Here is a 72,089-nt window from a genome sequence, read left to right on the forward strand (position 1 = left end):
GGTGAACTGTGCGACGTACATTCTGAGGGGTGACGCAGCGCTTTGGTGGGAGGGTGCTGCCAGGGGAGTTCACCTTCCTACACTGACATGGACAGAGTTTAGGCGTATCTTTACGCCAAGTACTTCACTGAGGATATGCGCAGTCGCATGATCCGTGAGTTTATGAGTCTCCGTCAGGGGGACAAGACAGTGGTTGAGTATGTGAGACAGTTCGAGAGGGGCTGTCACTTTGTGCCTCTGATTTCAGATAGTCCACCAGAGAAGTTGAGGCAGTTTGTGGAGGGTTTGAAGGCGGATATCAAGCATGATGTTCGCATGGCAGACGTCCTTACTTATGAGTCTACAGTCAGTAGAGCCTTGCGTTCCGAGGAGGGTCGGAGAGAGATTCAGAGAGAGCAGCAGGGGAAGAGGCAGTTTCAGGCTGGGTATCAGCGACCATCTTCGCAGCCTCCTGCGAAGAAGCAGTTTACAGGGCCGGCTAAGGGCCCGAATCCACAGCAGAGGCCGCAGCAGCAGAGGGGCGGGGCCCCTAATGCCATAGCTTATCCTACTTTCCCGAAGTGTCAGAAGATGCATTCGGGACCTTGTCTATTGGGAGCAGGAGTTTGCTACCACTGTAGGGAGCCAGGGCATCAGATAGCTAACTGCCCGAGGAAGAAGAACACCGCTGGTAAGGTGTTTGTGATGCAGGCCGAGGAGGTAGATCCAGACACCTCCTTGATCACCGGTATATCTTACCCCTAACATTTTAATAATTTTCCTTTGGTTAAAATTTTGTCTTTAATTTGGAATTTGTTGTTATATGGGTTATTTAACTGCATGTTAGAATAGGAAGCATGTTTTACTTGTGATTAGAATTAAGAATTAGTAGTGACTCGTTGGGAAAAATTTAGTAGTGGTATGAAACTGTTGGAAATTTTTTGCGTGCAGGGAGAATTCTAGTTGGAGGCAACTCCACGTTTGCGTTGCTAGATTCAGGGGCTACGCATTCGTTTATCTCCCTGGAGTTTATCAGGCGGGTAGGCATCACACCTGAGAGTAGTGACAGTGGGTATGATGTTACTATGCCGTCAGGGCAGATTATTTCTACCTCGAAGGTTATTCGAGGACTGGAGTTAGAGCTGCAGGGACACTCCATTCGAGCAGATGTGGTGGTTTTGCCCTTGAGTGGATTCGATTTGATTTTGGGTATGGACTGGTTGACAGTCAATGGAGCTTCGATTGATTTTCGTCGGAGATCAGTGTCAGTGAGACCTATAGTAGGCGACCCGTTCACTTTTCATGCATCTCAGAGCAGTGATATGCCTCAGGTGATATCTCATATTCAGGCGAGGAAGTTGTTGAGACGGGGTTGCCAGGGGTTTCTAGCGAGTATCGTCACGACTTCAGAGCCATCTAGCAGATCATTATCAGAGATAGAGGTGGTTCGTGACTTTCCGGATGTCTTTCCGGAGGATGTTGCAGGAATTTCACCAGTGAGAGATGTGGAGTTCAGCATCGACTTAGTGCCAGACACCGTGCCTATCTCTAAGGTACCGTACAGACTTCCTCCTACCGAGATGAAAGAGTTGAAGGAGCAGATTCAGGAGTTGTTAGAGAAAGGCTTTGTTCGTCCTAGCTTTTCTCCGTGGGGAGCTCCGGTGTTATTTGTGAAGAAGAAGGATGGCAGTATGAGACTGTGCATCGATTACCGAGAGCTCAACAGGGTCATAGTGAAGAACAAGTATCCATTGCCGAGGATAGAGGATTTATTTGACCAGTTGCAGGGAGCTTCGGTGTTCTCCAAGATCGACCTGTGATCTGGTTATCATCAGTTGCGTGTTAGAGATGCAGATGTGTCCAAGACTGCTTTCAGGACACGATATGGGCATTACGAGTTCTTAGTGATGCCATTTGGGATGACCAATGATCCAGCGGTTTTCATGGATCTCATGAACCGAGTCTTTCAGCCGTATTTAGACCAGTTCATCATAGTCTTTATTGATGATATTTTGATCTATTCTAGCTGTTGGAGAACGCGGCGATCAGATCAATCAGAATTGATACCCGGTGCAGCGGAAGTTTAAAAATTTTATATGGAACGATTCCATAATGGGCATCAACCTTACGATTAAATTGTGTGTGTAAAAATTAAATAACGATTATAAAATTTTTACCTTTAATCTCGAATCGAGATTTTGGACACCAACAGATTTCTCTGCTCTTGTTGTATATCCCTGGAACTGATGGACGAACTGTTCTTCAATCAGGTCCACGAACGGATATTTAATCCCTCTGATAGATTGCACTAGAAAATCTATCAGAAGTTTCTACGAAGAGATTAACGAATTTGATCCGTTAAACCAGACTGTAATTCAAAATTCACAGGCTGGATTTTTTCGAGCAGAGGGAGGGAGGGGGCGGCCACTTATTAAAAAAACGCAGCTAGGGTTTTAAAAATATTTTGTGACCTATTGTGTGTAATTTCTGTACTGCAATAACTTATTTATAATGTAGGCCACTAACAGCTTAGGGCCCATTAGTCATAAGTTCAAGCCCGACAAGCAAAGCCCGCATGTTCAAAAATTAATATAAAATTCATCGTAACTCCGATTGATAAACCGATTTCACCAATGTGCACAGAAACCATTTCTGCACCTTTTAAAGTCAAGATAAATTTTTCTGAATCCGAATTCAGTGGTTTCCAAAAATGTCCATCCCTATGTCATTTTAGGAAATCTTACTCCTCTACTCATAATTAAGAAGTCCAACTTCTTTGTTCATTAAATTTAACTCTTTAAATTTAACTATCTCAACGGGGATTAAAAATCCATTACACTGTGTGACCCTCAATGGTTCAGGGATACAGCTAGCCGTGGGCTCACAACTCCTTGTGACTCGGAACAACAATTTCCGACTTGCCCATCGAATCATGGTAAGAGCGTCTAGCAACATCGCCCCATGATTCCCTAGGTATCACTGATAGTGCCTACAAGAACCAATAGATTTTGGTTATCGTACAGTACGGTCCCTTCATCCATATATCCCGATCGAATCAACAACCATTGGTATATCGAGAGTCGTTCGAGATTCGATAACTATGCAATACATCTTGAAGATCAAATAGTGACATCGCATGTGCTAATAAGAAACCATTTCTTAAACCACATCATGTACTCTGGCCAGAGATTCGTCACACTAATATCTCCTCAGATCGCATAGGATATCCACACTCGCAAGTATGTGGTGAATCCTTGACAACAAAGCATCGACTCCTATATGTGTTGTAACTGTACCCAATCCCGACACCTGATGACCCCAATAGAGTCGGTAAACGATTCAAAGCACAGTACTAGCATATAGAGTCTCAATGATGTTTCAAGTAGTAAGGACTAATGGTGTACAACCAAAACCGCGGACTATATCCACTCGATAAGTGATAACCACTTGGAAAGTCCGGATAGGGTAGTTCGATCATTAATCATATGAATATCCATTTGCATGCTTCGAACATCTCTATGTTCCTTACCAATGAAACGTGGTACTCCGCATCGCAAATGCTAGTCTCAAACTCGAGCGATCCTTATCCTTATTATCGAACGGCTCAATCGACTAGGAACAGTTTAGAATATACAGTGACTATAAGATGTGTTTCATGATAGACATCTCCATGTTCTACCACATCTTACATACACTATAGTATATTCAAGGTCTTTATCAAAACAACAATAGTATATCACAATATAAAAATATGAAGAAAGATAAAGTCATTGCCATTAATAAAAGTGTAAATAATATTAAACAAAAGATTGTTTATACAAAGAGTCATCAAAGCCCTTAGCCACAATTTGGCTCACCGGGCACCCACTCTTTCAATCTCCCACTTGCCCTATGGCCAACTAGTCATACTACGTAGACCCATTGTTTCGCGATGTTTGTCAAATAATGGTCCTGGCAAGGGCTTAGTAAGTGGATCAGCGATATTGTCTGCAGAGGCCACTCTTTCGACAGTGATGTCTCCTCTTTCCACAATCTCCCGGATGATATGGTATTTCCTCAGTACGTGTTTGGATCTTTGATGAGACCTTGGTTCCTTTGCCTGAGCAACGGCACCCGTGTTGTCACAGTACACCGGGACTGGACCAACAACTTCAGGAATGACGCCCAACTCTTGGACGAAATTCCTCATCCAAACGGCCTCTTTAGCAGCAGCTGATGCTGCAATGTATTCTGCTTCAGTGGTGGAATCCGCTGTGGTGTCCTGCTTGGAACTCTTCCAAGAGACAGCACCGCCATTGAGCATGAACACAAATCCAGAGGTTGACTTCGAGTCATCCACGTCACTTTGGAAGCTAGAGTCGGTATAGCCTTCCAATTTTAGTTCTCTTCCTCCATATACCATGAACATATTCTTAGTCCTTCGTAAGTACTTAAGAATGTCCTTCACGGCTTTCCAATGCATTTGACCGGGATTAGCTTGATATCTGCTCGTGACACTCAGAGCAAATGCTACATCCGGTCTGGTAGATATCATCCCATACATGATACTACCTATGGCTGGCGCATATGGTACATGTGTCATTTTCTCTATCTCTTCATCAGTCTTGGGACACATAGACTTGGATAGAGAAACTCCATGACACATGGGTAGATGTCCTCTCTTGGACCCATCCATTGAAAACCGTTTCAATATGGTGTCGATGTAGGTTGACTGAGTGAGTCCTATCATTCTCTTAGATCTATCTCTATAGATCTGTATCCCTAGAATATAGGATGCCTCACCCAAATTCTTCATCGAGAATCTACCTGATAACCATATCTTTGTTGACTGCAACATCCCTACATCATTCCCAATGAGTAGGATGTCATCAACATAAAGTACTAAGAATGTCACAGCATCCTTAACTACTTTCTTGTACACGCATGGTTCCTCCGGATTCTTGATGAAACCAAAATCTTTTATTGTTTCATCAAATTTCTGGTTCCAACTTCTTGATGCTTGTTTTAGACCATAAATTGATCTCTGAAGCTTGCATACCTTATGCTCGCTTCCCATGGATGTGAACCCCTCAGGCTGCTTCATATAGATTTTTTCCTTAATGTCTCCATTAAGAAAAGCAGTCTTCACATCCATTTGTCATATCTCATAGTCATACCATGCAGCTATGGCAATAAGGATTCTTATGGACTTGAACATTGCAACTGGTGAAAAAGTTTCATCATAGTCAACTCCTTGTCTTTGAGTATAACCTTTTGCCACCAATCCCGCCTTGTAGGTCAATACCTTACCATCAGGCCCAAGCTTTCTCTTGTAGATCCATTTACACCCTATTGGAACAATTCCATCGGGAGGATCTACTAAAGACCAAACTTGGTTTGTATGCATCGAATCTATTTCCGACTGCATAGCTTCAAGCCATAAATTTGAATCCGCATCAGAAATTGCTTCCTTGAAGTTTCTTGGATCACATCCAACATCGGGTTCATCTTGATCCCCTTCAAGAAGAAGACCATATCGAATAGGAGGTCTAAAAGTCCTCTCGGATCTTCTAGGTACAGGCGTGTCTATCAATGGTTCCTGAGGTGTAGGATCGTTATTTTGTATTTCGGGTTCTTCTCGAATTTCTTCGAGTTCCATCATCTCGCCTTTCTTATCCAATAAGAACTCCTTCTCCAAGAAGGTGGCATTCCTTGAAACAAACACCTTTGTTTCAGCAGGATAATAGAAATAATATCCGATTGAATTCTTCGGATACCCTACAAAATAACATAAGCTGGATCGACTATCCAACTTATCTCCCACTGTCCGCTTCACGTAAGCAGGACATCCCCAAATCCTCAAGTACGAATACTTAGGAGCTTTGCCATTCCATAACTCGTATGGTGTTTTGTCCACTGCTTTAGTGTGGACGTTGTTCAACAACAATACCGCCGTTTCAAGCGCATAGCCCCAAAACGAAGGTGGAAGCTCAGTGAAGCTCATCATGGATCGAACCATGTCCAACAAAGTTCGATTACGACGCTCCGATACACCATTAAGCTGTGGTGTCATAGGAGGAGTCCACTGAGAGAGAATCCCATTCTCTTTTAGATATTCCAAAAACTCGGTACTTAAGTATTCTCCACCTCGATCCGATCTAAGTGCTTTAATACTTTTACCTAGCTTGTTTTCTACTTCAGCCTTGAATTCTTTGAACTTTTCAAACGCTTCAGACTTATATTTCATTAAATATAAATACCCATACCTCGAATAATCATCAGTAAAGGTAATGAAGTAGGTGTGGCCATATTGAGTATCAACTCTAAATGGACCACAAACATCTGTATGGATCAAATCCAACAGATTTTGACTACGCTCAGGTTTCCCCTTAAAAGGAGATTTAGTCATTTTTCCTTTTAGGCAGGATTCACAAGTAGGTAGAGAGTTAATATCAGACATATCAAACATGCCCTCTCCCACTAGCTTGTTCATCCTCCTTGAGGAAATATGACCTAGCCTAGCGTGCCAAAGGTTTGCCGGGTTTTGGCTATCGATTTTCCTTTTGTTTGTTGTTGCCGGTTTATCAACATAATTTATTGGAACGTCTTTTAGTTTTAAGTTGTATAGATCGTTTTCAAGTTGTCCATTTCCAATCAAACATTCATTCTTGTAAATATTGCAAATCCCATTCACAAAATTGCAAGAATAACCATCTCTATCAAGCATAGAAACAGAAATAATGTTTTTAATCAAATCCGGAACAAATAAAACATCTCTTAAAAGTAACTTAAAACCGTTCTGCAAAATTAAATAAACATCTCCCACGGCTTTAGCTTCAACTCTGGAACCATTTCCGAGCCTCAGCTGAGTCTCACCCATTCTAAGCCTGCGACTTCTTGTCATCACCTGCAAATCATTGCAAATGTGAGATCCACATCCGGTATCCAATACCCAAGAAGTAGTATTAAGTGAAACATTTATTTCAATATAGAACATACCCTTCGCAGTTCGCAACTGCTCTAGATATTCCTTGCAGTTACGCTTCCAATGACCGGGCTTCTTGCAGTAATGGCAAACATCCTTGGATTTTTTCATGTTTGAAGCCTTTGTCTTGTACTTCTTCTCGGGTTCGATTTTCTTGGGTGGGGCAGAACGTTTCTTGCCCTTTGTACTTGGCCCCTTCTTAGCAGAAGAAGAGGAGCCCACCAAGAAAGCCGGTTTATCCTTCTTTAATGTGGATTCATATGTCACAAGCATATTGACCATCTCTTCAAGCAAGGCCTCTATCTTGTTCATATTGAAATTCACCACAAATCCGTCAAACGAAGAAGGAAGAGACAGAAGTAGTAAATCCACGTTGAGTTCATGCTCCAACACCAAATCAAGGGTTACCAACTTCTGTATGAGCCAAATCACTCGTACCCCATGATCACGGACCGAAGTCCCTTCACGCATGCGACACGTCATTAGCTCCTTTACAGTAGCGAACCTTTCAGCCCTCGATTGAGCCCCAAAATGTTCCTTGAGTTGAACGTGAATGTCAGCAGCATTCACGGTGTCCTCAAATCGCCTCTGGAGTTCATCAGACATCGAGGCTTGCATATAGCATTTGGTCTTGATATCATGGTCCCACCATGTATCAAGTTTGGCTAACTCTTCCGAACTTACGTCAGCTGGTGCTTCCTTCGGAGGAGATTTTTCTAACACGTAGAGCATCTTCTCCGAAGTCAAGACAATCTTCAACTTACGGAACCATTCCGTATAGTTTGCGTCAGTCAACTTATTTTGTTCGAGGATCGAGAAAAGTGGATTACGCGAATTCATCTTATGAAATACTGAAAAGAAACAGACAAATATCAGTGATTGTTTAAGCAATTTACTAAGACATAAAATAGGCGATATTTATTTTATGAATCTCACTCCCACTATTTTAACGATTTCATTACCCTCTAGTGAAAACGGGAAACTGTTTTCCTTAGTGAGAACATGGAGTCCAATTGACAATCTATGGTCCCGAATAATATCATCCAACCATAATTTCAAAAGGTAGAGCTCAATTGCTTTCAAAGCAATCTCCATGTTTTTACCTCATGTCCAATAAGGGCCCAATAATATGACGTCGTTTATTGTGACATGTCAAGATGACCCATCAATATTAAGTTGTGATGGACGGTCGCCATGTGGATCCCCCAATAATATGAGCCGATCCTATGGGAGTTCCACCCAACTTACAACATGTGTCGATCCAATGTACAGCTTTTTGACGAACGGGCCCCCCCAATAATATGAGCCGGACCGTATCCGCGGGTAGCATCTCATACATTGATCGTTGATGGAAGGTAGGAACATTTAAACAAATTTAAATTTCCTTTATTTATCTTGATATCAATTTTAAATCATATTTAAAATGAGGGATTTTAATTATGAAAATTTGTCTCATCATTTTTAAAGTTTTGTATGCTTGTCGGATTCACACAATTTTGTCTAAAACATGCATACAACTATAATATCACATATTATATAGGATGATCGATTCCATTTCTAATCGACCCATGGTTGCCAATCACGAGTCTTAGTCCAATCCTAGGTAATATGCAGTATGCAATGCAATCCTATTATATTTTGCTTCGAATTTACATTTCTTCTGTCTTTATTGTCTGCTGGGCCCACCTCCATCTTCAAATCTTGATCTCCCACTAAATCTAATGTATTTACAATAAATAACAATGACAAGTAGGGGATACATTTTTAAGGGGTGGGAACGGGCCATAAACCAAGCCCACTTTTATTACATATGACATTCATATTGGGCCATAAACCAGGCCCATTAATAAATCCAACAACAATAAAAACAAATGTAAATTCCTAACATACACCTACAAAATTGGTCATGGCAATCGATCATCCTTATCCAATAACATTTAATTCAAAATTAATTTATTGGATAACATGCAATGGCAATTTAAATTTAAAAGGATAAAATCATATTTCATACATAAAATCTCATTTTACATACAAAATCATATTTTATCTTTTTATCAAATAAAATCATATTTTATCTATAAAATTCAATTTTATACATAAAATCATATTTTACTCAATATATCCATAAGATCATATCTTATCATCAATTGTACCAAAAATAATTAATTTCAAAATTCAATTTAACGGATAAAATATTTAAATTTTCCAAAAATTCAAATTTATCCAAAAATCAATTTTAAAATTTTCGGACTCGAACAATTCGATCCGACGCCTCGTGGACCAATCAAAACAATTTTCGATCGGACCAAAAATAGAATTTTAACATATTAAAATTTAATTTAAAAATTAAAAAATAATAATTTTTCCCGCGGGCCGCCCGGGACATTCCCGGGCTGCCCGCGCCCCATAGGGCTCGGGCCGGGCTGCCCGGCTGCCCCTAGGGCAGCGACGATCGCTGCCCTGGGCAGCGCCGTGTGCTGCCCGGGGCAGCGACCATCGCTGCCCCCCACCCGGGCAGCGATCCAATCGCTGCCCGGGTTTTTGCCCGAAAAAAAAAAATTTTATTTTAAATATTTATTTTGTTTCAAAAAACCGAGGCTTAAAAAATTTTTGTACAATCGATTAATTTAATCGCTTGATCTGAGCAACCTGGCTCTGATACCACTGTTGGAGAACGCGGCGATCAGATCAATCAGAATTGATACCCGGTACAGCGAAAGGTTAAAAATTTTATATGGAACGATTCCATAATGGGCATCAACCTTACGATTAAATTGTGTGTGTAAAAATTAAATAACGATTATAAAATTTAATCTCGAATCGAGATTTTGGACACCAACAGATTTCTCTGCTCTTGTTGTATATCCCTGGAACTGATGGACGAACTGTTCTTCAATCAGGTCCACGAACGGATATTTAATCCCTCTGATAGATTGCACTAGAAAATCTATCAGAAGTTTCTACGAAGAGATTAACGAATTTGATCCGTTAAACCAGACTGTAATTCAAAATTCACAGGCTGGATTTTTTCGAGCAGAGGGAGGGAGGGGGCGGCCACTTATTAAAAAAACGCAGCTAGGGTTTTAAAAATATTTTGTGACCTGTTGTGTGTAATTTCTGTACTGCAATAACTTATTTATAATGTAGGCCACTAACAGCTTAGGGCCCATTAGTCATAAGTTCAAGCCCGACAAGCAAAGCCCGCATGTTCAAAAATTAATATAAAATTCATCGTAACTCCGATTGATAAACCGATTTCACCAATGTGCACAGAAACCATTTCTGCACCTTTTAAAGTCAAGATAAATTTTTCTGAATCCGAATTCAGTGGTTTCCAAAAATGTCCATCCCTATGTCATTTTAGGAAATCTTACTCCTCTACTCATAATTAAGAAGTCCAACTTCTTTGTTCATTAAATTTAACTCTTTAAATTTAACTATCTCAACGGGGATTAAAAATCCATTACACTGTGTGACCCTCAATGGTTCAGGGATACAGCTAGCCGTGGGCTCACAACTCCTTGTGACTCGGAACAACAATTTCCGACTTGCCCATCGAATCATGGTAAGAGCGTCTAGCAACATCGCCCCATGATTCCCTAGGTATCACTGATAGTGCCTACAAGAACCAATAGATTTTGGTTATCGTACAGTACGGTCCCTTCATCCATATATCCCGATCGAATCAACAACCATTGGTATATCGAGAGTCGTTCGAGATTCGATAACTATGCAATACATCTTGAAGATCAAATAGTGACATCGCATGTGCTACTAAGAAACCATTTCTTAAACCACATCATGTACTCTGGCCAGAGATTCGTCACACTAATATCTCCTCAGATCGCATAGGATATCCACACTCGCAAGTATGTGGTGAATCCTTGACAACAAAGCATCGACTCCTATATGTGTTGTAACTGTACCCAATCCCGACACCTGATGACCCCAATAGAGTCGGTAAACGAGTCAAAGCACAGTACTAGCATATAGAGTCTCAATGATGTTTCAAGTAGTAAGGACTAATGGTGTACAACCAAAACCGCGGACTATATCCACTCGATAAGTGATAACCACTTGGAAATTCCGGATAGGGTAGTTCGATCATTCATCATATGAATATCCATTTGCATGCTTCGAACATCTCTATGTTCCTTACCAATGAAACGTGGTACTCCGCATCGCAAATGCTAGTCTCAAACTCGAGCGATCCTTATCCTTATTATCGAACGGCTCAATCGACTAGGAACAGTTTAGAATATACAGTGACTATAAGATGTGTTTCATGATAGACATCTCCATGTTCTACCACATCTTACATACACTATAGTATATTCAAGGTCTTTATCAAAACAACAATAGTATATCACAATATAAAAATATGAAGAAAGATAAAGTCATTGCCATTAATAAAAGTGTAAATAATATTAAACAAAAGATTGTTTATACAAAGAGTCATCAAAGCCCTTAGCCACAAGTTGGCTCACCGGGCACCCACTCTTTCAATAGGAGCATCGAGGAGCATAGACAGCATCTTCAGACAGCCTTGCAGACTTTGAGGGAGCATCGGTTGTATCCCAAGTTCAGCAAGTGCGAGTTTTGGCTTGAGCAGGTGGCATTTCTTGGCCACATTATTTCGAGAGATGGGATTGCAGTTGATCAGTCGAAGGTTGAGGCAGTGCAGAATTGGGGTGTTTCGAAGAATGCTTCGGAGATTCGCAGTTTCTTGGGTTTGGCAGGATATTATAGGAAGTTCATCAAGGGTTTTTCCTCTATTGCAGTACCCTTGACTTCCTTGACCAAGAAGAATGCGAAGTTTATCTGGAGTTCAGACTGTCAGAGGATCTTTGATCAGCTGAAGGAAGCACTCACTACTGCACCAGTGTTAGCGGTGATAGTACCACACGAGGAGTTAGTAGTGTACACCGATGCGTCTAAGCTGGGTTTAGGTGCAGTACTTATGCAGTGTGGCAAGGTTATTGCATATGCGTCGAGGCAGCTGAAGATTCATGAGCAAAATTATCCGACGCATGACTTGGAGTTGGCAGCAGTGGTTTTCTCTTTGAAAATCTGGAGGCACTATCTGTATGGAGAGAAGTGCAAGATTTTCATAGATCACAAGAGTCTCAAGTACTTCTTCACACAGAAGGAGTTGAACATGAGACAGCGCAGATGGTTGGAGTTGGTGAAGGACTATGACTGTGACATTAGCTACCATCTGGGTAAAGCTAATGTAGTGGCCGATGCTTTGAGTCGGAAGTCGTCAGTGATATCATGTTTGACCGTACAGTTACCACTACAGAGCGAGATTCAGAGATTTGACTTGGAGTGTTATCCAAGTGGTCGTGCACCGAGCTTGTCAGTGTTGACGGTGCAGCCAGTTCTGCGAGATCGGATTAGGGATGGACAGTCTACTGATGAGGAGTTGCAGCGATGGAGACAGAGAGATGAGGCCAGAGGTAACCTCTTGTATACAGTGGTGGATGGTATCGTTCAGTACCGTGGTAGGATGTGGGTACCGAACGTCGATCAGTTGAGAGCTGAGATTTTAGCAGAGGCTCACACATCTCCGTACTCCATTCACCCCGAAAGTACGAAGATGTACAAAGATTTGCAGCTATTGTATTGGTGGCCCGGAATGAAGAGTGACATCGGGAGAGTGGTGTCAGAGTGCTTGACTTGTCAGCAAGTCAAGGCAGAGCATCAGCGTCCAGCAGGACTTCTTAGACATCTTCCTATTCCGGAATGGAAATGGGAGAATATTACGATGGACTTTGTAGTTGGCTTACCGAGGAGTGCCAGAAGTTGCACAGCGATTTGGGTGATTGTGGATAGACTCACCAAGTCAGCTCACTTCTTGCCGGTGAGGACTACTTATTCTTTGACACAGTATGCAGAGCTTTACATCAGAGAGATTGCTAGACTGCATGGCATACCAGTGTCTATTATGTCAGACAGGGATCCTAGATTCACATCTGCGTTTTGGAAGAGTCTGCACACAGCTTTGGGGACTAGGCTTTTGTTCAGCACAGCATTTCATCCCCAGACAGATGGTCAGTCTGAGAGGGTGATCCAGGTTCTCGAGGATCTTCTGAGAGCTTGTGTCATTGATTTTCGGGGCTCTTGAGAGACTAGGCTGCCATTAGTGGAGTTTACCTATAACAACAGTTTTCAGTTGTCTATAGGTATGGCTCCTTATGCAGCATTGTATGGGAGGAGATGCAGATCTCCTGTGCATTGGGATGAGGTTGGTGAGCGGATTTTACTGGGTCCTGAGATTGTGCAGCAGACAGCTGACATAGTGACTCAGATTCGAGATCGGATGAAGACTGCTCAGAGTCGGCAGAAGAGTTATGCAGATGCCAGACGACAAGATTTGGAGTTCGCTGTAGGTGATCACGTATTCCTGAAGGTGTCACCGATGAAGGGAGTAGTGCGTTTTGGCCGGAGAGGCAAGCTTAATCCGAGGTATATAGGGCCATTCGAGATCTTGAAGAGAGTTGGAACGTTGGTCTACCGTTTAGCTCTACCACCAGGGCTAGCGGCAGTGCACAACGTTTTCCATGTATACATGCTTCGGAGATATGTCTCCAACCCGTCGCATGTGTTGGATTTCGAGCCCTTACAGTTGCCACCAGATCTAGTGTATGAGGAGAGGCCAGTGCGGATCTTGGCAAGGGAGGAGCGGAGGCTTAGGACGCGGGTCATACCGATGGTCAGAGTCCAGTGGCTGAATCACTCGGAGGAGGAATCTACTTGGGAGACCGAGGCAGATATGAGGACTCGCTACCCGGAGTTGTTCGGGTAAGTACTTTAATTTCGAGGACGAAATTCAATTTAAGGGGGGGAGAATTGTAACACCCGGTATTTTAAATACGTAAATCCGCATGCATAATTAGGATATTTAATTATTTAAATTTTAGATTTATGGGTTAAATAATTATGTGAATTATTTGTGCATTATTTAATTTATTTTTAAGCATTTAACCCATAATTAGTGATTTTTATGATTTTTAGTATTTTAATTATTTTATCGCGTAGACGGGACCGTGGACGGACGAAATGACAACTTTCTAGCCAATTAATTTCATGAGACTTTTTAGAGCCCTAAAATATTATTTTTAGTTTTATTATCTCAAAATTTTTAGTATTTAATTTTATATAATTTTAGGAGTCCATTTTTATTCAAAATAAGCCAAAATATTGACTTTTTAGTATTTTTAAAATTCCCTAAATTTATAATTTCGGGATTTTCATGTGTTTAACTTAAATTATCAGATTTTAACTTTTATTTAGAGTTTTAAAATTTTATGTTTATTTTATTTAAAACTTTTAATTATCCTAAAACCTATTTTAATTAAAAAAACTTAACCTAATCTACCCAAAACCCTCCCTTCACCCGATCACTCACCTCCATCAGCCGCCACCCCCACTGTTCATCATCTTCCTTCGACCGAGACACCTCCAAGAACACCATAGCCTCGGTTTTTGAAGGTCCAAGTCGGTTGTCATCGCCCCCGTCGTCCCGGAATCGTCTCACGCTCGTTTTCTCTTCGTTTTTACAGTGAAAGGCATGATCCCTTCTTTATTTCTTTGTATTATATCAGTGTATAACGGTGTGTGTGTGTATGCATTGGATTCTTTCAAGAATTTTCAGAAAAACAAGTGTGTTATGGTTTGAGGAGTTCATATTTTCCCATTCTTGATGCATGTTCATGTTCTTTTGACATGGATCGGTCAAGGGCTGTTGGCTGATGGTTCTTAGGTCTGGTAGGGTCCTTAGAGTCGAGCCATGGCTGGGCTAGGGTCTGGATTGGGCTCGGCCGAACAGGTAAGGGCTGGAAGGGCAGATGGAGGCGCAGCTAAGGTTTCGAGGAAGGGAGTTCGGCTGTTGGCCTGTGGGGTGCATGGGCCGGGGTCATGGGCTAGGTTCGAACCGCCCAGACATGGGCTACGTCTGGGCGGCAGGGCTTCGGCCAGGGGTGGCCGGAGCAGGGCGGCAGCAGCCCTAGAAGGGCTGCTGCACGCGGCGGCCGAGAAGGAGAGGGGAGGGGGAGTTTCGGGTTTAGGGTTTCAGGGCTGGTCCGGGTCGGGTCTTGGGTCCGGGTTGGGTCTGGAAGTTAGTGGGTTAAGTTAGTTGGGTTCGGGTCCGGGTTAAGTTAGTTGGGCTCGGGTATTTTTATTTTTAAGTTTTTAGTTTAATTAATGGTTTAATGGGCCTAATTAAATCTCAAAATTTAATTGGGCTCTATTTAATTATTTTTGAGTTGAATTTAATTAGTTGGGCTTAAATTATTTTAATTAAGTGAGCCCACTAATTTTTATGGGCTTTAGGGCCCATAAAAGTTATTGGGCCAGTCTTTGGGCTTTTGGGCCCATTGGGCCAGTTTAAGTTGTTTTTGGGCCTAGAATGCTTTAATGGGCGTTAAATTATTTTAATTGGGCTTAGAATAATTTTATTGGGCTTAAGTATGTTATTGGGCCAGATTTAAGAAATTTGGCTTGAGTGTTAGGGCCAGCAGTCCAGTACAATCCATGAGAAATTTGCATGTATCCTGATTATATATTTAATTATTTTTATGCATTGAAGTTATTTTAATATTTATATGTTAGTAAGAAATTAAATTAAATATATATGAAGGACACACATTTTATTTAAGTACATGCATTCATGAAATAATTTTTATGCATGATTTAATGTTTAAGGTTGAGCAAAAGAAAATATTTTATGTTGGAAGTTGAAGTAGTGTGACAATTTAAGGGGGACTCGTCCCCATATGTGAACTATTGAAGGGCAGTTTACTGCCAATTTAAGAGGTGATTCGTCACCGCCACGTACGTTGTTTTCCACGCTGATCAGTATTTAATGTATGATTTAAGGTTACACTACGGATACAACCATGCGATGTTAGAAATTTAACTGCTCAACAATATATATGTATTATGTTATTTAAGTTAATTTAAGTTATGTTTATGCCATGATATTTTTAAGCATGCTCATTCATGTATATGTTATGTATTAATATTTAATTGTTTTAAATTATTTTAAACCCTTGTTATGTTAGCATGTTGGGCCTCTAGGCTCACTACACTGGTATGGTGCAGGTGAGTTCGTAGAGGAGGATGTAGCTCCTACCGGCGGCGAGGACATATGAGCGGACATGCAGTGACCCCGTGACCGTGATAGATGTCTGAGTCACATGCATGTTTTGATTATGTCAGCATGTTACATATTTTATATTATTTTTCAGTGGTTGTGTGTTTTGAATATTTTATTGAATATTGCCAGTGCATGCAAATTTTAATCATTTTATTTATGCAGTACTTTTAATTAAATGTTTGACTCAGATATTTATTTTATTTAAAGAAGAAAATTCTTTTATTTAAGTTTTTATTTATGTATTTTAAATCTTTTTATTCTGTGCATGTATGTATGGGCATATATGTGCATATTTTATTTAGTAAGTATATATATAAAAAAAAAATTCCGCATATTTATTTATTTAATAATTATAGAGTTAGGGTCGTTTCATAAGGCTTGTTTAATTGAATAAATTGACTAAAACTTGGCTCTGATACCAGATGTACCAGGATGACGGGGGGACAGGGTATGGAAGCGGCGAAAAGGCATGATTGTAAGTATAATAGTAGACAGATGGATTGATCGAAGAAATATTTTATTGATAATCTTGAAAGAATGAAATACAAAAACTATTGATAGATTGAATCCAAAAACTTGAATTGAATTCGAGGAATTTAAAACAGATACAGAGGAAAAATATAAGAATTTATCTCTCTATGTTTTGCTCTGTCTAAATTGGCTCTCGTATTTGTTCTTGAATTGGCTCCCGTATTTGTTCTTGAATTGGCTCCACGTTTCTCTTGATCTTCCTGTCTGTTTTATAGCAGTTGAGGGATGCCTGTAGTAGAATTCCTTCCTTGTCGATATTGGTGAAGGGTCTTGTCTCGTTTGCTTTCTTGAAAGCACTTGATGGGAATCTTGACTATTGAGCGAAGTGGACGTCTTATCTTCTTTTGCTTTTCTTGGTGGCGAAGTGGACGTCTTGTCTTCTTTTCCTTTGCTTTGTCTTGAAGCAAATGTCTTGTCTTCTTTTTCTTTTCTTTGTCGTAAAGCAAATAATTGCTTGTGTTGGCCGACATAATCTTTACATCTTTTGAAAATAAAATTGTGACTACTGCTTTTTCTTGATGTGTAGTCTGCTTTTGAATATATATATATATATATATATACTAGAAAATTATACGTGCGTTGCACGTAAAAACAATTTTATTTGATTGAGACCAAATTTATCAAATTTCTAATATTTAGCTTTATTAAAATCAAGTGTTATACTTTTTACGGACAAGTTCAAACTTCAGACACCATGATTCAATATCAAATTAGCTACTGAAGTGGTCGTATGACCTATTTAACTTTTTTTTGTTATATTTGTCGGTTTCTGATCGACGATTTTTTGTAGTGATATTATATGTTTATGCATTGAGTTTGATTTATTTTTTAGCTAACAATTTTAAAACAATAAGATATGTTATATATTTATTAACAAACGTAAAATATATATATTTGTTACAAACTGTAGGATCAAGAGATTTTTGTTTTACTAAAAGCTATAGTTAGTTGTAATTGTGTAACGCAAATATTTTAGATCTTATTGCAGTTCAAACAAATGCATGTTTCAATTGTTCAACCCAAGGAGACAATTATTGCACCCAAACAATCACCTTATCAATAATTGTGCTTTCAATCAATATGAATTGAAACTACGAGCTTGACTCTGATATTAATTGTATGAACAAACACGTATCGCTTTACCAAAATTTATAGTTGATGGTAACAATACGATTCAAAATTTTAAACAATACAAAATCTCAAGCGTCATGTTTCAATTAATGCTCTCAGACACTATTATTGCACCCCAACATAAACAATTTATGTTAAATGCTAATTTTACTTATATTGATTTTTAATAAAAAAAAAACAGTAATTTCTTTATGAGAAATGATTTTTGATTCATTAACTTGTCCAAATTTGAGTTTTAGTCCATTGACTTGTCAAATTTGGTTATGGTGCACTAACATTTAATTCTCAATTATTGTTAGTTCAATTGCTGACGTGATATTTGACAATTCAACAATGTTCGATCTCACTTCAGTATTTTTACGTCGTGTCAGTATTTATTTTTTATTATAAATCAATATTTTCCAATGTCACGTCCCCAATTAGACCAAAAATAGCCGAATTAAAATTTATCGTATCACAAATAAACTTTGTAAACTTAGTGGACCAAATCATAATATTAAATAAGTTAGTGAACAAAAAAAATATTTGTTCTTTATTTAAAAGCTAGTTTTATTTAGAGATGAATTTTGATCTTCTATTAATAAAGTAAATATAAATCACGTATTATTTTTTCTCTGATAAATCATGTTAATCATTAGACAATTGTTTTAGCTTGACTTGCTACAGTAATTTCTTTCAGATAAATGATTTTTTGATTCATTAACTTGTTCAAATTTGAGTTTTAGTCCATTGATTTGTCGAATTTGGTTTTGGTGCACTAACATTTAATTTTCGACTATTGTTAGTCCAATTGCTGACGTGATTTTTGACAATTCAACAATGTTCAATCTCAATTTTTGACTTGAATATGTTTTTATTCTTAATTTTCTTCAATAATAATCCAATTGAGTTGTTTTAAATTTGATATGCATATAAAGCTCATGTTGTTGTACATGCCATAAAAAGCATTTATATGGAGTGTGATAATGTGAGGACTCGGGCACTAATCTCTCAAATCATAATGGTTAATCCAAAATCATATAATAAACATTTCATCCAATAATATACAAATTAAGAACAAGCAAGCAAAGGCAAAAAAAAAAAATTTTTTTTTTAATAAATTTTGGGCCGCGCTCGAGCGGCTAAAAAGCACCGCTCGAGCGCGCCCTGAATTTCCCAAACAGAACGCACAGCTCGGGGCTGCGCTCGGGCTGCTCTTTTCTGCAGCTCGGGCGCTGCCCTGGGCAGAAACTGACTTCGATTTTTCCACTCCTTATCTGAGTCTTGAAGTCATTACAAACATTTCATAAGTCAAGCCTATGCTAACATAATCATATCCCAGAGAATATAAACAAGTTCATGCTAACTCCACCAAGATATATCAAGCTAATGACATAAATAACACTAGCATATTCAAAACTAAGAGAGCATGATGCTACAACAAGATAAGTTCCATTCATTCATATAAACCAACTCAAGTTTACATGTAGAATGTACAAAAGTGACTCAATTAAATTCAATTGTAGCAACAACATAAACATCTAGATTAAAGTCTAGTCTCAAACCTTTAATACAAACATCAAACATGAAAGGATAAACTAAACCAATGAATTTAACATATCAACATTGGATTCTAATCTAACATGCTTGAAATTACAAAAGAACATAGACTTCTATCACCCGAGTCTCCACTCTAATCTCTCAATCTCTCGCTTCCATGTCAAGTCCGACTCGCTACTGTTCAACCTGATGCAATGCACACATACAAGCAAAATAATAGCCGGATAACTCCGGTGAAAATAAATCTCAGTATGAAAGACATCTATATAAATCAAGTAGATATAATTCAATAAGAAATCATTATCACAATCATCATTTCCTTATACCCTTACCTGTCAAATATATTTCAAAGAAAATTCATTCAATAACATAAAGACTCAAAGACAAGTCGAGGGTTAAAGGATTCAAGTCTCACAGAATCGATATTTTTAAAAATCATTTCGTTGGGATCCCGGGAATATAATAAGGCCACAAATCAAGCCTCCCACCTACACTCCCGCTCGAGGTGGTAACAATCTCATATTCCCTGAACTGTGAACACTATACTGAGAGTCGTGGCAAAAAGAAATCAAGCCCGATCTCTAGCCTCTCATATACAAGTTCACCATGTCCAATATTTTCTTTTCGATTCTGTTTTCAAGGTTACGAATGAATTGTGGCTCAAGAGGTTTACTATCAACTCTATAATCAATCTACCACAACTCAACAATTCAAAATAATCCATACTCAATAATCTCAAATAAACATCAATCATCAATCTCAATAATCATATTATGTTTGAATCAAACAACTCATATATCAACTAAATCAACTAAGTCAAGTAATTCATTTAGATCATATAAAATTAAGTAAAACAACTAATCATGCATGTATGTGATTTACTAAACTCGAAAACCACCACGTTCTCGAGTTATTTTACCTGTCGAGATTAATGTCAAATCATACCTTTATCTCAATTTCAATCTCTGAACTCTAGTAACTCTTGATCAAACACAAGCTGTCTAAATTCTGCACTTCAATCAATTCTGCTCATATTTCTCTTGTTAATCCATTTCTACTTATTTCAACTTGGAGCCAACTTCAACTCAATCCGGAATCGTCGACTCGACTCGACTTCGATATCCTTCAACTTCAATCTGAATTTGAAGTATGTTACAACTCAATATTAGCTTCCCAAACTCATTTCAACTCATCAAAATTTAATCAACTTCAAGACTTGTCAATAACCAAAAATCCAACCGACGATGAATTAATTCGAAATCGATGATTCTAATATTTTAAACATCAATCAAACATTGATATCTAACTCATATCAATCTCATTTCATTACTATAATTTCGAAATCAGCACTTGCATTTTTCAGAAATTCGACAAACAAGAACGGACGGCGTAACGGCTCGAATTCGGTAATTCCAAAGGCACAAACACCTTCAATATTATACTTCAAACTCATTTTCATACTCATTCCCATCTAATATACACGAAATCAGCAGCATACAATTTTCAGAAATTCAGAAAATATTCGATAAATGAAAAACATGTCCAAACGACGATCTTTTTGCGAACCGACTTAAATATGCAATCGTCGTATATACTAGAACATGTTTATACAATCAAATCTTAATTCTAACAATATCACCAAAATTAAATCATCGTAGAATTTATTCAAACTTACGTCAAAGTGTAGCACTCGAAGTCGTGATCGCAAATATACGATCAATTTGAAATTCTACCGGCCGGATCGAATTCTATGAATTTTGGAAGACAAGAATCGACTATGGTTCTTCTTTTCTCCTCTCTCGGTTTTGGCTACTGTAAGTAGCTTCTCAATCTGATGGAATACATTCAATGTCATACACCTCACACGTGTAATCCCACTTGCATATCATAAATTGCACTTTGGCCCTTAAATTCTTGGCTAATTTGCAATTTAATATTAAATCAATCCTCAACCTTGGAGCTGAAATTCTGATACCTTTCCACCATTATACACGTATATATATATCTATATACATGCCACCTTTCCAATAAAATAAGGTATTTGCATTTTAGTCCCTAAAAATTCGATATTTGCAATTCAGTCCCTGATCGAGTTTCTTCTTCAAATTAAATCCTCTTTAATTCCAAAACTCGGAATTTCAATCTTAATCCTATAAATATTCAATTAAAATATTTATTCTTTTAATTTAAAAATCCCGGAATTTAATTCTCAAAACCCGTAAATTCTCAAATTAAATATTTTCGGCTCGAAAATTAAATCTCTAATTTCTATAAATTCCAAATTGAATATTTTCCAAATATAAAATTTAAATATCTAATTCCGTAATTAATATTCATATTTTCAGGGTCTTACAAGATAATTAATATATAATTTTTAAGAATAGTATGTTAAATATATTATTTGCAATAAAAATTTGAGTAGACAAAAAAAATGTGAAGAAAAAATATTTTTTAGAGGATGGACAATCATATTTTAAACAAGTTAAAAACTTTTATAATCAATCATTTCTAGTATTTAAGTAACTTAGATATGAGAATAACTTGTCTGACTTAAAATTGATTTGATTTTATTTTGATTTTCTACCTTTTGTCACACAACTTTTTACGATTTCATAAGAATTAACATTAATTTATTTTATTAGCCAAGTATTATACCGTAATACAAATATCAACATGAAACTTAGTTATAATCATACTCTCTATATCTCACATGTTTAAATATCATATGTCCTACTCTTTTAACAATTTATCCCTATTAAATTCATATTATTAACTACTTGTATAATTATTTTATTTTATGAAAATTTAATTAAATAAGGGTAAAATAACAAATTCTTTTACAAGTATTTATACACACAAACCTAAATAAATGGGACGAAATGAATATATATATTTTTTTACCTTAGACAAGAAAATATTTATGTTGTTTATTAATTCTTTTAAATTTTCATATTCTTTTACCGATTTATCCCTATTAAATTCATATTAACTGCTTGTATAATTATTTTATTTTATTAGTATTAATTGATTCTATTAGCCAAATATTATACTGTAATACAAATATGAACATAAAACTAAGTTATAATCATATTATTTGTGTCTTACTTATTTAAATTACATTTATTTTTTATCGGTCTCAATTATATAGTCTAGTTTTCATATTAAATATCATATATTCTACTCTTTTAACAACTTATCCCCATTAAATTCATATTATTAACTACTTGTATAATTATTTTATTTTATTAAAATTTCATTAAATAAGGGCAAAATGAGAAATTTCTTTACAAAATTTACTTTTTCAAACACTTTCTTAATATATGTGAAAATATAAACAAGCCTAAATACACAGGAAGAAATGAATATATTTTTTACTTTGGATAAGAAAATATTGATGTTGTTGATTACATTTGTAGTCCCTAAAATTTTCAAAAATATTAGACAAAAATATTAATTATTAAATGAAAAATGATAATAACCAAAGTGCAACAAAATTAAATATTAACAATTAAATATTTAAATTAATATAATAATTTTTTAGTTTAATAAATGAATTAAATTTAATAATTAATTTACTTTGAATAATAAATCAATGGACATAAAATTAAGATAAATTTCAATTACTAACTATTTTAATTTAAGACATGAATTAAATATAAAAAATTAATATACCTTGAATAAATAAATGGACAAAAATTAATTACTCTTGAATAATCTAGAAAATGAAATGAAAAACCTAAAAAAACATTAAAAATGACAAAAATATTTAATTAATAGTATGTAAGATAAATAAGGCAAATTAGAGAATTCACAATTAGAACTCATATATTTATAATAGTAATAGATAGATAGATAGACAATATATAATAGATATAATAATTTTTTAGTTTAAAAAATGAATTAAATTTAACAATTAATATAGTTTGAATAATAAATCAATGGACACAAAATTATAAATTTCAATTAATAAATTTTTAAATTTAAAACATGAATTAAATATTAACAATTAATATACCTTGAATAAATAAATGGACAAAAATTAGTCAGGTTACATATTGCACTTGAAATTACATGATTATCCTATATGCATTTTTGAAAGAATTTTTCCAAATAAAGTGCAAGGATAATCATGTAATTTGAAGTGCAATATGTAACCCAACGTGTAACCCTCGGTGTACATGTAGCATTACCTATATATATATATATATATATATATATATATATATATATATATATATATATATATATATATAAAATGTTAGATTTTTTATTGGCTAAGTACGGTTTTAGATTTTAAAATATTGGTTAGATCAATTCGGTTTCGGAATTTTTAACATAATATTTTTGTTTATTGAACGTACAAACCTAATGTTTATTAAAAAAAAATTAATATTGTTAAATTTTTTAATAAAAATTTATTGGACAATATAACTAGACTCGAAAATATTTTTTTTAAATAATTTAAATTTATATGATTCAATTTCTAACTACAATTTTTTAAGTAGAACTTGATTCTTTTTAACAAAAAAAATTCTAAAAGATCAAAATGACTTAATTATTTGGTAACGGATCAAAGTAAAAGCTAGATTCTTTTTGTTTGATTTTTTTGATCTTTGTAGTAAAGTTCGATCGATTCTTTTTATTGAAAAAAGATGAATTCGATTTTAGAAAGTTCAGTTCAATTTTAATTGACTTTTGACACATATAACACAAGACGGAACCAGCTTCAAATACTTTTGACCCATATATTGTATCTTTATCGTCTGTGATTTTTAGTTTCTTTATTTATCGATCGTCTAAGCTGGCCTTATTGAATATGGATATATACCGGTTGTGCCATGTACAATTTTTATAATGTCTTCACATCATCTTGGAAAATAAATTGTTACACAGTCATAATGAACACAAGACTGAAAGCATACGTACGGTTATGTGTTGCTTTCGACACTACAAATTTATTATAATAAAAAGATTTTTTTTGTTAATGCATTAAGGATAATCATCTTTGCTTGTTATTTTTTTGGTAACGTGGATTTCATTGATTCAAAATATTATTTTCTTTTAGGTAATATTTATTATTTTTATATATTATATAATATCATATTTGATTTTTAAGACATTGCGGTTTTTGTTTTTGTTTTTGTTTTTATTTTGAGAGGAAGCACAAAAATATGAAAAATTGTGAGTTCATGATAAAATTTCATGTTAATTTTTTTATTTATTTAGTTGTAAGTAAATTTTATTTTATTTTATTTTATAATAGTTGACTTTTAAATTTTACAATTTTGAACTATGTTACCAAATACTAGTTTTCTATCTTCTTTTTTAAAAATTTTTTAATCATTTTGATTGCAAGTGCTTATGTGACCCTCATATATGCATAATTTATTTGGAGCACACGTTTTTTTAATTTTTTTTTAAAAAAAATTGCTCTATCTAAATTCATTCGAAATAAGAATTTAGATTAAAATATCTTGATTTATTATATATATATATATATATATATATAAAGTTAGTTAGTTAGCTTAATTGAGTGACAAGTAATTATTATATTCTGCGGTTTGACTCAAAATTAAATAACTGTATGCGATGGATCGAGTGGGTTGATTTTAAATTTAAATCGTTGGATTTTTTTGGATAATAAGAAATATTATATATCTTAGATCATAAATCAATCTTGTAGACACACTACTATAAATATAGCAAGCTAGGTGTACGATTTTCATTCTAAAAAAAGAAAAGATTAAAATTGATTAACAAATTTCTTTTTTCTGCTGCAAATCTTGAAGAACATGGAAGCCATGCAATACACTTCTTGTAAAAAGGAATTAGTCATGTCTCGTCCAAGGTTGACTACAGAACACGCTCTAGTCCAGGAAGATCGATTTCGAATATTATTCAACATTACTTGCAAACGCAAATCTCGCTACACATGGATATTGGAAGATGCTGATCATCAGTCGCCGATGGAGGAAGAGTCTGAATCGCCTTGTGTTTCCAAATTGTTGCGATTCGAGATCCGAAAAACGTCCATGGACAGCTTGAAGATGAGCGAGAAGATGATCGAACTACTCGTAGATTTCCCGTTGAAGCCCGTGGAGCGCGTAGAGTTGGCGTACAAAGCGGCGGACACAGCCTACGATCTTCTTGATACGTGCATGCCTGATGGCCACAACCAGTTGAATCTGCACTTGGATTTCACCGCCATCTTCCATGGTGTTCGCGATCACAATCTTGTCGGAGATCATCATCATGCTACAGATCATAATATGTTGATTAATGGATCTAATTTGGAGGGCAAGAAACCCGCGGATTCTTGCGCGATTTGCTTGGAAGATTTTCAAGGCCAACTTCTTTGGTTGCCATGTTGTCATTATTTCCACCGGTGTTGCATCGTACGATGGTTGACCAGAAGCCGCTGCTGTCCTATCTGCCGTTTCGAGATCACGTCAACAAACTAGACATGCATGCGATTTTAATTGATTAGTAGTACTTTATGCTGATTTCGTTTTTTTCACTTTTGAAGACGAATGTATTTAATTCACTTCTTCAGAATTTTAATCTGTCAATTAAATTTTTTGTTTTCAATAATTCATATATATGTATTGGAGAACTCCTAGGAATTAATCAATTAAAGAAGCTCTATGTTCGGCTTTTGATAGAGGGTTTAGATGGATCTATGTTTATTCAGACTTATTGTCATGTAGCCTAATAGTGATTTGATTTATGTTGAAAATATTGCTTTGGAAATTTCATCCTTATGTTATGCTTTTAATAGCGTTTCTTTTTCTCACTTTCGGAGATCGGCAAATGTTGTTACTCATTCATTAGCTTTTTTTTGCTTGTTCTTTTCCCGCATTTTTTTTTGGGTACCTGAAAATTTTTCGTTATGGTTGAAATGTCTTGTATCGAAAAATCTTCTTACTATTTAATAAAGTTACAAGAATTTTCTGTACAAAAAAAATAGAAACTGCAATAAGAAATTTCCAAGTGCGCACAGGTACTTAATTAGGGGCAAAAGAAACGGTGGTGTCGGAGTACTCGATGGCAGGGCCGTGTATCAACAACAACAATAATATATATAATATATATAAATTTGTGTGGTTCACAGTGGTGAGTGGTGACACAGGCCAAATCTATGATACAATAATAATTACAGAATTATTACTATGATGATGATATTAATTATTACGATGATTTGTAAGACATTGAAGTCTCAATGACTCAGTAGTTGTCATTATGTCTATCAATATTGTCACATCGTGTCTCCCCATTCATAATCTCATTTCATTTGTTCCCTGTCATATATGTCTTTTTAATTCCCTCAAATCTCATGAGACACCCTATATACCTACAATTCTTGGGCAGGGCATGAAGAAAATACTTTATTATTATAAGTACCATATATCTTCAAGTTGACATTAACCCATCACCTATACACCACGAATTTGCATTATAAAGACAGATAAAAAAAGTTGCATTATATTCACACCCCAATGTACGTGGATGGTGGAGTCTAAGTTGTCTATTAATGATCGTTGCAAAGATTTCAAGACGACAATTGAATATCCTGTTTACAGAAGAAAACGTCGGCAGCTAATGCCAAGGATAGCTAACTCTGATCATAGGTAGCAGCACCGGAACAATATTGAGTATCAAATTGTCTGATTTCCAGCTCTTTTTGTTGCAGCAAACACAACTCCAATATCCTTGCAGGTATATCATTAATTTCTTCAACTAGGTAGCTACATGTGTAGTGTATCTCTGCCTCTGATTTTTAGTTAATTTCTTTACAATTACTTGTTGTCTAAGCTGGCCTTATTGAATATGGATATGTACTGGTTGATCATGATATGTGCCATGCATGTGCAATGTATATAAGCGCTTTCTTCAAATCATCTTGGAAAATAAATTGTTACACAATCATAAGAAACAAGAGACTGAAAGACACGCTACTGTAAATGTACGTACGTCCGGTTATGTGTTGCTTTAGACACGACAAAAGTTATTATACTGCAAAGATTTTTTTATTATTAATGCATTCTGGATAATCATCTTTACTTGTTCTCTTTTTTGGTAACGTGAATTTTATTTATGCAACTATGTTTGGGCAACAAATGGGCAACCAGCCTATTTGGCTGCCACATCACCTCACAATTTTTCATATTTTATATCACATTTGATTTTTAAGATATTTGCGGTTTTTGGTTTTTTGTTTTCATTTCGGGGAGAAGCACAAAAATATGAAAAATTGTGAGTTTATGATAAAATTTCAAGTTAACTTTTTTTTTTTTTTAGTTGTAAGTTAAATATTTTATTTTTATAATAGTTAAATTTTAAATTTTTAATAATAAGTATTTAACTTATAAAATTTTGGGAAAATGTGTTGTTGGTCCTGTCTATCATGTGATTTTTTTACGATTTTGATCTATGTTACCAAATACCAATGTTAGTTCTCTATATATCTTCTATTTTTGAAATCATTTTCATTGCAAGTGTTGACATCATATATTTTTATCTATGTTACCAAATACCAGTGTTAGTTTTCTATTTTTAAAAATTATAATCATTTTCATTGCAAGTGTTGATGTGACATCATATATATATATGTCAATGACACATTGATGTTACATCGAAGAAATAAATAAAATTTTCAAAAAAAACAAAGATAGCAGACCAGGACTAAAATTTGACAATATAGAGGACTAAAATCAAAAGAAGTGAAACACACACGAACATAAATATATATATATATTTTTCCAAAATGTTTAAACAAAAACTCTAAAACCACTCATGAAACAAAACATCACATAATAAAAATTACGGTATAAGAAAATATTATACTGATATCATACCGACACTTTCGGCATACCGATTTTTGGTATACCAAATTTTTTGATAAATATAACTAGCATACCGATTATGTTTAAGTTATACCAAGATTTCAATACGGTATCGCTATAAACCATTTTATACCCAAAAAATCTTGTATTTTTTTAAAATTTTATAAATTCATTGTTTAAAAATATTATATATTTTAAATTTTTATATATTATTTCGCTATATACCAAAATTTTCAAATATCATACCGTTACCGTATCAAAAAATTCAGTATTTTTTCCTACCTCTAAACATGAAAACTTCACACCATGCAACTTAATTCTTTAAGTGATTACAAGTATTACTATTCCGTGTGTGATAATATTATATAGAATTATATATGTATACGTACTCGACCACAAGAGTGAATAAAACAAGAAACTTGTGTGAACATATTGTTTGAGAAAGGTTTTATGAAGCACTTCTCAACTTTTTCTTAACAAAATTTTGCGCTTTTGTGAATTTTTGTTAGCTAAAAACTGATAATGGCTTCTTTGAAACTCTCCTAAACACTATCTTATGTGATCTGCTTATTGCTTAAGCTGGCTATAATATAAAATGTATAAAAATAATAATTATTTTTTTATTAAAGAAAATAGAGAGACCAAACAATTAGAGTTTGTTAAATGAACCACATATTTAGTTAGTGCACGCCAATTTTGTTTTCCCCAAATATATACCCCTTCTCCATTATCTTTTGAACAAGATACAATTCAATAAAATAAAAATCAAATATTAATTAACTTCAGCAAAATACTTACACGTCGATATATTTAACATAAAAATTTATTGTGCACGGATTGCATGCATAGATTTGCTAATACGTAAAATAAAAATCAAATATTAACTGTCTTTGCTTAATACGTAATACTTAAAGGAAAATTTTAAATGTTGGGCCGATGGATGATCTATATCATTCACGACACGAGAAATATAAAACACATTCATCTTGTATCTTTAATTTTTAATTGAGTTTATAAAATAATACAAAAAATCTCAATTATTCACGACAAAATTTTGCATATTGTTTAACTACAAATTGATTTTAAAAACTGGATATTTTTATGACAGACATGCATAATATTATATATATTTGACCATATGTTAAAAAATTGTATAACTCTGATCATTTTCTTGTCTCATTGTGTATAAGTTTACCTGTCATTCCAATTGTTCATTATATAAATACTCACACTGAGTACCAAATAAATATATACTCTTTTGCAATATAAATTACTGGGTTCTACAGGGATCACGTCCTTACAAGAAAAGCCTTTTTTAAATCCCCCCATCTACCTATTTTCAATGGTCTACCATATATATTATATTGTAATAGTATATTATATGTGTGTGTGTAGTTGACCCGGTTTTATCGCAAATTTTTTGAACTAGTTTAAATTAAATATAGCTTTATTTTAAATGAATTCTGATTCCTATCAGATAATCTAATTTTGACCTTGTTTTCGGTATCAACGTACTAAACTCTTATTGTAACAAATAAAAACTTTTAGATGGAGTGGCACTGGCATCTATTAAACTACACAATTAATGTTACGTACAGTGACATGTCATATACAAAACAAATTAAAATATTCTAAAGTTACTTATATAAATTATTACCTAAATTGTATCATATTTACGACATAATTATCATATATAGAAGCTATAATATAATACATATTTCTCAGTCAATCAAGTGTGAATTGGTGTTAGTAATTAATGTAGTACGTTACATTAATGTTGATGTCACTACAAAATGTATCCTCCACCTCATATTTTTTTATTTTTTTGAAATATGATTTAAATTTCATTTCACGTTCCTTCATTATTTTCAAATACTTAAACTTTTTATACATGACCTAATGATATCTAATAAATTTATTTCTTTATACTGCTAAAAAAAATATTATAATTATATAATATATATATATATATATATATATGTCCGCAGACAACGGCTATTAATACTGGACAGTCCCACTCTAGCTCCCATTAATTTTTATTTCTCCAAACAAGACTATAAACTATTTCTTTATGTATGCTTGCATTACAAAGATGCGCAGATTAACATAAATGTCAAAACTCTTCTTGTTTAGAATATTACTAGAAAACAGGGTTCAGACTTGCAAGATTCGGACAAGAAAATATAAGAAGTTTCCAAGAATCAAGGGTCCGGGTCATGTGATCCAACCCACAATATATCAGCTTCTTTCCAGGAATTTTTACGCTAGCTCAAATTTCTTGCTGGAATATTGGTGCAGATTTGGAGTAACAATGAGAGTTAATTCAAATTCAAGATCAGCAAGAATTTTAGTGTTTTCTCTTGCTTTCCTGATCTTAATCTCAACCCTACAAATTTGTTTATCTTCTGCTGAAAAGAGTACTGACAATATGATCAGCAGCAGCTCAATAAAGTGGTCTCCGGCAAGAAAATCCCGGTTCTTCGAAACGGCCCCAAGAACTTCAGGTCCTGCATCTTCACAAATGGCAGGTATTGATCCGAACGAAGAGGAGAAGAGATTAATACACACAGGACCCAACCCTCTTCATAACTAAAAGGTACATACAGAGAAAAAATATTAGACGCTTTGCTACCATCGATTCTAATTGTTTAGTTTTTAGAATCCAAAAAAAAGGCTGTAAGTTCTTTCTGTTATCAGTCTTTTGTTCCCCCCTTTTTCACCCATTGTGAATTAGAATTAATGGTAGCAAAGCTGAGTCTTAGCTTTTTCAGTGCTGTTTTTGAATCTGTAGTACAAAAAAAAAAAAAAAAAAAAAGAAAAATACAGAGAAAATAAGGTGTGGAGAATGGTGCATGTACGTTTAATGCTCTTGCTTCCTTTGCAGTGTTCTCTCTTCTTCTTTCTTTTTCTTTCTTTTTTTTTTTTTTCTTCTGTTAAACACTACTGTTTTGTATTAATTGCTGTAGTTACTGATGTTCGTCTACTCTATTTGTTTTTGGTATTTATTTCTTTTCCACTTTGAAAGCATACTAGCAATTAAGCTATTATATCGAGTGATATATATATATATATATGAAGTAGCTCACTTTTAGGGCATGTTTAATAATATTTATAATAGATGTCAAAATTTATAAATACATTTATACAGACTTAGAGAAAAGACATATATTTGACATGAAACTTCAAGATTTATACCTTCTCGATTTGTCCGAATCTTTTATGCGATGATGTTAATTAAGAGGGAAATTGTTTGATTTAGCTAAGTAATTATTAAGCAGTGTCTTAGAGTGTTTTTAGCTAGTAAGCATTTCTTCGTTTTTCGTTTAATAGTAAATAATTAATTAGACAGCTAATTGTAGACCGTACGTCCTTTAATCAGCCTAACATGAATCCAAGAAAACTATTGGTCTTTCACCAAACATGCATGTGTTTCATTCTGTGTGTTTCTGTCAAATCTTTTTTCAACTGTTCATCAGATATCGAATTTTTCATTTTCTTTAAAAAAAAATTATGTTCTATTATATATTTTAGTATATATATCCTACATATATAGTGATATTCGAACGTTGTGTTTGATTTATTCATGGGAGGAATCCAAATGCTCTTACAAAATTAAGATGAGGTTTAACATAGTTCATTAAAAGATTTATGAAAATTTTAAATTAAAATCTGAAACTATTTCCTTTAATTTTTCCAACCACAAATTACGGCTAATAGATTTTTCATTTTCTATAAATCAAATTCAAGCATATCTAACAACTGTGTTAAGAAAAACAAAAAATTAAGTCCGTTTACTCAATTGTAGGGGGGTTTAAAATACAATTAACTCAATATAGAGATTTTTTTCTTTTTTTTTAATTTTTTCCCTAAGGATCCGCTTGGTTCGTGTGATGGGATGAAAAATAAATAAATCCATGTTGGCTGATGTAATTAATTTTTCTTGATTAATATGCGAGCTTTATACTAAAATAATGTCATTCAAAATAAAATATTTAGATAGATATGTCGCATAGATATATATTCTCTGTGATAGAAAATGAAACCTGGACAATTTTAATTGTGGTCCTTGAAATTAAAGATTTTTTTGACTCTGGAATTTTGAAATAGTTAATGACCAGTAATGGTTGATTATTCCTAGAAGTCCCATCTGTTTCATCACTTAAATGCTTATTAAATAAATATTTTTTAAAAATAAATATTTAGTATTAAGAAGGGTTAATGAGATCCTAGCACATGTGTAATACCCAATGTATCCAATGGCTCGTATTATTACATATACGCGTAATTAATTATATATTGTTGACGTGACAAATTATTGGACATTAAATCTATCATTGGGACTTATGTGAACTCAACCATTAATAAGATGCCTCTTGCCAATAAAAGTACTGCAGTGCGACATGTCCATTAATTGCACTTTAATGTATTGTATTTTTCATGTGATTAGGATATAAATTATAAATTATAAAATTCATGATTTTAATTCGGCGTGTAATCTTTATTTATTTATTTATTTATTTATTTTTTGGCCTTTGGAAAGGAAGAGTGAGTTATTTAATTATTTCAAGGTCAATGTTAAAGGACGACTTTGGTTGTTTTCGAGGATACCATTTAATTGAAAAATCAACATTCACGTTCCCAAGATTAGACCTAAAAGGTAGCTTTAAGAAACTTCATTGGAATTGGAATTGTTTCTATAAAATGAATGTCTGTTTAAAAACTAAATAATATATTTATTTATTTATATTTTCAATTAACTTGTCCGATATTGGATTTTGATTTATTCAAGTTTTGATTTTGATAAATTAACTTTTAATAGACTGTTATATACTTATATCTAATATCTGACATGACATCGCGCAATAATTGAATACGGAATCGAGTTTGAACTTCATACAGAAAATGCCCGAGTTCTCGTTTTAGTTTTATATATTGAAGAAATAAATAAATTTATGTTTTTTGGGGGGAATCATGAAATCTGAATCCAGATAAAACCAAATTGGAAAGCTATGATTGAAATAATTAATTAAAGAGAAAATGTCCCACACGCAGTACTGATGGGCACAGGCTGGTATAGGCATAGAGATAAAACTTTAATGAAAGAATCAACTACCCAAACGCGCCTTTAATTAAATGTTAATGAATGAATGTCTCATTCAATGAATATCGAGTAGTTGGTTTACATAATAGCGGAATTTAAACACATATATATATATATATAATTGGGCTTTCTTCATCAGGTCACTGGACCTCTGTAAGAATGTTCTTTAATAGACACTAATTGCACATTTCAGGTAACACTACTCAGCCCCACTTTGAAATTACTACTCACATGCCATATTTAATATTTTATTTTATTTTTTTTATTTTTATTTTTATACAGACTTACATCAAAACATATTTGTGCACAAGATATTGTTCTATACAATTCGAGATTTTTCTGTTTGAGAAGTGCAGCGAGATTGAAAATGACATGTAGGAGTCTTGTGTGCCATTATGCACTACACAGTAATTACAAGTTACAACCACGTGTATGTCTATATTGTTAAGACTGAGATTGATAGTGAGAGAGACGGGTTTATATAATATATACTAGCAGAACGAAACACACCACGAATTGATAAGTGATATATCATCGCTATAAATTCATAAACTTGAATTCTATTAATTTGAGAACACAAAAAACGACGGTGCTCGGGCTCTATGAGAGTTCTAAACAGAAGCTAGCACAAGCTTGGACTCTCGAATAGAGTTTGGATTCATGAGTTTTGTTTAAAAAGAGACATTTGCAAAATTGCAAACTCAGATCACTAGGGGCTCGATCGTACTCATTCGTGCGCTAAATATATTTGCTAATTAATGATATTTTAATTTTGCATATTACTGTTATCCAAATATACAAATAAATATATTTGAAAATTAATTGTAAATAGCAAGAGTGAAGAGAGGTGACAATATTTTAATTCACTAAAGTTGAACTCAAACTCTTCCGAAAGCAAAAGCCGAAAAAAGGCTCAATCTCAACTACGTCTACATCAAGAATAGAAAAGCTCCGGTTGCCCTTCATCTCTAAAATTAAAATATTTTCCTTGTCCATGATTTTTCAATTTGTACCACATTAATTTGTAGGTTTACGATTTGGATTTTTTCTCACCATTGATGGGAATTGCATTGCTCTAGTTGTCCAGCAGAAGAAGGAAACTCCTTAGCGTGAAAGAAAAGTTCATCCAACAGAATGGAGGTCTACTATTGGATCCAAAGTTTACCAAGAACGAAAAAAAGGACTTGAAAAAAAGCTTAAGAAGGCCCCCAATGAGTACTTTGAAAACCGAAGTTTCTTTGTTGGGTTATGAATCTATGTCAAATGGTAAACTTTCGAGTCTGACTCAGGCAATTAATCAGATTAATGTAAGTGGTTGTCATATCATGGGACGATAGTGCAAGGATTTCATTCTGCAGCTTTGACGCCGTTGAATCATGGAGATGCCAAGTCTGTCACCGTATTGTTAGCTGAAACCTGGACCACAAAATAGCAGTTTCTGTGCTTCAGAGGTAGCCCTTCTGGATAAAACTCAAGTGATCACAACGGTAATTGGTTCAAGGGACGTTCCGTAAAATGGATACTGGATGCTACCAATCACACTAGTTGACAAAGAAAACTGATGTGAACGGATGGATGCTCTTGAAAGGAAAAATATCGACCAAGCCTACAAGAACGCAACTGGATATGAAGTTTTGCACAGCACCGTGCTGGCGACATATTTCGTCAAGCACATGGAGGAAAATCCCCTATTTGAGTTCTTAGAGTCAAGAATTATGAATGAAGCAATATCAAAGCAGCACCAAGAACTTGGTTTACTTGGCTGTGTAAGTTCGATCGCGAAGGAAAGACTGACATTGAAGAAGTCAAAACTCAGCTCGCAAACCTTACAAGCAATATGGCAGCCAAAATGATGGATCAATAACTCTTAATGATGAGCAATCTGATGGTATTCTGCACAATAATTCAGTTACCCTTCCTACCACAGACAAGAAGAAACATTTGGACAAGTCTCTCACCATTCACCAGATACTAGTTAGTTGTTTTTCTCTGTGGGTATACCTCAATAACCAAGAAAGAGGATGGAAAATATGAATTTCAAATTGTGCAGATTTATGCTTCGTCTTTTTCTAATCGTTTTTCTTTTATAATCATATTAGGACTTTGAATTGGGTTAATCCTCCAGCTTCAGTTTAATGAACTAAAGCCCATCATTACAAATATGCGTGTAAATTTACTGAAGTTCGAGATCACAGGAGCAAATAGCATCATAATCAGGAAAAAGAAGAAGAATTTGACATCAAGAAGCAATCAGATAAGATGAGCATCAACCAAATAGTAACCAAATCAAATTTATTGGTGAAAGAACAGAATCATTGAGTCATGTGTGCTTCGAAGATCTGGTGACTAAACAGAAAAAAAAAAGCTTGAAATTGATGAGCAAATAATCACCAACAACAGGGGATTCATAAACGATCCAAAAGTTCCCAAAGACTAGACTCGATTTAACTCAATGCGAAGATATCTTAAGGGATGGAGATTTATGGAACCATGTCTTCCAAATTCCAGCTGCCTTTCGAGACACTGAAGGTGACTTCTCATCCTCGATGGCATTCTCAGTTTGTGGCTTCTTGCACAGCATGAAGTTGCGGACACCAACTGACCCAATATTCTCCCATGGACTCAGAGCTATACAAAAAAGATAAAATCTAAATAAACATTCATCCTCATCAAAATCCATAAGCAGCACATAAAAACAATTTAGTCGATAAATCAAATTAAGCAACTAAAATTCTGAAAAACACACATACACACACACCTATGCATGAAATTGGTGTAAAAGCAAATTCTGAAAAACACACATACACACACACCTATGCATTAAATTGGTGTAAATGCGACAAGTGATCTACAAAACAGAACATATAATATCGACAATTGAACATAAAGTTAGTACCTTCAGTGCCAGAAAACGGGCAATACAGCATAAAATTATTGAGATTGGAACCAAGAACAGGGAGCCTGCCTTCCCTCGCATAGGATTTCGGAGCAGTTTCAATGACGGCAGCGACAAGATCCACCTCATTAACGACAAACCGAATGGGGCCAGCGCTTCCAAGCACCGTAACGCTAATCAAGAACCGGTTGCCCTTAAGGGGTTGATTCTTCTTCTGCTTATAATTCAACATCCTTTATCTTTTTTAAAAAATAATAATAAATTTTTGGCTTTCTTTCAAAATACTTTTTAACCCGAAATCTACAAGCGAAAGGAACAAGTAATGGAATAACAATGAAGGAAAAAGTGCTGTAAAATATGGGATTTCGGTTTGGGAAGAATATGGCTTTCTTATTCAGGGATCGAGGCCGAGGCAGCGGTAGTACCAGCCTTCCATGCAAGAACCAAAGCAGAAAGCAATAGCCACAGAAACAGAAAACCCCCTTATTGAAGAACAGGGGCTGATCATCAATGTCGCAGCCGAAATTTCCACCATTCACAATTAAAATAAAATTTGGGATGTAAAAGAAGGAAAACGAAACGGACAGGGAACAGAGAGAGGGATGACCAGAATCGAAAGGAGGGAAATTGGATGACGATTCAGCCAAAGATACGATCCAGGATTCCAGATGACTATGAAAAAAGGTGACGAATATCTTGCGTTCCTTTTATTGGGGGCGATATCGTGCAATTAGGGTTAGGGTTTGATCAATTGCTTGCGACTTTCTTATTATCGCCTACATCTTTTGTGAAAATATTTATTTGGCCACACCTCATTTTCTTTACTTTTTTTGTATAATTTTATTTTATTATATTTATGACAATTTTTTTTTGGCATCTTATTTATTTCTAATTTCTAATGTCATTCCAATTTCTAGAATTGATAATGTTATTTTAAAATTTTAAAATTTATTTATTTATTAACGTTTTTTTACGAAAATGCATATCACGTGTATCATAATCTGTTATTAGTTATATGTTATAACAAATAAATAATTTCCTATTATACAATCAAATATGATCTTTGATTTTTAATAATACATCAACCTCTCGAAGACATCGTCAAAGGTAACTTACACACTCTTATTTTATGTCGTGCTTGATTCAATTCATGTACAATTATTTTATATAATACTGATTTATCATCATTTTGATCAAAATATATAACCTATACTCGACTACGGGGGATTCTTAGCCGGCAAATGGGCAGTGCCCGATCTGCCGAATCCGATGGCCCCGGGCCATTTATACATCACATCATATTGATGTGTCAAGCCCCGAGCTGTTGGATTGCCCTCCGGGCACTACCCCGGAGGGCAGCATAGAATCACCCCTCGACTACAATGGAACACACGATCATTTAAAAAGATTTTATATAAATCTTCTGAATTACTTTTGACAAAATGTTTACTACACCTTGGTTCAACGAAGTATCCGAATAACTATAGGGTTTTACCCAGAGTGCACCAAAAAATAGCGGTTACGAGTTCCCACGTCACAAAAAAAAATAACTATAGGGTTTTATTTCCATCCTGTTGTGAAAAGTAAAATTTATAAAACTCAAAAACTCAAAATATTCTCAAACTCCACACTTTAAATTTATTCTCTCAAATTGTGTTTTTCTACACAAATGGAGAGACCTATTTATAGATCTCAATGGGAGATTAGTCCAAAAATTAAATCATCATCATCTACATCATCACACACTAATTTTCAAAATAATACAACTCAATATTCAACAATTCTAATATAATATAATATATTTTCAATACTCCCCCTTGTGATGATGATCGTCATATGATGATTTTCTTTATTACGTGTTTTATGCTGCCTCGTTAAAAACCTTACTAGGAAAAATCCAGTGGGATAAAAACCATAGCAAGAAAAAAAGAGTGCAGCCACGTAAACTCCCCCTCATGTTAATATGAGTGATTCTTCACATATTCCGTAGATTACGCATCCCAATGTTGTATATATGCTTACTGAATATCGTCGTGGAAAGTGCCTTTGTGAAGAGATCTGATGAGTTCTCACTTGATTGAATGTAACAGATATCAATATCTTTATTCTTCTCAAGCTCTTGAGTGTAGGCAAAGAACTTTGGGGGGATATGTTTGGTTCTATCACTTTTGATGTATCCTTCTTTCATTTGAGAAATACATGCAGCATTGTCTTCATACAACGTCACAGGCTTCTTGTCTACTCATAATCCACAAGAAGTTTGGATATGGTGTGTCATTGATTTTAACCACACACATTCACGACTTGCTTCATGTAATGCAATAATCTCGGCGTGATTTGACGAAGTTGTTACGAGTGTTTGTTTCTATGAACGCCAAGAAATTGCGGTGCCTCCACGAGTAAATACATATCCGGTTTGGGAACGTGCCTTATGTGGATCAGATAAATATCCAGCATCAGCATAACCAATGATACTTTGATTGGTGTCTTTTGAGTACAGAAGTCCCAAATCTGTCGTTCCTCGTAGATAACGGAATATATGTTTAATTCCGTTCCAGTGCCTCTTTGTTGGATATGAACTGAATCTTGCCAATAAATTTACAGCAAAAGATATATCAGGTCTAGTGCAATTTGCAAGATACATAAGGGCACCAATGGCACTTAGATATGGTACTTCTGGACCAAAAATAACTTCATCATCCTCACATGGATGGAATGGATCCTTTTCTATGTTTAATGACCTTACAATCATTGGAGTACTTAATGGATTTGATTTATCCATATTAAAATGTTTAAGGATATTTTCTGTATAATTTGCCTGGTGAACAAAAATTCCACATTCTTTTTGTTCGATTTGCAAACCCAGACAGTACTTGGTTTTTCCAAGATCCTTCATTTCAAATTCTTCTTTCAAGTACATCATAACTTCTTGAATTTCTTTATTCGTTCCAATGATGTTTAAATCATCAACATATACAGCAATAATTACACATCCGGATGTTGTTTTCTTGATGAAAACACAAGGGCATATTGGATCATTTACATATCCCTTTTTCATCAAGTGATCACTTAGCCGATTATACCACATTCGGCCTGATTGCTTCAACCCATATAATGATCTTTGCAATTTTACAGAATAAAATTCTCTGGGTTTTGAACTTTGTGCTTCAGGCATTTTAAATCCTTCAGGGATTTTCATGTATATATCACTATCAAGTGATCCGTATAAGTAAGCTGTAACAACATCCATAAGACACATTTCCAAATTTTCAGACACTGCCAAACTAATCAAATATCGAAACGTAATTGCATCCATAACAGGAGAATACGTTTCTTCATAATCAATTCCAGGCCTTTGAGAAAAACCTTGTGCAACAAGTCTAGCTTTATATCTGACTATTTCATTTTTCTCATTTCGCTTTCGAATAAAAACCCATTTGTATCCAACAGGTTTTACACCTTCAGGTGTGAGGACTATAGGTCCAAAAACATTACGTTTATTCAGGGAATCCAATTCAACCTGGATGGCATCTTTCCATTTGGCCCAATCATGACGAGTTTTACATTCATCAAAAGATTTTGGTTCATGATCTTCATTTTCATTTATGATGTCACAAGCCACATTATAAAAAAATATCTCATCAATATCTTCTATGTCTTTTCGGTTCCATATTTTTCCAGTATTAATATAATTGATAGAGATTTCACGATTCTCGTCAGTTTGTGGTTCTGACAGAACATTTTCATCATCAGGTGTTTCTTCTGGAACACCATTTTCTATTTTATGATCATCGTGCTTCTCTATGCCTTTTCTTTTCCGAGGATTTTTATCCTTGGAACCGACTGGCCTTCCACGCTTCAGGCGTTTAATGACATCATGAGTGTCTTCAATCTGTTTCTTTGGAATTTCAATTCGAGCTGGGGCATTTACAGCATGTATATATGATTTTGTCACCCCTTTTGTGTCTGCAAATGCATCTGGAATTTGATTTGCTATTCTTTGCAAATGTACAATTTGCTGTACATCTTTTTCACATTGTTTGGTCCTTGGATCCAAATGTAACAATGATGGTACATACCATGTGATTTCTTTTTCGATGTGTTTCTTTTCTCCCCCTAACACTGGGAATATTTCTTCATTAAAATGACAATCAGCAAAGCGTGCTGTAAACACATCGCCTGTCTGAGGCTCAAGATATCGAATGATTGATGGACTATCATAACCGATATAAATACCAATTTTTTTTTGAGGACCCATTTTTGATCGTTGAGGTGGTGCAATAGGCACATACACCATACATCCAAAAATTCTTAGATGAGAGATATTTGGTTCTTTACCAAATGCAAGTTGCAATGGGGAGAATTTCTGATATGCACTTGGTCTGATGCGAATTAATGCCGCAGCATGTAAAATTGCATGTCCTCATATAGAAATAGGGAGTTTTGTTTTCATAATCATTGGTCTAGCAATCAGTTGTAGACGTTTAATCAATGATTCAGCTAATCCATTTTGCGTATGAACCTGAGCTACAGGATGTTCAACAGTGATTCCCATTGACATGCAATAATCATTGAAAGTCTGGGATGTAAATTCTCCAGCATTATCAAGTCTTATTTTCTTGATTGTATAATCGGGAAATTGATTTCGCAATTTTATTATTTGAGCCATCAATCTTGCAAATGCCACATTCCGAGTTGACAATAAGCATACATGTGACCATCTGCTAGAGGCATCGATCAATACCATAAAGTATCGAAATGGTCCACATGGTGGATGAATTGGCCCACAAATATCACCCTGAATACGTTCAAGAAATATGGGTGATTCAGTTTGGATTTTAGCTGGTGATGGTCTTATAATAAGTTTTCCAAGTGAACATGCTTTACATTGAAACTTATTATTTTGAAAGATCTTCTGGTCTTTCAGTGGATGACCATGTGTATTTTCAATAATTCTTCGCATCATTGTTGAAGCAGGATGTCCCAATCGATCATGCCAATTTGTTAATATTGATGAATTATCCATCACCATATTTGATTCAATTGGACTTATATGTGTATAATGCAATCCAGTAGGGAGCATTGGTAGTTTCTCAACTTCAAATTTCTTTCCTGACTTATATGTGGTAAGACACATATATTTCTGATTTCCATCAGTCATTGTCTCAGTATCATACCCATGAGAATATATGTCATTAAAACTCAACAAATTTCTTTTCGATCGTGGTGAATATAAAGCATCATTTATCAAAAATTTTGTACCATTAGGTAACAAAAATTTCGCTTTACCAAAACCTTCAATCAAGTCTACAGGACCTGATATTGTATTCACCATTGTTTTTGTTGGTTATAGTTCCAAGAAATATCTTTCATCTCGCAGAATAGTGTGCGTTGTACCACTATCCGGTATGCAAATTTTCATGATATTATTTCCATGTTTGCTCATAGCATTTTCCATATAAAACTTCACAAAAATGTAATAAAGAAAAATTAAGTACAATACAAATGTAAAATATAACATGCTTTATAATACAAAAATGCATGAAAAATACAAATTTGTTACAATCTAGTCTCACCAATCTTTTAATCAATGTCTTCGAAATCATTCAAAAAATCTGCAGCACTGAAACTAGTTGAACCAATTAAATGGTCACTATTTTCAACAAAATTGGTCTCTTTTCCTTTCCCCTTTATCGATTCTTTATAGAGCTTACAAAGGTGCTCGGGGGCTCGACAAGTTCGTGACCAATGTCCCGGAGTGCCACATCTATAACAAACACTCTCGGTTCTTTTTGAGTGATTTTTATTTTCACTCATGTTTTCATGTTGCCTTTTTAGTGGGTGGTGCGTGACGCTCTTTTGAGATGAGTTACTGAAATAACTATCTCGATTATTTTCATATCCACGACCGCGTCCACGACCACGGTCATTTCTACGTCCACGTCCATGCCCACGTCCTCGACCTCGTCCACGACCAAAATCTGGTCTATTCCTTTGATTTTGGTTTTTATTTTTCATTACGACATTTGCTTCAGGAAATGCCGTTGATCCAATGGGTCGGGATTGATGATTTCTTACTAACAATTCGTTGTACGTTTTCGCCACAAGAAGACATGCGATTAGTTCGGAATATCTCGAAAATCCACGCACTCTATACTGTTGTTGTAGAGTTATATTCGATGTGTGAAAAGTGGAAAATGTTTTCTCAAGCATTTCCATCTCTGTGACTTCAAGTCCACAGAATTTTAATTGCGAGACTATTCGATACATCGCAGAATTATAATCACTGACTTTTTTAAAGTCTTGGAATCTCAACGTATTCCATTCATCACGGGTGGTCGGGAGTATCACTTCCCTTATATGCTCAAATCTTTTTTTCAGCCTTTTTCATAAAGTCATTGGGTCTTTTTCTGTGAGATACTCACATTTCAACCCTTCATCAAGATGTCGGCGCAAGAAAATCATAGTTTTTGCTTTATCTTGTGAGGTTGATATATTATTTTCTTTAATGCTTTCACTTAGACCCAATGACTCAAGATGCATCTCAACATCAAGAGTCCATGGCATATAATTTTTTCCAGTGATATCGAGTGCAACGAATTCAAACTTTGCCAAGTTTGACATGGTGGTACTAGAAAAATAACAATGCATTTTATTAGTTAATTTCCATTAATATGACAATACAAAATAATGGATAAACGATGAGTACAAGTAAGTGTACAAATAGAGAAAAAGCATGTGGTGAAAAATCGCTGGTGAGTACAAAACTCGTGAGCATGATAATCATAATCGTTATGAAAAATATCCTTTGAAAAGCCAAAAACTCCATCTTCTTCTTTTTTGAAAAAAAAACCGAGGAGAAAATGTTTTGAGATGAAGAATGAATTTTGGTGTGATTGAAAATGAGTTTGAGTGAAAATATTTATAGGCCAAAAACTAGCCGTTTGTGACCATTGGGGGTAAAGAAAAATTGAGTATATGTTGAATAAAAATTTGTGATAATGATACAATGCATATAATGATAATCATAATTAAATAATTATGTATATCATATCACATTATTATAAGATCGGTGTCGTAGACAGCCTTTTATATAATATTGTGAAATTATACCAATATAGTTAGTATAAAGTCAGATATAGTATATCATATCACATTATTATAAGATCGGTGTCATAGACAACCTTTTATATAATAACATGACATTATACAAATATGATTATAATGTTTAAAAACCTTAGAGGCTTTTATACTTGTCGTATCCCTTACCGGGAGTGTGGGATGTCGTCTTAACATCCTCCCAGGATTTATAACAAGTTTTTTTAAAAAAATTCATAACATGATATTATATATTAATATATACACAATAAAAATATATAAACAGTAAAATAAAAATTCTTACTTGTTGAATATTTTTGACTTCTTCTTGTATTTTGGAGCGTCGAAAATTATAGAGAACCTTCGAACGATCGTGCTGATAACGTGTTGTGAAAAGTAAAATTTATAAAACTCAAAAACTCAAAATATTCTCAAACTCCACACTTTAAATTTATTCTCTCAAATTGTGTTTTTCTACACAAATGGAGAGACCTATTTATAGATCTCAATGGGAGATTAGTCCAAAAATTAAATCATCATCATCTACATCATCACACGCTAATTTTCAAAATAATACAACTCAATATTCAACAATTCTAATATAATATAATATATTTTCAACACATCCGAATTTTTTAGCTATAAAATAAAATAAAATAATTGTGTGGAGAAAATAAATACATTATGAAAAAAAATTCTTTATTTATCGTCTTATTTTTTTTTGTTTTACTTGAAGTTTCGATGAAAAAGGGAAGATATCTATTTTGGTCCCACGAAATAATGGAAATAACAAACTTTTCTTGATTCAGTGTATCGACAAATTTTTGTTTATTTTTATATTAAATATGTAATCCACATTTATCCGTACATGCTGTTAATATGCACGGGGTGGTGAAATTTATATTTTGGTCAAACTTGATGCGCATTAAGAGTAGGTATTCTACAGTGTTTAACATAATCATAAATCATATTAAACACCCGGTCAACTATTTCTTGCAGAAAGCAAACAGTGGTCTATAAGCAACTTATAACTAATTTCGTGGAAAATTTCATGCTACATGGAGTGATGGAGAGAAATATTAGTCCACAAAAAATTGTTAAGGAAATTCACATGTTTTTTTTTTAAGGAAATTCACATGTTTTTTTTTTTAGCGAGATGAACATCTTGAATATTTTGAAAAAAAACATAAACAATAAGTATTTTTTTCAATATAACATAAAATATCTCCTTATTTCGATATTTTTACATATGCAAAACGCGTAAGCGGTTTACTGTTTGTTAGACGTTAATTAATTAAAAATTGTCTTGAAAACTACGTTCAAATATAAGTGTTTTTTTTGTGTGTTTTTTTGTGTGTTTTTAACAACAAAAAAAAAAACATGTTAATTTTCAGTACATTGAATCTTAATTTTAAACCCCTGCCTACAATCACATTGTTTAGCTCGTGTTTTTGCAATACAAAATTTCACAAAAACGTTCTCTCCGGTTTATTCTTAGAGATCTTCAAAAACATCGCCACCAAGGACAACCCCTTTTTTCCATTTTTGTCTGCCATGCTGCCTGGACACCTACTCATGCACACTCATAGTTATTTGTAACTTCACTTTATGAATAGAAACATTTTTTTTTAGAAAAAACTAAATCCATTAATTCATAGCCAAAGAGTCCATCAATACAATGTCCATAAAATTAAAGAGGATGGAAATATACGGTTAAACCACACTATATTAGAATCAGAAATAATGGCTTCACGAGCTAAAAAATGAGCAGCTTTGTTTGCCGTTCTTCTAATGTGCCGAAGTGATAGGAAATCCGAAGGTATCAACCGAGATCGAATTTCTATGGTCATGAAACCATCTGCACCTCGATCCTCCCCCAAATTAGTTACCTGCTTGAACCACCTGGAGTGAATCTGAGAAAATACAAACATTAGTGAAACCTTTACTTTAACAAAAATCAATCTCTTCTCTGATTGTCATCAATTCTGCACTTTTTACAGAACTCGGTCAACGAATCAAACAAGCTTTTGCACCCAACACCCTACCCTCCGAGTTCGAATGACTATCCCCAACACTAAGGCTATGTTTGGTATGGGTGACAATGGGTGATAAAATTAAAGTCTATAGGCTTGACTGATGTTTGGTTTAATTTTTCATAAATATGTTAAATCCTTTCAAGAAAGGACAAACTTGTATTAAATCTGTATAATTAAACCCACCAAAAATAATGACTAATAATCCACCTTTTAATATCAGCTCTTGTCCTACCCACAATCAAAACAAAACCCGTCACTTTCCAAGTCTTTCCTCTCCATAGCCGAAGAAGCGCCGAAAGAGGGGTTTCTCCGAGACGAAAAATCTGTAAAATCGAGAAGCAGATTCATACATCGTCCCTCATCGACGGTAAATCCTTGTCTAAATTTGTGATTACGATATTTATTTTAAAATGGTGTTGCAAAATTAGATTTCGTGACTAATTTGGGTAGCCCTTCATTTTTATTTTTTTTTTCAATTTTCCTATTCTGATATCATGTTTTTTATTTTCAATGTTTCCTATTAGATTCTCCAGACATGTTATGTAGTTTTTGCTTCGAATTGGTTGGCACAGATCGAATTTATATTTTGTGTCATTTTCCAGTATGTTTTGTAAATGAATCAAACTTTTTGATTGAATGCTTTAGTCCATCGTGTTCTGAATATGGGATGTTAGGAAAATTTCCAGAAAGTTAGCATTGGGCTAACTTGTGAAAGAACTTGCAAAATGTTCAAAAAATTGCAGGGAAATTAATTTTGTTCACGGCTTTGTTGCTGTCATTTTTCCCCCTATTTATAAGGGTGTTCACGGATCGGTTAATCGTCCGAATCAAACCAAAATCGAAACTTTGGTTTGAACCGAAAACCAAACCGTTAATTCGGTTCAATTTTCGGTTTTTGGTTTTCCGGATTTTCGGTTTTCCGGTTTGGTTCGATTTTTTCTCTTGTCTAACCGAACCCAAAATTGGTTTTTTTTTTACTTTTATATTTTTTAAATCATGTTTTGCATATTTTAAATAATTTTTTATATTTTTATGAATAAAATAAATAATAATAATAAATATTTACAAATAATAATAATAATTATAATAATAATAATAATAATAATAATAATAATAATAATAATAATAATAAAAGAAGTGAATTTTGGTTGACGGGTTGAGTGTATTAAGTTTTATTAAGGTTGGGGTAATTTGGTCATATTATAAAACCATATTCATTTATTCCTAGACATAAAATCAAACAAAACATAGTATTATTTTATAACACATATTACATATCCTCCTCTACCATTATTTTAATAACTCATTTATTTATCATTCAATAATCTCACCATTCATAACAAACATAACCTAAATTTATTCCGTATATCACAATATCCTGCATCGACGTCCATCCGTAGTTGGTTTGGTTATGGCGGATGCCATAATTATTTCTTAACATATGGAATCATCCTCAATACTTTCTTCGGTTACATGTATTTAGGTTTATTTGTGTTTTTGTACATATTGATAAAATTAATAGAAATAATAATTTTTTTTTTTTTGAGAGGAAGAAATAACTAATATATTGATCAGGAGTGAAAAGGCAAAAATTCTTGTGATAATGTTTCACGGGTTAATTTCGTGAGACGGATTTCAATCCGACCGAAATCATGCAAAAATATTTTTTTTTTGTTCAGAATATTTATTTTTATGATAAAAATAAGTCAGATCTATCTCTCTAGAGATATAGCTATGGAGACGGTCAGAAAAAACCAACTCAATTATTAAAAGGATCCTCGTCAAAATAGACCAATGACAGATGGACCCGGCCCAGTTGAAGTTTCCCGGAAATATGACCAACAATGGAGGCTCGTTGACAATAAAGTGTCATGATTTTGAACCTTGGTGAGCCAATATATTCTTTTAGAAGTCCAAGATATAATCGTTCTACAAATTGAGCCACCAAGAAAATTAGCCCAATTAGGATTTGGATCAAGCCTGCTACATTTTCGATTTCAGGCTCATTGGTTCCCCTTTTTGCGAAATAAGGAAAAGCGATAAACACAATTTTGTCCTCATCATATAGTTGTTTTAATTAGTTTTCAGCTATGCTTAGACACAAAATGTGGTGAAAAAAATGGAATTGGATCCTCTGCAGTGGGGACTCCACATCACCATATGCTGTGAGATTAATTTTGGTAACAAAATTAATTTATGGTAATTGTTTAAGATTTGGTTTTGCTCATTTTTTTATGTTCCCACGTTTGAAAATTTTAATGATTTGTTTTTCTAAATTTAAAATTTGTTTTACTTTATTACTTTGTATTATTATGTAGATTGATACATAATTTTTATTTCTTAGAATAATAATTAATGATGATAAAATTACAAATAAGAAGTAGTATTATTATTTTTTTGCTAATGTAAAATAATAGTGATTTGATGAAATTGAAAACTAAAAAACGTGTACTTGTGGGAAAAAAACTTATGACAATAATTTTATAAATTTAACCGGAATTCAATATCTCAAAAATTTGTCCTTCAAATATTTTTTTTTGTTTACTTAATTTTTTTAAGTCAAAATAATTAGAAATTGTTAAATAATAAATTTTTATCATTAATATAATAATATTTAAATTTAAAATCATTAATTTAACTTAATAGAACTAAATTATATATATTAATATAAATATATATTAGTTCATATAAAATAAATTTTAAAAAATTAATATTAAATTTACCCGTAAATTAATTTTTTAATGCCATGCTAATCATTAATTTATCAATTGTAATATTCTATCAACTTATTAATATAATTTTTGTTACTAATCTCCATATACTAAATTTAAAATTTGAATAATAAATCATTTAAATTATCAGATGTGGACACATAAAAAATGTTAATAAAACCAAATTTTAAACATTTGCCATAAATTAATTTTGTTGCCAAAATTACTATACCACAGCATATGGTGCTGTGGTAGCCCCACTGTAGAAGATCTAAGTCCGAAAAAAATGTGGATGTAGATGCAATTTGAAGTATATAATTAAAAAATATGCAGCATCCAGCTTACCTGACAAGCTATATAATATTGTGGTTAACATATTATGCTCCTTAATCATGTTTTGAACACGTCAGTCCATCAAAGCTCCATCCACTTAATTATTCTTATTATCATATTATAATTATAATATTATATATACCAGTCTCTCATGGAATTGCATGAATTCTGCAGCACAAAATCCTGCCCAAAAGATACGACTTCAAAATGAATCAATAATACGATTGATTCCCCATGTGAAAATTACAAGGTTAGAAATCAACACAAATCAGATTCTTCACAAGCGAAGAACCCAAGATATTTCGGGACCAGAAGTTTGAGAAAATGACTTGATAGAATTTTAGGACAAAATTTAATAATTTAGTTTAAAAATTCTAATATCCATATATAACGTTCTGATAAATGGGCACGGCACGGACGGCCATACATATATTTTAGTTAAGTTCCCTTTATTAAAATTATGAATATGTTAGGTTATACATATAATATTTGATATATTCGCATTCTTTGGGCTAATTAGATAGAATTCATTCCACAATAAGTAGGTTTTTTGTTAGACGATTTCATTCGTGAGACGGGTCAACAATTATTCATTACTAAAATAAATGGCAATACTTTTAACATCAAAAGTAATATTTTATCATAAATGACCCAATTAAAAGATTCGGGTCACAAAATTTACCTATTTAATTTGACACTTCTAATCGGAGGTAAAATGAATAATTTCAACGAGATTTTCACCCAATAAAACCAAGTAAATGCAACTTTTGAAAGAAAGATCGTAACAAAGTAAATAGGAACACAGATAAAATTTAGAAACCGATAGTGGGTCCAACCCCACCTTGGCAAATGCAGTCCCAGCTAAGTAACCCTGGGTCCATTCAGAGCGGGTCGAATTGAGTTAACCCGGTTTCCACGCCGAGGTAGCAATCAATGGCCTAGTGTGCCAACCCAACATCAAACACCCGTTGCTTTCCTCCACTCTATACCCATCCCCGCCACCGAACAAAGCCAGCAACATCCCAGCCTGCTTGTAAGCATTCGAACCCAAGTGAACCGACTCGAACCCAGACGAACCCAACCTATTCTTCCACTGAGACAACGGCTCATGCCGCTCGACCCGGTCTGCTCCCTCACAAGCCACCACATTGCAAATCTGGCCCCCCAAATACACCTCACTCATCAACTTATCTTGATCGCTAACCATCCCTTCCACACCACAACTCTCTATCGAATCGAAGAGAGTTGAATAATAATGCAATGCCTCGTTGAACCGGTCCAAGAAAACCGGCCCGTTGTGATTGGCCTCTTGCTCAACCACTGTAAAGATTTCAGGCTCCATCGCCCTCACCACTTGCAACACCTTCTCTATGGCTCCCGGCCTAGCTAGTAGTTGATGCAGCTCGAAGATGGAATTCACAGCCACTGCCTCGCCTTCCCGGATATCGAACATGGAAGAATCAAGATCAGCTAAAGAACTTGCTACGAATCCTTTGTACTCAAACTCCACGTCGATTGTTCCAGCCAATTGGGCTAATTTCCACCCCACTTCTTGCAGATGATCGGTGTTGTCCTGAGATGGTGGGCCAACTCCGGTCAATCGGAAATTTGGCGGGCCGCCGGGTCGCAAGGCCAACGCCTGTAACAACGCCGGCCATTGCATTCCCTGTTTCATGCTAAAATCGATGACGTGGACGCGGTTTTTGCCAGCAAATGCTTCGAGAATCGCTTGATTTGCCGTGAAATGAGCGAATTTGAGATTCGGGCATGTCTCGTAGAAGTGCATTTGTAATAGATCAGCGAAGGCGGAATCCTGTGGATTTGAAGGATACAATTTATAGATCCTTCTCGCCAAAGCTTCTGCGAAATATGTGGCAACTTTTCTCATGGCTCCCGATTGGGAAACAGCCAAAATCCCGATGCTTTTCACCAAAGCTTCCGCCAATTTCAGGTTCTCTTGCTGAACTGCTTCCGCGCAGGCCATTAGCGAGTGGACGAGTCGTATGCCGTTTTCCTGTGAGTCCACCAGGACAATCTGCCGAGTCGACTCATCTGGGAAATTCCACGGAGCATCGCCTATATCAGCTGAATATGGCACCGACTTCAACTTCTTTCGCGGTGGTAATGGCACCGTAGCCGGTGGAGGATGAGGAGGTTGAGTTCTGGGGTAGACGGCTGGTCCGGGTACTGCAATAAGTTCCGATCCGAAGTCAGAGTGCGGCACCTGCGCCGTCTGGGTGGCTTCGAGAAATGGATCCAGGATTATAGCTGAGGCAGGTGAATCCAGCTCTGGTAAAGGGTTGAACCCTGAAATCATGGACTCCAGCCACGAGGAGATATCTGAAGGATTGTAATGAACATTTTCGGAGGCAAGCTCAGAGACGTTGCCGTCTTCTTGCTGAACGCTTCCCATCGCCTCTTCCAACTGTTCAATCTTTTGCGCCACTGACGCCATATCGGAGTGCTTCACGTTGTAGCCCAACACAGCAAACAGCTCATCAAATCCGGCATCGCTCTGCTGCTGTTTCCCGGATTCCGAACACCACATCTTGGCTTTTCTGGAGTAATTTTCTTGATTAAAGTTGTCTCTCTTCATCATCTTGCAACACGGAGGACCTCAAAAACTCAAGATCTTTTCCTGCGTACAGTATTTTCCTTAACGAGTGAATAGGAAAAAGAATCTATACATCGAGGACTGGGGGAAGCCTTGCCTTTAACTTCATTTTTCCCTCTGGTTCTTAGTTCTTGTTCGCCCAGTGAGGCCTTTCTTTCTTGCTCACTTTCACTTGAGTGTGTGTGTGGGGTTTATAGAGAGAGAATCAAGATGCTATTGGGAACTATGACAATGGTTGAGAGAGAGAGAGGGAAAGAAGGAGCTTTCATGGAGGTGGGGACGCTCTTCAATGGGGGCCATAACTGAATATTACAGCAACCACAGAAACAGATAAAAACCAGGTATATACATTTTCGCTTTCAAGAAACGGAGCGGTAAATAAAATTTCTATCTAATAAATATTTATTTGAAATATAATATAATAATTTTGTTTAGTGGGGATATAAATCAATTCAATTTCTATTTAAAGCAAGCTTTGTTGGAGTCGTACTAGTAGGTCACCACACTATAGACCATAGGTATGAAGAATATTCATGAAATTAGTCTACAAATGTTCAAGAATGTGCAAATGGCTTTTATATGCCTAATTTAGGTGACTCCAGAGAATTACCTGCTGGGATTTGGTGCAACAAATTTCTAATAAAACATAAATGTATGTATATTCGAATTATATTTATTTTCTAAAGATGAATGAGAAATAGAGATATATTTATTTTTGTTTTGAAATAATGATTTTTTATTATGACAATTATCTTTTTTTTTCTCATAAATGAATGTGTAGCCTAGTAGTAGAAAATATATATATATATATATATATATAGACCCAACATCCATTCGGTAAAAAGTCTCTCTCAGATGTTGTCCCCCACGAGGAAACAAATTGACCATATTAGCCCTTCGTAAGTAGGTTGCTTTGCAATTCCCCATGCAACTCCCAAATATCTCTTTCAACATTTTAAAAGTTCATTTGCGAAAAGTAAACTAGCCAACATTAATGCTCTGGCACCGCCGGGGAATATATTTTCCCTCCTCCACTAAAACGGCAGCCTCCGCCGTACTCCGCCGGTGGTGGGGGGCCCGACCCACGTGAAGCTGAGGGGTTGTTTTGTAGGGACTCCATTTTCAAAGCTCAATGGTGGGACCCCTGCTGCCACATCGGGGGCCGTTTCATAATTTCTATATTTAGCACTTCCACCCATGCCTTCCCTGTCTCTGCCTTACACGTGTCACCCTCATTTTTCCTATAACAAATAAGAAAATATAATTATTAAAATATTGAATATCGTTATTCAATTTTCACTCTAGAGCTAGCATGTGCACTCGCCAAAAAGGGAGCAAAAAATAACCCCTTTTTTGACGTTAATAACTAGCCGCGGATTAGTATATTTGGATCCCAGAAAATTATGCAATTTTTTTTTACTACTTTATTTAATAATGACAACCATTTTTTATTCGATCCAACTCCAGAGAACGTCATCTTCTCAATAATGGAACAAAAAAGTATACATTTGGAACGACGTCGATTGGCCGACGCTTAAAATAATCCAAATTTGAAAATTTTAAGTACTATTTATTATTTAATCCTCCAATCTCATCTTCCCGCCGGCTGAATTTTGTATATGTGCTCGAAAAGCATATGCTACATAATATAACAACTAATTAATTAAACAACTTGAATAGATTAATAATAAAGATTAGGATATAAAATCATATATAATATAGTTAATACCACAATTGAAGGAGGGCTAAGCTGCGAACCACAATCTCGTTTCCTTTAATTATTTTTAGATCACATATGAATCGGGTTGTTATAAAACTTTTCCAACTAAAATTATTTGTTGTGTTCGTGTAAATGTAATTCATGGACATTGTGTGCATTTGTGCATGGAGTCGGCCCGGTGAAACCATTTGTAGTGGGCTTTCTGGCCCAAATTAGTGTAACTGCCAGCCCATTTGTTTCCAAATTATGGAGTCATATAGCGCAATGATTTAGATTTTAGACCGCAAGATGTCAAAAAGGGTTTAGTTCAACTTACTTTAAAGGTATTTTTTTAATAGGGGATCTAATTATTCATGATTTTTCATGTCAATCTTATAATATTAATTATGTATACGTGTTGAGATGTGAACTATTAGATGAATGATTTGAGTATTACTCATATGGTAGGATTTTATTAACCAAAAAAGAAAAAAAGGTTTATATAAGTGCTTTTCACCTGATTCCAATAGTAGTGGACAATGGGAAGCCCATTTTTATAAAGGCCCATTTAATAATTTGATGGTTTTATTATTAACAATTGGGTCATAAAAATAGATAACCCCAAAAATCAGACGCAGTATCCTTTTGCACAAGCAGCTAACTACTACGTTTTATTTACTGATTTAGTATAGCATTTTTCGTAGCAATAAATTTCAAATTCTAACAATAATACATATTTTTATAATCTTAAAAATGTATCTGTAGTTTCATGTTTCGATAGGATTTTAATGTAATACTTCACACCTAAGCATATGCATACATCTATATATCACTTCAACGTAAATTAAATAACCTAATTAATCACGGCTTGAGTACCAAATGCTAATTTTGAAAATATAACATAGTTCACACTTAATTTTTTTCACTTATTGAAGAAAAAAACATTATATAAAATATGGTCATTAGGTCGGCAATTTTATAAAAATATTAATCGATCATCATTTATTTTTTGGTCGAAACATAACACGAGTCCATAGGGGAAAAGTTTTTAAACTTTTTAGCTGTACCATTTGTGGTCGGTCACTTGCGTGGCATGCAAGGGAAACCAAAAGGATTCCGTGCGGAGCTGTGGAAGAATGTAATCTTTGAAAATGAACAAAGACAAACAAGTAGAAGATATTAAAATCGTCAAAGATTTGTGATTGATAAATGATTTTAAATTAGAAGGGATTTTTGGGTTTAATTAGTCCCACATTCATGTGGGTTCTTGTCTATTTTCATAGTATATAGGTTGTTGTATTTGCTAATTTGTTAGATTGATTTTGTTATTAATATTTGTGATTGATAAATGATTGTAATATACATATCACTCAAAAAACACATAAGAGAGTAATAATAAAAATTAATTGGCATGAGAGAAAGACCATCGATCTCAATTATATATGTGAAAATATTAGAATTTCAACGTAGTGTGATTTTTGTAGAACTTCAAATTTTATTATTTTCTAGAAATCGTGCGTCAAACCCTGCACGATCTAGTTACATTCCCGCCGTCTGTTATTTTGTTTTCTGGTTTTTTAATTACTTTGCCAAAGGTTTGCTTCAACGTACGTAGACTCGAAACTCACGTGTCGTCTTTCATATCTTAACATTAGAATTTTTTTTCATATATTTTTTAATTACCAGACTCTATAATTTAAAGTTAAATGTGACAATATTTCATATATATGTGCATTCATTATTAAATACATAAGGTGACACTTCAGCTATTAGCACGTTCATTGGACAAAGATAAAATTGATTAATTGGAAGACGTTGTCATTCCACATTAATTCTAATAAATAAAAACAATGGATTTTCTTTTTTTTTTTTAGTCAAATATAACAGAAAGGATTTTTGTTCATTAAAGATCATTCGGGTATATATATATATATAATGGGGTATCACATTTTTTTGGGTCAAAATTAAGAAAATAAATAAACACTTAAATAAGATTGATAAGAGTAATTTTTTTGTTATATCTAGTGTTAGAAGAATGGTTTCAATTATTTTAAATCTTTACATATTTATATATGCATACATTCATATACGTATGTAGTATCTTTTTCTACTTAAAGTATACCGTATGCGTACATATTACGCGAAATGAACTCGACCGTAGACCGTAGGGATCTGCTAGAGACCAGTTTAGGATGCATGGCTGCTTTTAGAAAAATTAAAAAATAAAACATGATACTAATCTTAGTACGTAAGTTCGGGTTATCATCGATCGACCAACCGAAGAAAAACGTCATCACTGACCCTCCAAGTAGCTAGGAACTGTTAATTAATTTCTGGTTATCTAGCTAAGTCCTGGTATATAAACAATAATTAATTAATTAATTAATTTCTTGTTTAGTTTAATTATCTGAGTCGTCTGGAATGTGAACTGGTGGGAAGCTAAGAAATTGTTAGTGCAACATGTTTAAAGTCATCAACTGATAATTAAGAGTTGAAGTAGCGAAGATTAATCTAATTAATATAATTAATGACGCCAAATTTTGAAGATGACCCTTTATTTGTGGTGGCAACCAGCTGGTATGGCTCCTAGGTTAAAAAAGAATAACATAAATCTTTATTTACAAGTCAAAAGAATAGCTTGTGATCACTTTGGAAAAAGCTAATCATGCACAAAAGTTTTGGTTGTTAGTGCAAAAATTATTTGTGTTGTTAAGGTTCGACTATTCCAAAAATCATATTTTCAAAATCAAGTTCCGACAAATTCGGTTAAGTACGTACTGAATCACTATGCAGTTGGTTTTTTCAACAAATTATATTTATGAGAAAATCTCAATATAGTTTTATTTTTGTCGAAAATATAGAAATTCGGCAATAGCATGACTCGGGAGTTGAAAATTACATTTTTTTTATCACATAATTTATATTTTCTTTTGCTTTAAATCATGTCAACAAAAAATTTGTATTTTTTAATTATATAAATTAATTTTTTTCAGTTTTAATCCTTTTTTTTTTAAATCGGAGTTCAGCATGTCGGCCAAAGATTGCTCAAGTGATAGCTAGAGATCCGCTATGAATTTAATTTTGGAATGTCACGTTGTATTCTAAAAAAAAAAACACTTATTCAAGTTTCCTTCCAAAAATCCATGTCTGTATTAATGTCCATATAAACAATTTACAGCAGGTAGGTACACGATGAACTTCGGTAAAAAAAGACAAAAATGAAAACATGTATGTATAAATATATTACTAAAAATTAAACATACAATTCAACGTGTAACAAGACTAAAAGTAAATTTTTTTATGTATTTTACTGATCTAAAATTTGACCGAAATATACATACATATATATATATATATATATATATATATAATATTTATACAATTTTGCTATCCTGCCCACTCACCGTGTCCACCTAATGTGCCCATCATGAGGTGGCACTCAACTATTGGATGTGATGAATTGTGCGTCCAATAGTTGAGTGCCACCTCATGGTGGGCACATTATGTGGGCACGGTGGGTGGACAGGATAGCAAAACTCTATATATATATCATTATCGCAAAAGGTGCCGCATCATCTCCTGCCAAATGGGGACAAGCTGGGAATTATATTTATTTATTTTTCTCATTTAATTTCATACTGAAGACAAGAAAATATATATCATGCGATCTCTCTCTCATGCATGCTTCTTGAAGTGAATGGCAAAGAGCTAAAATTGGCCAAGACTCAGCTATACATACAGTTCATTGTTAACTTTTGTGCCTGCCAATTGGCAAATGTTAACCAAACATAATTTAACAAAAATCTACCCTTTACATATCAAAATTTTGGTCTCTACCTGTCACAACTCACAAGTTATAAATACAAACATGGGCTTAACTAGCCTACATAATTTAAATATTTTACTATGTTAATTTCATAGCTATCGAATTTCGTAGAACTTGAAAAGTATAATGAAATTCACAAGTGTTTAAGAATTTCGAATAGAGCAAAATATCATGAGTAAGACATGTATTGATTTTTATTAGATAAGTAACATTGGGTCTTGCATATAATTAATGATTTACACAGGAACTTTTATATTATGTTTACACGTTTAATTGTTGTTATTATTGTGATGACAAAAGGAAAAGATACATCGAGGGATTAACTCCAACATAAGGCATCTATCATTGGGCCCCTCACTTGCTTTGATTTGGGCCTACAATTCATTTTTTGGACAGCGGGGCCCATCCACTTGATGCCCATCGACAAAAATACTAGAGCGGCCGGGGAACATTTTTTATTTTTATTTTTTGGGAAAAAAATGTTATTAAAAGTGTTTTTGGGATCCAAAGTTGATTGCTTTGGCACCAAATTATTTATAATACCATAAAATAAGTTCTTTCATTCACTGAAAATTAATGATATATTAGTTAACAAAATTTGATTTATCAACATAAACAATTCCACGCACTATAAAGTGTTTTTGAAAGAAATAGTGGAATTGTAAACAAATAGTGCGATTCAATTTGAATTAATTAATTTTTTTAAAGTGAATTGATCGGAAAACGAAAATTCTAGGATAATTAGTACTTTTTTTTTTCTGTGTTTCGAGTACAAACACACAGAAGAATAATCAGTTCTTTGACTAAAGAAATCGGACAAATTTATATTTCAAAAAAAAAGAAAGAAAAGAAATCGAACAAATTGGTTAAATCATGCATAAATTTTATTCTCAAAATACTACAAATTTCTTAACTTTGAATGGATTTCTCGAATTCCCCAAATAAATGATTGTGTAATGTTGGTCCCAGCTGTGGCATTACGAGATAGAAACTATGGAAATTGAAGAATAAATAGACACCAAGATTTACGTGGAAAACCCCCAAAAAATATTAGGGTAAAAACCACGGGCAAGATCAAAAGATTCCACTATAATATTTGGAGAATTACAACCTCTCTCTGTGTTTCCAAAAAGACACTCACTCTTTTATACAGGAGAAAACCTATCTCACAAATATATATAGAAATAATTAAGGAGAGAAGATCACTCAAGAACAGAAGGAGGAACTTGAGGATGAGATGTTCAGAATGAGGAGGGAAGGGCTCTATTTATAGAGCTCTTCCCCTTGTATAAACGCGTGGAGAATGCAAATTCAAAAGTGAATTTGCATCCAATTCGTCAATGTTGGCACCTCTTACATTAATCCACGCACTCTAACTTTGCTGACTAATAGACATGCATTTATTGCATGTCCCTTGCCGACATTTCTCCCACTTGGAGATTTGATTGAGAATCAAACACATCTCCACACATCCTTTCAATCTTGCCATTTCCTGCTGCTTACATTTCTGCGAGGCCACTTGAGGATGTACACCATTCAAACTTCTCTGTACTCACTGGCTTGGTCAGAATATCAGCAATGTTATCCTTCGTATGGATCTTCAGCATGTCCACACTTCCTTCCTCTACTACTTCCCGTACAAAGTGAAATTGTACTCCAATGTGTTTAGTCCTGGAATGAAAGGCTGGATTCCTTGCAATGTGCAAGACACTCTGACTGTCACAAAACAGGGGAATCTTATCTTGTTTGTGTCCAAGCTCCTCCAATAACCTTTTAATCCATATTGCCTCCTTGCAAGCTTGAGTAGCTGCCATGTATTCTGCCTCCGTTGTAGATAACGCCACAACTGTTTGCAGTTTTGAAACCCAGCTGACTGCACCTCCTGCAACTGTAAACACATAACCAGTAGTTGATTTTCTTTTATCTGGATCACCTGCGTAATCTGAATCCACATAGCCCCTGAGTGTAAAATCTGATCCTCCAAAACATAATGCAGCTTCTGAGGTACCCTTAATGTATCTAAGGATCCTCTTAACCGTGCTCCAATGCTCTTGTCCAGGATTTGTCATATATCGACTGACTGCTCCCACTGCTTGTGCAATGTCTGGTCTTGTACAAATCATGGCGAACATTAAACTCCCACTGCTGATGCATACGGTACTCGAGACATCTCCATCTTCTCTGCTTCACTGCTAGGACACATCTCAGAAGATAACTTGAAGTTAATAGGAAGAGGGGTTGAAACTGGCTTACTATCTTGCATGTTGAAGCGCTGCAAGACTTTTTTCAAATAATTTTTCTGGGAAAGCCAAATCTTCCTATTGCTTCTGTCTCGGTGAACTTGCATCCCTAGAATCTTGTTTGCTGGTCCCAAATCCTTCATATCAAATTCCCTAGCCAACTGTGCCTTCAATTCTTGGACCCAATCTTTGTTGGGGCCTTCTACCAACATGTCGTCCACGTACAACAGCAAAATGATATAATCATCATCACCAGACCTCTTGAAATACGTACAAGGGTCTGCATTGAGTCTGTTGTACCCAAGGCTCATGATATAGGAATCAAATCTTTTGTACCAACACCTCGGTGCCTGTTTGAGACCGTACAGAAATTTTTTCAACCTGCAAACCAAGTTTTCTTTGCCTTTTTCTGCAAAACCTTCTGGCTGGAGCATATAAATTTCTTCTTCAAGATCGCCATGAAGAAATGCCGTTTTCACATCTAGCTGTTCTAGATGTAGGTCAAACACCGCACACATTGCCAATACTATCCTGACTGTTGAAAGCCGAACCACAGGAGAAAATATCTCATTGAAGTCAATTCCTTCTTTCTGAGCATACCCTTTGACAACCAATCTTGCACGATACCGCTCCACTTGGTTATTGCCATCACGCTTGATCTTATAGACCCATCTGTTACCGATAGCTTTCCTCCCTCGTGGTAGTATAACAAGATCCCAAGTTTTGTTCCTGTCCAATGCTTCCAATTCTTCCTGCATCGCTGTCATCCACAGGGATACATCCGAGCTTTGAGTAGCCTCATGGAAACTCGATGGCTCACCATCCTCTGTTAATAGACAATATGCAATGTTGCTTTCAGTGACATAATCTGAAAGCCAACCTGGTGGTCTTCTCTCTCGAGTTGACTGCCTCACTTTGGAAACCTCTGACACAACTGGTTCTTGTTCCTCGTGCTCTGGTACTGCTTCACAAGAAACTTGATCTTCGTCTGTCTTGTTTTCCACCTGAATGATAGTAGTTTTTGAATTCTGTGTGCCTTTGTCTCCCTTCACTTTATCTTTCTCGAAGATAACATCTCTGCTGATGATAAGCTTGTGGACAGTAGGATCCCACAAGCGAAACCCCTTTACTCCATCAGCATAGCCCAAGAAGATACACTTTCTGGATTTAGAATCCAACTTTGATCTTTCTTGCTCATTGTACATAACGTACACCGGACTTCCAAATGTATGTAATCGAGAATAATCAGCTGGTTTGCCAGTCCACACCTCCATCGGAGTCTTCAAATCAATCGCCACTGAAGGAGAACAATTGATGATGTAAGAAGCGGTTTTGACTGCTTCTGCCCAAAATGACTTTGGTAGACCCGCAGTACTCAACATAGCCCTTGTTCTGTCCAACAGAGTTCTGTTCATCCGCTCCGCCACTCCATTCTGCTGAGGCGTGTAAGCCGTCGTGAACTGTCGTTTGATGCCCTCATGCTGACAAAATGCATCAAACTCATCACTGGTATATTCTCCTCCATTGTCAGTCCTTAAACACTTGATTTTCTTATCAGAATCAAGTTCAACTCGCGCTTTGAAAACTTTGAAGATTTCGAAAACATCTGATTTCTTCTTGATTGGATACACCCAACATCTCCTAGAGAAATCATCAATAAACGAGACAAAGTATCTCGCTCGTCCTAAGGACAACACCGGTGCTTGCCAAACATCAGAATGAATCAGCTCCAATATGCCTTTGCTTTTGGCAGTAGATGTGCCAAACTTTAATCTGTGTTGTTTACTGGTAACACAATGCTCACAAAAGGGTAAAGTCACTTTTGTAAGCCCCGGCAACAGCTTCCGTTCTGAGAGAATCTTCATTCCTCGTTCTGACATATGCCCAAGTTTTCTATGCCACAACATTGTTGCTTCTTCTCCCGAACCAATTGATGCAACAGCTAGTTCCGCCTCTTTGTGTGTTTCCCTCAACAATACATACAGATTTGCATCAACCTTTTCCGCCTTCATAACCACAAGTGCACCTTTCACAATCTTCATGATCCCTTTCTCGATACGGGTTTTGCACCCAATATCATCCAATTGCCCCAAAGACAAAAGATTCTTTGTCAGGCCCTTCACATGTCGTACCTCCTGTATGGTGCGAATAGTACCATCAAACATTTTGATTTTAATGGTACCAACCCCAGCGATTTCCAAGGCATGATCGTTTCCCATGAATACAGATCCTCCTGAGACTGGTTCATACTGGTCAAACCATTCTCTCCTTGACGTCATATGCCACGTCGCTCCTGAATCCATAATCCATGCATCACAAAATTTGTGTCTGCCTTCCGCAACTGTTGCTGCTTCGCTGAATAATATTTCACCACCGCCTGAAGTACTGGCCACATTTCCTTGAGATCCCTTTTCGATGCTCTTCGTACACTCTCTTTTGAAGTGCCCTTTATCGCCACATTTAAAGCAGTAAATATTCTTCTTCTTACTTCTTGACTTGGATCTACCATATCTGTGGCTCCCACTGGAGTCACGCTCCATCAATCTTCCTCTCGTCATCGGTAAAGCCTCTGCTTGCTTCCACGTTGCCAACCTATCTTCCTTGTTCCTTCGACGACTCTCTTCTCCAAGAACCGCAGTTAAGACATCGTCAAAATTTAAATTATCCGAAAGAACATTGTTGGTAACATTGATGATGAGCTGATCGTATGAATCTGGTAGACTTTGAAGTAGAAGCTCCGCACGTTCTTTTTCCTCTATTTTATGCCCCATAGAGGTGAGCCGGGAAAATAGAGTATTCAGTGTGTTGATATGGTCGGTTATCGATGAGGATTCCGCCATCCGAAGAGTATAAAGCTTTCTCTTTAGGAATATTTTGTTGTGTAGTGACTTGACCTCGTACAGTTTTGACAGAGTATCCCAAATAACTTTTGCGCTTTTTATTTCAGAGATACTTGACAAAACTTCATCCGCTATAGCCAAGTGTAAATTGGCAACAGCATTGTGATTCATCTCGTTCCACTTTTGATCGTCCGTGACGTCCGCCGGTCTATCTCCAATAGCTGCCAAGCAACGTTCCTTTGTTAGAATTGCTTGCACCTTCAATTTCCACAGCAAAAAATTGCTCCCATTGAACTTTTCTATCTCGTATTTTGCCGACATCTTGACTACAAGAATCCTGCCTTATAAAATCTTCAAAAAATCTTTTCTGATGTGGAAGATCAGTCAAAGCTGCAACCACAGAGCATACTTAGAATTTTAAGAAATTTTATGCCAAGGCTCTGATACCATTTGTTGGTCCCAGCTGTGGCATTACGAGATAGAAACTATGGAAATTGAAGAATAAATAGACACCAAGATTTACGTAGAAAACCCCCAAAAAATATTAGGGTAAAAACCACGGGCAAGATCAAAAGATTCCACTATAATATTTGGAGAATTACAACCTCTCTCTGTGTTTCCAAAAAGACACTCACTCTTTTATACAGGAGAAAACCTATCTCACAAATATATATAGAAATAATTAAGGAGAGAAGATCACTCAAGAACAGAAGGAGGAACTTGAGGATGAGATGTTCAGAATGAGGAGGGAAGGGCTCTATTTATAGAGCTCTTCCCCTTGTATAAACGCGTGGAGAATGCAAATTCAAAAGTGAATTTGCATCCAATTCGTCAATATTGGCACCTCTTACATTAATCCACGCACTCTAACTTTGCTGACTAATAGACATGCATTTATTGCATGTCCCTTGCCGACATGTAAGTATAACGGACACAAATTTATAAAAATTTATTTAGATTTTTTTATTCTGACATCCAAATACACCAAAATTGCAAAAGAAAATGCATAATGAAAATAGGACCTTTTCAAAAAAAAAAAAAAAAAAAGCATAATAAAAATATAAAAATTACAGTGTCTGAAATGCTTTATTATAAGCATCCCTCTTAGCTCTAGTCTTCCTTTGCTGCCTCCCTGTTCATACAACATTCCCATCTACTTCTGAATCTTCTCCTCTCTAAACAATTGAGTTCTGTTTCTTTCATTGATTTTTTTATATTTTCAATTTTTTGGCCCGAAAAATTACTTGAAGTAGCAGGGCATGGCTCCAAACAAATTTGCAACCATGTTGAACAGAAATACCAACAAGATTTCCATAATTCTCATCTATGCTGTTCTTGAATGGATTTTGATAGCCCTTCTCTTGTTAAATTCTCTGTTTTCTTACCTGATCATCAAATTTGCTGAGTATTTTGGCCTAAAACCCCCATGCCTTTGGTGTACAAGGCTTGATGATATATTTGACCCGGCAAAAAGGGGCAAGAATCTGCGCAGGGATCTTCTTTGTGAAGGTCATTCCAAGGAGATTTCTAAAATGGGTTACTGTTTAAATCATCAGAAGTTGGTAGAATCGCAAGAAATGTGTGAGGATTGCTCGTCCTCACGGCCGGAAATTAATGGTTTCTCGAAGAAATTCAATTTTTTTTCGAGGGTTCGGGATTTTGGGATGATTCAGAGGAACGAAGAAAGGGTATATGAAAATGGTGAGGTAAGTATGCATTGTTCTTGTTGTGGGGTAAGTTTGGATAATGTTGATAACAATAATGATGCATATTCCTCTTACATATTCCTAAAAACACCATCTTGGGATGTTTTGGAATGTGCCCAAAAAAAGGATTTTGCTTTAGATGATAATTATATTCAAGAAAAATGTGATCTTGATAAGAAAATATCAGAGTTTGCTGCTAATTTATGGGAAGGTGAAAAGATTTTGGAAGATGATAATGAGTATGAGATTATTTCTGAACTCGATAGAAGCTTGGAAGTGGCAGAAATTGAACAGATGAAAACACCAAGAGCAGAAAAATATGAAAGAAAGGATACTATCATGGAGATGCGGGAAGATGAGGCGACTTTCATGGAGGAAAGCTCAACTTTGATCATGAAAGATAAATCTGTTCAAGTATGTGTCGAAGAAGATGCTCCTATTGAAATTTCTTCTCCACATTTGGAGTTCTTTCTTGACCACAGCGGACAAAGGCTCGTCCCCATTGAGTTGATCGATTCAATAGAAGAACATCAGAGCAAGGACAGTTTCATGATTGAACATCATGGTACAAGTAAGGTTCAAGAATGTGGTTTTTATTGCGGGCTTCAGGTCCAAGAAGATGATGAATTTGTTGTGGAAACTCTGAGAAGAATTGTGGAGTTTGATTCTGCTCTTGATGTTGATATAAATGAGGATCCTAAATTTCAAGGGCTTGATTCAGTGGAGATCGGAGAGACTGAAGATTTGGAGGTTTTTCATGCCAAAAACTTTGAAGAATTTACAGATTTTCATGTAAAACAAATTCCATCTGAATTAGCAGGTGAGTTTTACCAAGAACTGGAAGGAGCAGAAGGGGAGAAGCTTTCTCATGTTACAACGGGTACGTACATTTGTTCTTTGAAATAGTTTCATCAAATATAGAAGTTATGTGATTATATATTGAAACCATACTATTTGTCTGAACAATGTAGCTTCTGAAGAATTTTCTGAAATGGTGACAAATGAAAATGAAGCAGACGTCTCAATTGGGACAGAAATTCCTGATTTAGATATAACAGATGAAATGCAAAATCAAACATCGATTCATTCATATGAAGAACATGGTACTTTGGCTTATTTTTTTACCACTTTGAAAAGTTTCAAAAAAATTCTAGTTTCTTTCACCCCTTTTATTCAAGATTCTAAAAGTTACTTTCTATTAGGTACAATGCAAGTTGAGGAACAGATGGTGGAATTGAAGCCATTATCTGTTCAAGAAACAGATCATATAACAGACAATCAACCCTTGTTTTGCTCCGAGCTATATGAGATTGAGGAAGATAAAGTTCCCGATACTCCAAACTCAGTTGACAGTCTAAATCACTTGCATAAGAAACTACTATTACTTGAGAAAAAGGAGTCTGGGACCGAAGAATCAGTGGATGGGAGTGTGACAAGTGAGCTAGAAAATGGTGATGGAGTTATTACAATTGAACGTTTGAAATCAGCGCTGAGAGCTGAAAGGAAGAATTTGCAGGCTTTGTATGCCGAGTTAGAAGAAGAAAGAAGCGCCTCAGCAGTGGCAGCGAATCAAACGATGGCTATGATAAACCGACTCCAAGAAGAGAAGGCGGCAATGCAAATGGAAGCTTTGCAGTATCAGAGGATGATGGATGAACAATCGGATTATGACCAAGAAGCCTTGGAGCTTTTGAATGAGCTTATGGTGAAAAGAGAGAAGGAAAAATTGGAACTCGAGAAAGAGCTTGAAATGTGTAAAAAGAAGGTTTTGGACTATGAAGCAAAGGAAAAATTGAGGATATCGAGAAGTAGGGATGGAAGTGTAAAGAGTGGATTTTCTTCAGGTTCTTTCAGCAATAGTGAGGACAGTGATGGTCCTGATGGATTGTCGATTGATTTAAATCAAGAAGCCAAAGAGGAAGGTCTTTTCAGCCCTCAAGAATTCACCACTCCTGTGGATGCAGTTGCTAATTTGGAAGAATGTTTAGCAGATTTTGAGGAAGAGAGATTCTCTATCCTTGAACAGCTTAAGATGCTAGCAGAAAAGCTTGTGGCAATAGATGAGACAGAAAATTTGAAACAAGACAATGGAAATACTGATTTGCATTCTAACGGATGCTTGTTAAATAGCAAGAATCACCCGCCGAGAAAAATCGTTCAAACAGGAAAATCTCTTCTTCCTCTTTTTGATGCTACCATTGATGAAAATGGCGATGAGGTCCCAAATGGGGACGCGAACAGGATCGACTCAAATGGGATGCACGGCACTCATGAGTCTAAGTTTGGAACTGACAACTATAAAGTTGCCATCGAAGAGGAGGTGGATCATCTGTATCAAAGGCTACAAGCTTTTGAGGCTGATAGAGAGTTCTTAAAACATTGTGTTAGCTCTCTAAAGAAAGGAGACAAAGGAATGAATCTCCTTCAAGAAATCTTGCAACATATTCGTGATTTACGCAATGTGGAGTTCCGTGCAAGAAACTTGATGGAAAAGGTAGTAATTTGAAGCAGTCAACGCCTATAATTTGGATCCAAACAGAAATATGGTACTTTTTTCAAACTTAACTTATCAAGATTATCTATGAATATTGCCTATCCATGTACTCCATTTACAAATGTGATTCATTTTTCGCAGCTGTGTATTCGCGATATACGCGAATACAAAAATCGGGATCATCTGAAACCGCCGAGGAATTATTTTGAAAATAATTTCTTATGAAGGGAAGACTTGATGTTCTTGTTTGTTAACAATCTTGGCAGACAAGAAGTTGCATTTTTCTTAGTTTTCGGTTCTTCCTTTCCTAGTTGTCTTGTCTGAGTAGGCCCAAAATTTTTGTGGGATCGTGTCCATCTCCACCTTTCAAGGGAAAGGAGGATGATGAATGTATGTATCAGTTTGCGCAGGACCAGCACCATTTCAGATCTTCTGTTCTGGTTGTCGATCTTCATCCGGTTAATGTTCGATATATTTTTGTCATTCATTTATATGTATAAACTGGAAATGAGTTACAGATCTAGAACAGGAGATTCCAAATGGAGTACAGCACAATCATTACTGTTTTAACTTCGGGAAAAGAGGTGAGGAACTTCTTCGTCCAGTCTTGTTTTGCATCAATTTTAATTTTTTGTGGTTTGTTTATTCTTGGAAGGATAAGTTGGCTTAGTTGTACACAAATGTATCCATTTGAATGTATATATATTAAAGCGAGTGTTTGCTTATTTATTTATTCATGGAGTTTGGTTTCTCTTTCCCCTTTTTCTTAGTGGCCATCAGTTGATGTAAATTAAAATAAACAAGTAGGCAAAGAGATGCTTTCACAATTGTTTATGCTTAAAGCATAAACAAGCTCTATTTGGGTAGGTAAATAGATTATACATTCTTTAAAAGATTAATGATTAACTATGATTAATCAACTTACAGCTAATAGCGCCGCTCAAAGAAATCATTGATCCTACTTCTACATGTTCTTCTCAACAAAAAAGTAAAAGTAAGTTGTGGTGTCTCCACTAAGAATATAAAGATTAAAAGAAAATGTAACTTTGCATAAATATACAACAGAACTGTGTGATTCATGGTATGACACATGATAGTAGGGAGCCTCAACTTTTTAAAATATTTGGTTTCAACCATGATATATACTTTCCAAATATAATTTTATTTTTCAATTCCAAAAAAAACCTCAAAATGAACATTTTTTACACTAACATCATCGTCATTATCTTCTCCGAACACGTTTGATTAGCCACGTAAATGTATTAAAGACGGATATTTATCTTCACTAGCAACAATGCATGTGCGTTGCACGAGGAAAACACGTGTTGGAGTAATAGAATTCAAAACAAAATTAGACAACTCTACAAAATTGTTATGACATCAGTATTGAAACTTTTGACAATTCATGTTAAATAATTATTCTCAAATCGATCTTGAAATAAACATGTTTGTTTAATTATTTTTTAAAAAATGGACTAAATTTTGTAATGTTTTTTTTTATCATATCACTTTCTTTTGTTTGTCTTATTATGGATTTCATTGCATTTTTTTTTGGTCTTTTGTTATATGTATTATTCTCTCAATATATTTTTTTGGGCAATCAATGATACATACTATAACATTTCAGATCCGACGACTATCTCCACTATATCAACACAGATCTTTTCAGCATGCTTATGTATGTCCCCACTCGCACACATCCTCTGAAACTTCTCAGGGGGTCGCCCATCCTATAATTGTCTCAAGTCAAGCATGCTTAACTTTGGAGTTCTCATACGATGAGATCTCGAAAAGAAGATATTCACCTTGATGATATGAGTAGTTCCTATCAAAATTTTCAAGCCCAAACCGTTCAGTCACATACCTACGTAGTCTCAGACCTCTCTCATTTTGGTATAAAATCGGTTCATTCAAGTTCTTCATCTCCTAGAAGCCTGTCAAGAGCCGCTTAATTCTTTTAACTTCTTAATACCGACGATTACTCTCCACCCTCTTGGCAGTCTCGGACATCACAAGTACAGTCTATGAACTTTGACTTTTTGCAATGATGCAACATAGCTACTTAAGGTGAGTGAACTCTTAATTTACACTAAAAGAGATACTTGTATATTTGAGTTTTATACAGCTTAACCCATTTAATATTTTCAATAGTTCACGTTGTGTTGCATATATCTTTTACTCCACTAACTTTGTAGTGAATCATTGTAGCTCAATCAAATGTTAGTTTTTAAATTTTTTTTAACTAAATAAAGCCTCTCACTTTTCCCAATTTTGAGAATTCAATATTAGTAAGCTATAGGTAATAGACAATTATTTAGTTTTTACTTGTGTTACTTTTTGTTTAATTGTGTAGTTTTTTTTATATATCTTGTGTAGTTCACGTTTTATGGTTTTTTTTAACTTTTATATTAATGATTATATGTATTGCATGCATACAATATAAATCTATAATTAATTATATTCCAAATATCAATATTTATGCGTCAAAATAAATTTATTGAATCATAATTTTAAAACTATTTACAAACTAAAATATAAATCATAATTAAGATTCAAGATTAACATGCTGACATAAAATTATGATAAAAATCTGAAGAATAAATGGTGTTAGTTCAAAGAAAAAATATGATAATTATAAATGAAGTTAGCTTAATTAATTATAATTTTTTTAATATATGTGTTTAATTAATTAAAAAAATTTCAATACAGTATGTTAATAATTGTTTTTTATGTATGATTTAGTGATTGAGTCATGTATGATCATGTTTTGAATTAAGTTTTAATAATAGTTTCTTGTGATCAGTTAAATTTCCAAATGAAACAAATTATCAAAACAAAAACTAATTATACAATTCAAAAATTCGGGTTATTCGATCAGTGACATCATTAGTTTGCTAATTTAATATATTTTGAACTCATATTCGATGAGTTTGACAAGAAAAATAACGTAGAATAACAAAATTTAAGTAAAATTATTTGATTGTATTTGTAGCGCAATATTTATATTTCATATATGTTTGAATTATTTCATTTATTTATTTTTAATATCCATATATTATTGTGTAATATTAGTAGATAAACAACGTGTAAAAAACATAGACATTTAAGTATACAGTACATTATACAATTTTTTATTTAAATATTCATATAATATATTGTAAACTTTATAGAAAATAGTGTATGAAAAATAAGAATATTTAATTAAACTCATAATTAGAACTCAAACTATGATTAAAAAAGGATATATAAATTGATTATATTTTTTAATAGTAATTAATATATAATTTATAATAACTAATATATTAACAAAAAAAATAATGTGTAAAAAATAAATTACATTGTGTACATTTTTATATTTTAAGTATATATCCATATATTATTATTATTATTATTATTATTATTATTATTATTATTATTATCTTGTAAGATAAATAGAAAAATAATTTGCATTAAATAAGTTAAATATATTTGTAGGACTATGTAAATTTTTTTATTTTAAGTACTCATATACTATCTTGTAAGATTAATAGAAAAATAGTGTACATTAAATAAATTAAATATATTTTGAAAGAAAAACTCAAATAAGAAAATGAGCAAATAATAAATAGTATATACACAAAATATGAAAGTGGAAAAAATAAAATAGTGTGTAAAAAAATATTTAAGTTAATTCATAATTGTTATTTATATATTTATAATCGTAATAGAATAAACCATCGACAGATTAATAGAAAAAATAAATTACACGACGTAAATTTTTTATTTTAAGTATTCATAAAATATCTTGTAATATCTAGAAAAATAGTGTGTATTAAATAAGTTAAATACATTTTGGAGGAAAAACTCAAATAAGAAAATGAGAAAATAATAATTAGTAGATGTATAAAATATAAAATTGAACTTCAGAAAATTAGTGTGTGAAAAAATATTTAAGTTAATCATAATTCTTACTCTCCTATATCATAATAGTAATAAAATAGATAAAAGATAGATTAATATGAAAAATAAAATACGAACGATATGGATTTTTTTTTAAGTATACATATACTATCTTGTAAGATACCAAAATTTTATTATTATTATTATTATTATTATTATTATTATTATTATTATTATTATTATTATTATTATTATTATTATTATTATTATTATTCCATGTGTTGGTTCATCTGTGAAGTAAATAATCGAATACGATAAATTAGAAATCAAAGTAAAATATTTTTTAAAAAAATTATTTGAAAGAGTACATAGTATAATATTTAAGCAAATAATTTAATTGAAGAGTCACATGAATAAATAATTGAGAAAAAACATTCATTATGTAATAAGAAAAACAGTAGTCACGTAAATTCACAATGAAAATCACATATTCATAGTGAAAAAAATATTTTAAAAATATTAATTGCATTTTAATTTTTTATTTGAAAGAGTTTATAGCATAATGCTTAAATAAATAATTTAATTTAAGAGTCAAGTGTTAAACTCACATATTTATATATATTTTTAAAAATACTAACAGTATTTTAATTTTTTTATTTGAAAGAGTTCATAGTATAATTTTTAAGTAAATAAGTTAATTGAAGAGTCACACGAATAAATAAATGAAGAAAAAACACATTAATATTATATAATAATGAAAGGGTAACCATGTAAATTTACAATGAAACTCACATATTTATATTTAAAAATACTAACAGTATTTTAATTTTTTATTTGAAAGAGTTCATAGTATAATTTTTAAGTAAATAAGTTAATTGAAGAGTCACACGAATAAATAAATGAAGAAAAAAAATATTAATATTATATAATAATGAAAGGGTAACCATGCATGTAAATTCAAAGACTAAAAATTATTGGAAATAACAAATATTAATGAGAAGAAATTTGAGTAAAGTCACAAAATAACATAAAATACATTAAAAAATTATTGGAAATAACATAAATGAATAGGCTTAATTAATTATGAAACTCGTGTATTTATAGTAGTAATAATAGATAATATAATTGTTAATATATCTTAAATAAATTAATTGGCTTAATTAATTATGAATGACTAATATATAAAATGACATAAAAGAAATTAAAAATTATTGGAAATGACAACAATATTAATTATTAAATAAAATAAATAAGGATAAAATTAAATATATAATTTATATTAAGAATTATTTGCTTAATTAATTAACTAAATAATAATGGTAAAAAAAACATGAATAAACTTAATTAATTATTATTGACTAATATATAAAATAACATAAAACACATTAAAAATGATTGGAAATAACAAATATTAATGAGCTATATAAAATGAAATAAAACACACTAAAAATTGTTGGAAATACCAAATATTAATGAGAAGAAATTTGAGTAAAGTCACAAAATAACATAAAATTTATTAAAAATTATTTTAAATAACAAATATTAATGAGAGGACATTTGAGTAAATTCAAAATTTAACTCATATATTTATTAATAGATAATATAATTGTTAATATATCTTAAATAAATTAATTGGCTTAATTAATTATGAATGACTAATATATAAAATGACATAAAAGAAATTAACAATTATTGGAAATGACAACAATATTAATTATTAAATAAAATAAATAAGGATAAAATTAAATATATAATTTATATTAAGAATTATTTGCTTAATTAATTAACTAAATAATAAAGGTAAAAAAAGACATGAATAAACTTAATTAATTATTATTGACTAATATATAAAATAACATAAAACACATTAAAAATGATTGGAAATAACAAATATTAATGAGCTATATAAAATGAAATAAAACACACTAAAAATTGTTGGAAATACCAAATATTAATGAGAAGAAATTTGAGTAAAGTCACAAAATAACATAAAATACATTAAAAATTATTGTAAATAACAAATATTAATGAGAGGACATTTGAGTAAATTCACAATTTAACTCATATATTTATAGTAGTATAGATATAGATTATTATTAGTATTCCATGTGTTGGTTCATCTGTGAAGTAAATAATCGAATACGATAAATTAGAAATCAAAGTAAAATATTTTTAAAAAAATTTTATTTGAAAGAGTACATATTATAATTTTTAAACAAATAATTTAATTGAAGAGTCACATGAATAAATAATTGAGAAAAAAACATTCATTATGTAATAAAAAAAACAGTAGTCACGTAAATTCACAATGAAAATCACATATTCATAGTGAAAAAAATATTTTAAAAATATTAATTGCATTTTAATTTTTTATTTGAAAGAGTTTATAGCATAATGCTTAAATAAATAATATAATTGAAGAGTCAAGTGTTAAACTCACATATTTATATATATTTTTAAAAATACTGT

At 33.9% G+C, this 72,089-nt stretch overlaps 3 protein-coding genes and 1 long non-coding RNA gene across 4 annotated transcripts; 1 reads left to right on the plus strand and 3 right to left on the minus strand.

Annotated features, from left to right (window-relative positions):
- Nucleotides 1–19,246: 19,246 nt before the first annotated feature.
- On the minus strand, nt 19,247–21,117 carry LOC140885049 (uncharacterized). Its single transcript, XR_012150790.1, has 3 exons — nt 20,980–21,117; nt 20,250–20,440; nt 19,247–19,490 (listed from the first exon to the last, which is right to left on the minus strand). It is a non-coding gene; the product is annotated as an uncharacterized lncRNA (long non-coding RNA).
- A 14,379-nt stretch (nt 21,118–35,496) lies between these two features.
- On the minus strand, nt 35,497–36,910 carry LOC140884295 (uncharacterized protein At4g22758-like). The gene is made up of 2 exons (XM_073291010.1): nt 36,145–36,910; nt 35,497–35,876 (listed from the first exon to the last, which is right to left on the minus strand). The coding sequence occupies exons 1-2, from the start codon at nt 36,374–36,376 to the stop codon at nt 35,698–35,700; spliced, it is 411 nt and encodes a 136-aa protein (XP_073147111.1). The 5' UTR covers nt 36,377–36,910; the 3' UTR covers nt 35,497–35,697.
- Nucleotides 36,911–48,899: 11,989 nt separating this feature from the next.
- Nucleotides 48,900–51,410, minus strand: LOC140882396 (DELLA protein GAI1-like). Its single transcript, XM_073288378.1, has 2 exons — nt 51,034–51,410; nt 48,900–50,960 (listed from the first exon to the last, which is right to left on the minus strand). Exon 2 carries the CDS (start codon nt 50,919–50,921, stop codon nt 49,224–49,226), a length of 1,698 nt encoding a protein of 565 aa, XP_073144479.1. The 5' UTR covers nt 50,922–50,960; nt 51,034–51,410; the 3' UTR covers nt 48,900–49,223.
- Nucleotides 51,411–62,650: 11,240 nt separating this feature from the next.
- LOC140880334 (myosin-binding protein 2-like) lies at nt 62,651–66,474 on the plus strand. The gene is made up of 4 exons (XM_073284684.1): nt 62,651–64,127; nt 64,219–64,350; nt 64,450–65,793; nt 65,883–66,474. The coding sequence occupies exons 1-3, from the start codon at nt 62,801–62,803 to the stop codon at nt 65,751–65,753; spliced, it is 2,763 nt and encodes a 920-aa protein (XP_073140785.1). The 5' UTR covers nt 62,651–62,800; the 3' UTR covers nt 65,754–65,793; nt 65,883–66,474.
- The last annotated feature ends 5,615 nt before the right edge of the window (nt 66,475–72,089 follow it).

Source organism: Henckelia pumila, chromosome 2 (genome assembly GCF_033568475.1).
Source record: "Henckelia pumila isolate YLH828 chromosome 2, ASM3356847v2, whole genome shotgun sequence".
In the NCBI taxonomy this organism is placed as follows: domain Eukaryota; kingdom Viridiplantae; phylum Streptophyta; class Magnoliopsida; order Lamiales; family Gesneriaceae; genus Henckelia; species Henckelia pumila.

Bases quoted from the DNA above. Each gene is read 5' to 3' on its own strand.
- LOC140884295 (XM_073291010.1), bottom strand. From the start codon at position 36,376: ATGTTGAATTATAAGCAGAAGAAGAATCAACCCCTTAAGGGCAACCGG. The intron at 35,877-36,144 runs GTACTAACTTTA...TTTTTTGTATAG, and splicing joins CCCGTTTTCTGGCACTGAAG to CTCTGAGTCCATGGGAGAAT.
- LOC140880334 (XM_073284684.1), top strand. From the start codon at position 62,801: ATGGCTCCAAACAAATTTGCAACCATGTTGAACAGAAATACCAACAAG. The intron at 64,128-64,218 runs GTACGTACATTT...TGAACAATGTAG, and splicing joins GCTTTCTCATGTTACAACGG to CTTCTGAAGAATTTTCTGAA. The intron at 64,351-64,449 runs GTACTTTGGCTT...ACTTTCTATTAG, and splicing joins TCATTCATATGAAGAACATG to GTACAATGCAAGTTGAGGAA.
- LOC140882396 (XM_073288378.1), bottom strand. From the start codon at position 50,921: ATGATGAAGAGAGACAACTTTAATCAAGAAAATTACTCCAGAAAAGCC.